The 60,255-nt window shown below is 33.6% G+C and overlaps 9 protein-coding genes, 1 long non-coding RNA gene and 1 other non-coding gene across 16 annotated transcripts; 9 read left to right on the forward strand and 2 right to left on the reverse strand.

Annotated features, from left to right (window-relative positions):
* Positions 1-1,664: 1,664 nt before the first annotated feature.
* LOC105169263 (2-oxoglutarate-dependent dioxygenase 19) lies at positions 1,665-3,297 on the forward strand. Its single transcript, XM_011089628.3, has 4 exons — positions 1,665-1,980; positions 2,057-2,298; positions 2,444-2,771; positions 2,849-3,297. The coding sequence occupies exons 1-4, from the start codon at positions 1,726-1,728 to the stop codon at positions 3,092-3,094; spliced, it is 1,071 nt and encodes a 356-aa protein (XP_011087930.1). The 5' UTR covers positions 1,665-1,725; the 3' UTR covers positions 3,095-3,297.
* Positions 3,298-6,242: 2,945 nt separating this feature from the next.
* On the forward strand, positions 6,243-8,025 carry LOC105169264 (2-oxoglutarate-dependent dioxygenase 19). Its single transcript, XM_011089629.3, has 4 exons — positions 6,243-6,557; positions 6,663-6,904; positions 7,024-7,351; positions 7,436-8,025. The coding sequence occupies exons 1-4, from the start codon at positions 6,312-6,314 to the stop codon at positions 7,715-7,717; spliced, it is 1,098 nt and encodes a 365-aa protein (XP_011087931.1). The 5' UTR covers positions 6,243-6,311; the 3' UTR covers positions 7,718-8,025.
* A 3,547-nt stretch (positions 8,026-11,572) lies between these two features.
* Positions 11,573-13,210, forward strand: LOC105169443 (2-oxoglutarate-dependent dioxygenase 19). The gene is made up of 4 exons (XM_011089833.3): positions 11,573-11,903; positions 12,001-12,242; positions 12,338-12,665; positions 12,768-13,210. The coding sequence occupies exons 1-4, from the start codon at positions 11,655-11,657 to the stop codon at positions 13,020-13,022; spliced, it is 1,074 nt and encodes a 357-aa protein (XP_011088135.2). The 5' UTR covers positions 11,573-11,654; the 3' UTR covers positions 13,023-13,210.
* Positions 13,211-22,735: 9,525 nt separating this feature from the next.
* LOC105169444 (2-oxoglutarate-dependent dioxygenase 19-like) lies at positions 22,736-24,387 on the forward strand. The gene is made up of 4 exons (XM_011089834.3): positions 22,736-23,071; positions 23,169-23,410; positions 23,577-23,904; positions 24,006-24,387. The coding sequence occupies exons 1-4, from the start codon at positions 22,823-22,825 to the stop codon at positions 24,258-24,260; spliced, it is 1,074 nt and encodes a 357-aa protein (XP_011088136.1). The 5' UTR covers positions 22,736-22,822; the 3' UTR covers positions 24,261-24,387.
* An 8,431-nt stretch (positions 24,388-32,818) lies between these two features.
* LOC105169265 (uncharacterized) lies at positions 32,819-37,484 on the reverse strand. The gene is made up of 3 exons (XR_848403.3): positions 36,992-37,484; positions 36,664-36,708; positions 32,819-33,003 (listed from the first exon to the last, which is right to left on the reverse strand). It is a non-coding gene; the product is annotated as an uncharacterized LOC105169265 (long non-coding RNA).
* Positions 37,485-37,529: 45 nt separating this feature from the next.
* Positions 37,530-41,479, forward strand: LOC105169266 (pentatricopeptide repeat-containing protein At5g09450, mitochondrial). Its single transcript, XM_011089630.3, has 3 exons — positions 37,530-37,847; positions 37,948-38,224; positions 40,327-41,479. Exons 1-3 carry the CDS (start codon positions 37,813-37,815, stop codon positions 41,227-41,229), a joined length of 1,215 nt encoding a protein of 404 aa, XP_011087932.1. The 5' UTR covers positions 37,530-37,812; the 3' UTR covers positions 41,230-41,479.
* Positions 37,606-37,689, forward strand: TRNAL-CAA (transfer RNA leucine (anticodon CAA)). The gene has a single exon. It is a non-coding gene; the product is annotated as a tRNA-Leu (tRNA).
* Positions 41,480-42,274: 795 nt separating the features above from the next.
* On the forward strand, positions 42,275-47,281 carry LOC105169267 (serine/threonine-protein kinase PEPKR2). 2 transcript variants are annotated; one of them, XM_011089632.3, is made up of 4 exons: positions 42,275-42,614; positions 42,749-43,750; positions 45,169-45,465; positions 46,624-47,281. In XM_011089632.3, the coding sequence occupies exons 2-4, from the start codon at positions 43,000-43,002 to the stop codon at positions 46,974-46,976; spliced, it is 1,401 nt and encodes a 466-aa protein (XP_011087934.1). In that variant the 5' UTR covers positions 42,275-42,614; positions 42,749-42,999; the 3' UTR covers positions 46,977-47,281. The 2 variants fall into 2 exon arrangements, with proteins under 2 accessions (XP_011087934.1, XP_020551761.1); XM_020696102.2 differs by having other exon boundaries at positions 42,275-43,750.
* Positions 47,282-47,675: 394 nt separating this feature from the next.
* Positions 47,676-49,837, forward strand: LOC105169268 (uncharacterized). The gene is made up of 2 exons (XM_011089633.3): positions 47,676-49,164; positions 49,289-49,837. The coding sequence occupies exons 1-2, from the start codon at positions 48,082-48,084 to the stop codon at positions 49,679-49,681; spliced, it is 1,476 nt and encodes a 491-aa protein (XP_011087935.1). The 5' UTR covers positions 47,676-48,081; the 3' UTR covers positions 49,682-49,837.
* Positions 49,838-51,037: 1,200 nt separating this feature from the next.
* On the forward strand, positions 51,038-54,255 carry LOC105169269 (root phototropism protein 3). Of its 2 annotated transcripts, XM_088883057.1 has the most exons (5): positions 51,040-51,368; positions 51,513-51,612; positions 51,715-51,784; positions 51,906-53,210; positions 53,459-54,255. In XM_088883057.1, the coding sequence occupies exons 4-5, from the start codon at positions 51,933-51,935 to the stop codon at positions 53,996-53,998; spliced, it is 1,818 nt and encodes a 605-aa protein (XP_088739183.1). In that variant the 5' UTR covers positions 51,040-51,368; positions 51,513-51,612; positions 51,715-51,784; positions 51,906-51,932; the 3' UTR covers positions 53,999-54,255. The 2 variants fall into 2 exon arrangements, with proteins under 2 accessions (XP_011087936.1, XP_088739183.1); XM_011089634.3 differs by having other exon boundaries at positions 51,038-51,612.
* Positions 54,256-55,027: 772 nt separating this feature from the next.
* LOC105169270 (transcription factor bHLH143) lies at positions 55,028-58,704 on the reverse strand. 4 transcript variants are annotated; one of them, XM_020696133.2, is made up of 5 exons: positions 58,546-58,694; positions 57,885-57,925; positions 57,143-57,763; positions 56,823-56,979; positions 55,028-56,730 (listed from the first exon to the last, which is right to left on the reverse strand). In XM_020696133.2, the coding sequence occupies exon 5, from the start codon at positions 56,711-56,713 to the stop codon at positions 55,547-55,549; it is 1,167 nt and encodes a 388-aa protein (XP_020551792.1). In that variant the 5' UTR covers positions 56,714-56,730; positions 56,823-56,979; positions 57,143-57,763; positions 57,885-57,925; positions 58,546-58,694; the 3' UTR covers positions 55,028-55,546. The 4 variants fall into 4 exon arrangements, with proteins under 4 accessions (XP_020551792.1, XP_088740418.1, XP_020551791.1 ...); XM_088884292.1 differs by having other exon boundaries at positions 57,878-57,925; XM_020696132.2 differs by lacking the exon at positions 57,885-57,925 and having other exon boundaries at positions 58,546-58,704.
* Between the last annotated feature and the right edge of the window lie 1,551 nt (positions 58,705-60,255).

Below are 60,255 nucleotides of genomic sequence, written 5' to 3' on the forward strand. Positions count from 1 at the left end.
TATTATAAGAAAACAAACTTTAAAAATATTAGATGTAATTTTTTAGATTATAAAAAATCTATGTATAATTATACGAAAATTCAGAGATGGTAAATCAAATTATCCCTTAATTTTATGACCCTTACGGCCACGACAAGTATGGTAGTTGGTGTATCAAAATTTGAGCCCATCAGCTTCAATGTGCTCTTCTCTCTATAAAAAAAAGAAAAAAAAGCTTCATGTGTTATTTTTCCTATTATAATAACATGCAGTGACGGAAGCACCTGTTCTTTTCATTCCGTAGTTAGGTGTACTTGTATTAATTTCAGCATAAATATATATGTTGAGTGCCTTAAGACATTATTATAATAAGAAAATAAATTATTTATACATGGTCTTGCTGGAGTTCTAATGTAATTAACGCATTATTCTTTCGAATTCCAACTCGATTTAAGAGTTATTATAGGAATAAATGCAATTTACTTTAAAAAAGAGCGAAAAATCCTGTTAAAAGAAAAGGGCAAATAGCTATTATTAGTCGTAAAAATAGACGAATGAACTACACTGTCCAGCAAATGTGTAATATACTTTTTTATTACAAGATTGAGGAGGTTTTTTGTCCTTTTATTTTTTTTAGGAGATTTTTTAGCCATTGTTCTTATAAAACATATGAATACAGGTAATTCTGAAATACGGTCTAACACAGATCATAATTCAAAATCGTGTCCAATTTTTTGTCTTGAGGGGTGGGGGGCAACCTTAGTTTTTTCAAGAACACATGGTATTAATGTCCATGGTGGTCGACTGTACCTCATTTAAATTAGGGCACGATAACCATTGGTGGGCGTATCGGAATTGGAGCGCATCAGCTTCACCATCTCTTTTCCTATTATAATAAGCGTCAGGGAATCTCTCGTTTTTCTTATTTTCTAATTTACGTAAAAGTGAAATGAAATTGTTACCCATGCATTTTTAGCCTAATAGTTAAAGTTCAAATTTCATGAACAAATTTAAAATAATGAGTTCGACTCTAGGTATTTATCTCACTTTATGTGAGTTTATTATAATTTATTTATTATATTACTGCCAACTTTATTGAGTTTATATATTTTTATTCTTTTATTTTTTAAAATTAGTTATTACCGAAGTCCTAGCAATAGGAATAGGAGGGGGTACGAGCTTCTAGAAGGGAAATTAAAAGAGAGGGTATGATTTAATGGTCTTCAGCTAATTTTTGTGGTTAACCCGAGTCAACAGCAGACAGCTCCACGTCATAATTCATTTTTGTTAGTTTCTGTAATCATGAGAAAATTACCAAAAAATAAATATTAATTATATTTTTTTCCTTTTTAGAGTTTGGGAACATTGTTTTTTGGGCAATTAATGAGATAAGTGCATGTGATGTGAGTGGGTCTCCATCTGTCAAAATTTATTCCAAAATTAAATTATCCGAAATACAGATTATAATTTTTATTAGGGTTCTTAATCAAATTTCGATATACGTGCCCACTTTTAAAATTTTAAATTTAATAAATAATATAGATATAAGTCATTAAATCAAATTGTATCACGAGTAGAAAAAGAATATTTTTAATACGAAAAAGAGGGGGAAACAACAAAAAATATGCTTGGTGGACGTCATGTCTCTCAATTCGTCTATGGTCTGTGTCTATATAATCCAAAGCAGGATGCATAAAGCACGTACACTTGACAAGTTCCATCTCTCTCTCTCACACACAAAGAGAAATGGCATTACCATCAGTTGCAGCGGCTTCAGAACATCATCCGTTTGAGTTTGAAACTGCCCTCAAAGACTTGGCTAATTCTTCTAACGTCAAATCCGTTCCTTCCAAATTTAACTTCATCAATCAGCCCACTGCTTTAACTTCTGATTCTATCCCCATCATTGATTTCTCCGCCCTCACTGCCGACGACCCTCATCCACGCTCCAAAGCCATACACGACCTCTCTAAAGCATGCCAGGAATGGGGCTTTTTCATTGTAAGACAATCACATTAAATGTTTCCTAATTTCCTCCTTCAAATACATAAGGTTTAACGTGTTCATGTGGTTGCAGCTGGTGAATCACGGGATACCCGAGGAGTTGATGAAGGCAACTTTTACCGCAATTACGGAATTTCTCAGTCTGCCTGCGGCGGAGAAGAAGCAGTATGAAGCCAAGAGCGCTTCGGATCCCATAAAGTGTGGCAATTTCAACGTTGCCAATACATCGAACCAGATAATCACCTTGTGGAGGGATTACCTCAAACTCTACGTGCATCCTGACTTTCACTGCCCAGAAAAACCACACCTCTTAAGGTAATTATTAATTAGAAACATCCTTATTCAAATTTTATACAACTAGCTCCATCATTCATTGATCATATACTACTTTTCATGCTATGGGTCACTCTCAGGCAGCTTTTTTTGTTTTTAACAATTATAGTTGTGTACGAAATTGTAGGGAAGTTGTGCTGGAATACAGCGAAAGGACCCGAAAATTGGCCAGGATACTACTGGAAGCAGTGTGTGATGCCCTGGAATTGGAACAAGACTATGTGGACCAAGTTTTGAAACTGGGCTCCAGCTTTCAAATGTTTGCCGCAAATTACTATCCGCCTTGCCCTGAACCCGACCAGGCAATTGGGCTCCCACCACACACGGATCCAGGTCTCTTCACCTTTCTCATTCATAATGGAGTGGCTGGCCTACAGATCGAGCACAATGGCCACTGGTTTAACGCTGATTCTCCACAAAACTCTATTTTAGTTAATGCTGCTGACCAGCTTCAGGTACTTCATCAATAATCCCCATACACACGAAAATTTGATTGATTAATTTCTACTATAAATTAGTATTTCATTTTCAGATTTTAAGCAATGGGAGATACACAAGTGTGAAACACAGAGCTGTTGTGAATAGCGAAAAAGAAAGAATCTCAATTGTCGTTGCCAATGGTCCGGCAGGGGAGGCGGTGGTCGGCCCTGCCGCGCCCCTCGTGCAGAAAGACGGACATCCATTGTACCGTTCGATGAAATATTTGGAGTACCTTGAGTCACAGCTGCTGAAAGACCGAGTCGGCGGCAAATCCCTCTTGGAACAGCAGAAGATATGATACCTCAGACTCAGAGGAGAATCTTTAATTTTAAATGACTCGTTAATTAATCTTTTTTGTAAAATTTATATATGGAATAAAAATTTGTTTAATAAGAAGATGATGATCATCATTCTCAATTTCTCCTTATATTTGGGAGAAATTATCAATGTAATTGCAGACTTACTCTGCTTCTTTTTTATATTAATGACTGCTGTTAATTATGGTGATCTTTTTATTATTTTTTTAATTGTTGATATGCTTAATTTGTTTGCTAATTTTTCCATATAAGGAAAAAAATCCCAGAAAAAGAAATTTTCTTTCTTCAATTTTAGTTTCTTTCTTAAATTGTACCTTCCAGAAGGAGAAGGAGACTATTTTTTATTTATTTTTTCCTTTTTTACTCCTTGGACAAATATGTTAATATTTTTCCTTATAAAAACTAATTTATATAAATATAACTTAAATAAAATATATAATAAAAATATAACGAGATGCGAATTACATCCGCAATTCGAATTTAATAATATATATTTTTTTAAAAAATGATCAAGTCGTGAATTGGGACCACGACTTCTTTTTTTTTTTTTTTCAATTAATTTGATTTTATATAAGTTAATTATATAAAATTAATTTTTAACAATATATTAAAGTTTAAAAAATTATAATATTAAAATTATATTAATTTAAAAAATACTATTAACTATATAAATATAATAGTGTATATATATTTTTATACAATTTTAAAAAAATCAATAAATTATAATCTTTGTACACAGAAAGATTATGTTGTTGAAAATGGTTCCAAAGATTATAGTTTATTGTATTTTTTACAATTATATAAAAAACATATACACCATTATATTTGTATAGTTAAATATAAATTTTTAAATTAATACAATTTTAATATTATAGTTTTTTGAAATTTAATATATTATTAAAATATTATAAAATCAAATTAAATGAAAATAATAAAGAAAAAAGAATCGTGGATTAGAACACGACCTGAACATTTTTTATATATATGGTATTATCTTTTAGTTTTGGTCAGTCCTCTTAATGTTCTTTCGAATTGATTATACCTTCTAATAAATTTAATTAAAAAATTCCGAAGCTTTTTAAACATATAGTAAGCTGACATCCCTTCTAATAATCCTTAATTATAGATACGACCCCTAATTAAGCACGTTATGATCCTTAAAAAGTCTGAAATATTAAAAGCCACGTCAAAAAGGGGAACAATAGATTTTCAGTGCAATTTGGCTTGCGTCAATGCTTTATGTGCCAAAATTAACTTATGGGATCAGTTTTAATGATAAATGATACCTTTGTGTGTAATTATTTAAAATTGAGGGATAATTTGTATAATTTAACTATCATTAGGGTGTTTGATATAACTATTCTTAAAATTAATCAATGATATTAGTTTCTTTGAGAGCCTGATAAGGTTTTATTTAATTGCAGTTCATGAATAACGGGATATGCGATGAACTGATGAATGCGACTTCTAAAATAATTAGGGAATTTTTCGATCTACATAAGGTAACGAAGAAGTAAGATGAAGCTACGAGCATTTGGGATCTCATAAAATGTGACAAATACAAAATCATCAATGCTTCAAACTAAATATCAACAATGTGGAGGTATTATTTCAAACTCTAGGTGCACTCTGAGTCGGGGAATGTTTTGGGCCACTTGAAATGTTTAGGCCTTTCTTTGTTAATCTGTTCTTTGAGAGATACCCGTAAAGGTCGTCTGCTAGGTCTCCTTAGGCATTCTAATGTGTTACAGGACTCTCACGACCTGGGCCATTTTGGAGCATTATGAGCGTGGGACCTAGGCCTCCTGGAGGGTACCATATGCATTTTGTTTCTTTTTTCATTTTGAGCCGCTTATTTTTAAGCATATCACCTCTAATATTCGATAAAATTATATAATCTTGACGTGAAGGTATAAAATAGACAACTATGCATTACTATTATTGAAGTCCTAGCAAGAGGACATGAGGAAAAGAGAAGCCAAAATGCAATTTTAATTTCTTTGAAAAATAGTACTTTCTAGTAGGGAAAAGAACATATTACAAGGTAATGGTCCCTCCACAAGAATGGTCCCTCCACATATTCTTGTGGCTAGCCTGAATCTGCCGATTTGGATCAGGTTATTTTAGAATATTAAGTAGGCAATGTGGTTCGAAACTAAATAGAACCATTAGTAGATGGCTATACATCTTAAATTTTGTAATGGTTTTTTCCTTTTCTTTCCTTTTTATAATTTTATTTTATTTTATTTTTTGTATAATTAAAGAGTACATCGTTTACAACATCAACTCAAAAATATATACAATTCTAAAATTACATACATACAGCAAGTCAATGCACATAACAAGTGAAGACGAGAACTACAAAACCAAATCTCAAACTTGTAATTATGACCAAGTGCCGCGGCCACAAAGATTATTCATTTTCTTTTGTCGTCACTCTCAAGCATTTATATCAAATTTCAAAATCGTTTGTCATCTCTTTTTTACCTTTTTAAAATGGGCTACTATTGTAAAATCGTGTCGTTATTTTCAAAGTTAACTTGTAAGAATTTTCATTTAAATTTATAAAATTAATTTATCTATATTTTTCTAATCTTGTAATTTTTTGGGCATTAAAAAAATTTATGTGAATAATAATATTATGAAAAAAATGTTGATGTTATATAATTAAGGGAAAATTATTTGTTCCGTCCTTTAAATTTGTTTATTATTAATTTTAGTTCTTTAAGTTTATCCATTTTAGTTTTAGTCCAATAACTTTTAAAATTACTTAATTTTAGTCATTCGATCCAATATCGGATAATTTTACTCTTACACAGCTTTTCAAGAGCAATTTTAGTTCATATATATCCATTCATTTTGATTTCGTACTTGATACTCGCCTAAAATGATAAAAGAGTGATTTTATTCAATTACATTTAGAGCATTAGCATTGATTATTAATCTTTATCATCAAAAGGACATAAAAATCATAAATTAGACTAAAGGACGAAAATCTACATAAAATTAATAGATAAATTACTAAATCTAATATTATGAAATATAAAGGACCAAAATAAAAATGTGTCCAAACGTATCTTAAATTAACATACCTCCACTTAAAGATTATATATATATATGAGCCATCATTGGCACACAAACTCAGAGTAAACTTATCTATCTTCTTTTCCTAGATCTGAACACACACTGAGCATAGAAATGGCGGCAACAGCTCCTACGAAGCCATCCAATATTGCTCAGAACTCATTCGTTAAGGCTTTGGCCGAGTCTTCTACCCTCAATTCCGTCCCTTCTCAGTTCTCTTTCGCCAATGATTCCAAAGCCTCCCACTCTGACTCTATTCCTATAATTGATTTCTCCCTCCTCGCCTCCGGCACTACTGATCGACGGGCCAAAGTTCTCCGGGACCTTGACAACGCATGTAGGGAATGGGGATTCTTCGTGGTAAGCAAACAGATAAACGTAATCATGACGGCATAAATTAGTAGTGTAACTGTGTGTAGAGGATATATGTAGTCATTAATTATTTGGATTGATTAATTCTTGCAGCTGGTGAATCATGGGATTCCCGACAGTCTTCTGAAGGCCATAATAGAGGCGAGTTTGGAGTATTTCGAGTTGCCGGAGGAGGACAAGCGGCGGTACGAGGCCAAGAGTGCGTCGGACCCCATCAAGTCCGGAAGTGGCAGCGTCATTAATACGGCTAACCAGAAAATTAACTTATGGAGGGATTTTGTCAAGTCCTATGTCCACCCCGAATTTCACTGCCCAGATAAACCTCATAAGTTAAGGTAAAGATTAAAGAGACAATTATATAAAAATTTATAAGCAGCGCTACTAGCTAAAGTCCCATGCCCATAGTTGGATGAAAATATTTACTAGAGTGATTCTCTTTTTAATGTTATTACAGGGACGTTCTAGTTGAATTCTCTGAAAAAACTCGATCCGTGGCGAGAAAACTACTCCAGGACATCGGAGAAAACCTTGGACTGGAAAAAGGTTATATGGATGAAGTTTTGAAGCTGGACTCTTGCTTTCAACTGTATGCCGCAAATTACTATCCGCCCTGCCCTCAACCCGACCAAGCTATTGGAATCCCAGCGCATACCGATCACGGCCTTTTGACATTCCTCATACACAATGGAGTTGCTGGGCTACAGATACAGCACAACGGAGATTGGTTCAACACTAACTCCCCTCAGAATTCTATTCTGGTTAACACCGCCGATCATCTTGAGGTAAATTTATTATCTAGACAATTGGTTATATAAATTCTCAAGGGACAACATCAAACACTTCAAGTCTGGTTATTTGACTTCCAGATATTCAGCAACGGGAGGTACAAGAGCGTGAGGCACAGAGCCGTGGTGAATAATAAGGCAACCAGGATATCCGTGGTCATGGCTAACGGTGCAGCACCCGATGCTATTGTGAGCCCGGCCGTTCCGTTGGTGGAACGCGATGGCCGTGCATTTTATCGTCCGATGAAGTTTATTGAATACGTAGAAACAATGCTGAGCAATCGTTTTCAGGGGAAAAGCAACTTGGATTGCCTCAAGATCCAGGATGATACTGAATTGAAGACTCACTGTTCAACTTATTAAACACGTATAATTCATTCTTGTGGTTGAGAACTAATAATTGTGGTGGGATCTCCATCCTTATCTTTAAATTTGTATTTTGAGTATTTTGTTTTATATTTTGAAGATAGGCCATAAAAATAGAAATAAATAAGTGTGTATTGAAAATAGATGGTATGTTTAGATTTCTTTTTTGAGGTAATTTAAAATACTTTAAAATAAGTAGTGTAGATTTGATGTTGAAATTTAGGAGACAAAAATCACTGTTCATTGTCAAATCATATCTCTTTTGTATGTTTAATATTGTATTTTTTGGAGAAAAAAATCACTGTTTATTGTCAAATCATATCTTTTTTATATTATATATAGAAAGTTGAAAAATAAGAAAACATACAAATAAAGTATAAAAACACAAAAATAATATTTTATTTTGTCTCAAAACATGAATCCAAACATTACCTATATGATTTACTTCTTGTACTTTTGTTCTAAATTACATATATATATATATGGGATAATTTATGTCATCTGAATTGTCTATTTATGGAAAAAATATATATTTGAAGTACAAGTCAATACTCGTACAGAAAACATATTACATCACCTATAATCATTATGTTTTCTCCTTACCTAACACCTTCTACACATCAATCACATCAACTTTTACGATGACCTAAAGTTGGGGTTATTAGAGCTCTCGTTTTCTAAAACTAATTGAGGTTAGCATTTTGCTTGAAGATATGATGGAAGAATTTGAAAAAAAAATATTTAAATTGAAGAATTTAAAATCTTTTAAATTTAAGATTATTAAAATAAATTAAAAAAAATCATTACGAAAATTTCAAATCTTTCAAATGCCTTGTTGTGTGTAAGTGGCCTTACATAACATGATTCCAATTATAATTAGTACTCACTAACACCACTAATGAAATACTTCTTAAAATCATGCATGGCTGGTATTTTTTTACGCAGATATCAAGGAAAAAACTAGCACAAATTAAAATATATGTAAAAATCAGTCACTGTGTTTGGTTTTATTTTTAACTTATTTTGGTGTGTTCTATGGAGATACAGAAAAAAATAAAGATAAATAAGTATATGTAAGAGATAGTGTGTATGTTTGGATTTGTTTTTGGAGATAATATAAAATAAGTATGGTATGTTTGATGTTGTTTAGTGGGAGATAAAAACTACTATTCATTGTCAAATCATATCTCTTTTGTATATATTTATATATATCTGTGCGTATGTATATAATCTTTTTAGTTGTATTTTGACAAAAAACAAATGAGACACTGTTTCAAAACATCTCAAAATACCACCAAAACTTCCAAAACAAATCAAGATGAACATTGTCCATATTTTGGCCCAACTCATAAATGGGTCAAAAATGAAACCAAACACTATGAGTATTTGTGTGGAGGGCTTTGATCATTTCGCGAAAAATCAAATTATAATTTGAATATACGTTAAAGATGTAAGGTTATTTTTCAACTGCAATATTACTCTGATTTTCGTGGCAAAAGATCAATTCAGAAAAAAAATCAAGAGCATAGGTAGGAATTAGTTTGTTAATGATTATTTATCTTTGTAATAATACACAAAACAATGAAGGGTTATCTATACACTTTTTGGAAATGATGGGGCATCAATTAATGTCGCTCGTATATTTGGCGGAATTTAAATTTATGATCTCGAATTTATTTGAGAGATCTCAGACTTAACTATCAAGTTAAAACATTATGGGTGAAGTGGAGTCTATTTCAATGTTATATTTATGCACATCAACTGTTGGCCCAACTATTTTAATAGAAATTGATATGAAGCAATCAACTTGGCAAATATATATCAACAGGAATTAGCTTATTGACTGCCCGAACAATACTATAAGAATCAATACTGAGCATCCCTCCTGCAATTGTACAGGCTCCCATAGCAATATATGTATAAGTAATGCATATTTTAAAAGTTTTAATATTTAAAATTCTAAAATATGCACAAATAAAATTAACTTTAATTAATTTTATTTGTTGCATATTTATAAAGTTGTGATAGTATTATTCTTTTAAAAAGTATATTTTTTAAAGTGTCAAATAGATTAAATTGGATCTATTGGGTCCACCCTGTCGGGTCATGATTTCTTGGTAGGTCGGATCTCAAGTTTTGGCAAATTTAACCTAACCTATTGACATCCTACACATAACATGTGATACCATTAGCATGTTGATTAAACCACAACAGCGCGCTTTCGGCACTTGAAAAAATATAATTTTTCATTAGTATTAATTATTATGGTTAAAAGTTAAAAATTATGGCAAATCATAATTAACATGGTTGCGCAACAACTTAATTGTTAATTATTTGCAAAGGTGACCAACACATTAACTATAATTAAAAACTATGGTTAGTTACAATTAAAACCCATCTGAAAATGAAAAAAAATAAATAGTCATCTTTTGTTTTTTTTACTTACTAAAAATATTGCAATAATGGTGTTGACCTCACCTATATATAGAAAGTAAAAAAGGTACTAAAAAATGACTAATTTTTGCATTTGTAAGTAGCTACCTTTTGTTCAATTGCTATAATTGGGAATAATATATTATTATGATTACACCCTTTGACTTTATATATATTATACTCCCTTATAAAAATAAAAAAATTATATTAGAATATTGAATAAGGGATAAAATTAAAAAATTATGTAACTTTTTTGCTGATATCAATACTTTCCGTTCAAACCCTAATGTAAGTAATTTTAAATTTTTTTGAGGGAAGTATAATTTTGCAAATTTAGAGGCGATCTTACTGTAATTAATATTAAAAATTATGATAAATAATTTAGCTGTAAAAGTAAAGTCATAACAAATATTGATTAACTCTTGTCAAAATTAAAGTTTTTACATTAGTTTATTTAATTATGAAAAAAAGAAAATTTTTGTCCTATAATTTTTGTTTGAATTCATTTGGTCCTCTATCTTTAGCAATATTAGATTTAATCCTTTATCTATCAATTTTGAATAAATTTGGTCTTTTCACTTAATTTATAACTCTTTTGCCCTTTTAATGATAAAGACTAATAGTCATCATAATGCTCTAAGTATAATATAAATAAATATATATTTTTTCAATAAAAATAGACTCTTATACCATTTTGGGCGAGTATTAACTACGAGATTCAAAATGAAATGATATATAGACTAAAATTGTTCTTAAAAAGTTGCGTAGGGGTAAAATTGTTCGAAATTCGATCAAAGGACTAAAATTAAGGAATTTTCAAAGTTATCGGAGTAAAACTAAAACAGATAAATTTAAAGAACTAAAATTAGTCACAGACAAATTTAAAAGACTGAACAAGTAATTTTTTCTTTAATTATTTAAGTCGCAGCGATTTATATATATATACATATATATATATATATATGTTTTTGTCTTTTGTTAATCATAGTACTAACCAAAGATGACATCTACTTTTCTAGCGATGAGCCATTCCAAACACGTTGTCCTAAAACCAACATTAAAAAATCAAATTAACATATCTAACTACCTACTATCAGTCCCAACATGTGCTCGTAGTCAAAATTTGCACGCTCAACACTTTTTGCCATCTTTTGGAAACTTCCGTCTTGAGCTAATTCTAAAATTTTAGTATAAATTTGAATACATAATTATGCATAATTGATTTTCTAAATATATATAACGTAAACATTACATACATACTATAATAGAATATGCAACATGTACACTGGCGTGGCCGTCGAGTGCGGCCCCAGATGCGTCCTCTAATTATATCCATTTTATTACATTGCCAACCAAAAAATAATTGAGGACAGGAGACTACACTATTCCCCTTTCACTATATATACACCACCACATCACATACTATGTCGCAATAAACTCATCCTCTCTCTTCTTCATTCATCTTCTTCCTCTTCCGTCACACACACACATATACATACAAATGGCGCCGGCAATAGCTCCGATGAAACCATCTAACATTGCGGAGAACTCATTCGTTAAGGCGCTGGCTGAGTCTTCCACCCTCAATTCTGTCCCTTCTCAGTTTGCTTTCGCCAATGATTCCAGAGGCTCCCACTCTGATTCTATTCCCATCGTTGATTTCTCCCTCCTCGTCTCCGGCACTCCTGACCAACGCGCCAAAGTTCTCCGGGACCTTGACAACGCCTGTAGGGAATGGGGATTCTTCGTGGTAAGCATGAGAAATCATGATGGGATTCAGTAAAACTGTAACTCTGTGTACAAGATATATGTAGTGATTAATTTTTTGGGTTGGTTAATTCTTGCAGCTGGTGAATCATGGGATCCCCGATACTCTTCTGAAGGCCATAATAGAGGCGAGTCTGGAGTATTTCGAGTTGCCGGAGGAGGACAAGCGGCGGTACGAGGCCAAGAGTGCGTCGGACCCTATCAAATCCGGCAGTGGCAGCGTCATCAATACGGCCAACCACAGGGTTCACTTGTGGAGGGATTTTGTCAAGTCCTATGTTCACCCTCAATTTCACTGTCCAGAAAAACCTCATAAATTAAGGTAAAATCAAAAGGACTATTATATAATCTTAGTATAACTATTATCGCTACCTAAAAATTATAGGTGCTTAAGATTGTTTTTCAATGTTGTTGCAGGGACGTTCTAGCTGAATTTTCTGAAAAAACTCGATACGTGGCGAGAAAACTACTCCAGGACATCGGAGAAAACCTTGGACTGGAAAAAGGATACATGGATGAAGTTTTGAAGCTGGACTCTTGCTTTCAACTGTATGCCGCAAATTACTATCCGCCTTGCCCTCAACCCGACCAAGCTATTGGTCTGCCAGCACATACCGATCATGGGCTCTTGACGTTCCTCATACACAACGGAGTTGCTGGGCTACAGATACAGCACAACGGAGAGTGGTTCAACACTAATTCCCCTCAGAATTCCATTCTGGTTAACACAGCCGATCATCTTGAGGTAAATTTATCAGCATCAAATTTTAAGTCAATACACAATTAGTTGTACAAATTCTGAAAAGGGACAACATCATCAAACACTTGAACGTTGGTGATTTACCAGATATTAAGCAATGGGAGGTACAAGAGCGTGAGGCACAGAGCGGTGGTGAACAATGAGGCAACCAGGATATCAGTGGTCATGGCTAATGGTGCGGCACCTGATGCAATTGTGGAGCCGGCTGGGCCGTTAGTCGAACAGGATGGTCGTGCATATTATCATCCAATGAAATTTATTGAATACGTGGAAACAATGCTCAGCAACCGGCTTCAAGGGAAAAGCAACTTGGATTGCATCAAGATACAGCAGCATGACTGAATTGAATAATCACTACTGTTGTTTATAAGATTACTGCGTATGTATGATTAAAAATTCCCATATATAGTTGTTAAGGTGATGGTAATAAAAGTTTACTATGTCTGATGAATATGGGTTAGAGAAGTTGTTCATTGGAATCTTTCTATGATTTGATATGATATGATATGCTGCGGCTTCTACTTTTATAATTCTTTATTATATGATAAAAATTCTCTGCTCTTTAAGTTTTATGTTTCCTTTGGTAATATGATATATTAATCCTAAATTAATATTCTACTTTAAACCCATTGTATTATTTTTTTACTGCAAAAGAAAAACAATTAATTTAAATTTGTAATGTAAATTGAATAAAAAATTCAAAGTTGTTTTGCGCTCCTAATTTCTAAGCCCTTCTCTTTTCTCGTGGCCCGAAATCAAAGTAAAAAATTCATGGCCATCAATCTTTGAAAACAATATTCCTCCAGCAGGCTACACTTATGTGAATAATATAATATTATAAGCATTAATTATAATTCAAGTCCTAACTTAAAGTCGTGGGAAGACACGAACATTGAAATTTAAATTATGGTCGAGACAAATTTTGTTGTCTCCTGTCGCAATCGAGAATATTAAAATTGTGTATAAGTTGTAAATTAAAACTTGTATTTTATGGTAAATTTTCATCCTGAAATTCTATTTAATGTCATTTTCATTAGAGTTTTCCTTTCCCACCTACTTCTTCCCCTTTTATTTCCCGCATTTACAATTCAGTAGATATAATAATTAGAACAAAAGGACCCATAAACAAAGTAAGATAACTCCGAACTTGCATCTATAATATGTCAAAGAAAATAAAATAAAAACCACAAGTGTTAGTAATTTTTGCCAAGAGTAGTGGTGGGTATATATATATATATAGGTGAATAGCAATTTACTCCCTATGATATTGAAAATGATCACATTATCCTCTATAAAGAAATATAGCAATTTACCCCCCTATACTTTTTAAAATGAAGCAATTTACCTCCTTATACAGGGAGGTAAAATGCTCCATTTTAAAAATCATAGGGGGATAAATTGTTATATTTTAAAAAATACAGAGAGGTAAACCACTATTTATTTTTTCATAAGGGGGTAATTTACTCATTTGCAATATCATAAGGAGGTTGCTTGAATTTTTTCATATATATATATATATGTACTGTGCAATAATTACTGGAGTTCAAGATGGAATTAGGTTGCTTCGTTTGATAATAGTATAGATGAACAACAATTAAAAATGTATACTTTTCATATTTATATTAAAGCGAATAATTACTATTACCCTGACAAAATATTCGAGAAAAGTTCAATAAAGGAATCCCCATTAATGGAACAAGAAATTCCAATGTTGACATTAATCTAGAAATAATCCTATCTACGACCAAAACAAAAAACATATAATAATTTATAATTCTTTGTTTCAACTTATGAACCAATCATATTTTTTGGGGCTAAAAACATGTAATATTGAATTTTATTCAACTAAAAGCGTCACCTGCCATAGTTGTGGTACCAAAAGAAATTCTACTCTTATTTTATAAGACTAAAAAAATATTTTAATCTAAAATTTTAGTAACTTAAAATTATTTTAGTATAATATTAACTTATTTAGTACAAAATGATAATATAATCAGTAAAATTTCAAAAATTAGTCATTCATTTTCAATCTATTTTCCGCAAATCAAACAAAAAAAATATTTAAAATTACTCTCCTTTCAATCATATCAAAGAAAAACTATTAATTTTTTCCTCCTCTTTCTCTCCCTTTTACATTTCCTTTCATCTCGTCGAACCAAACCAACACTTAATAGTTGATGTTCTAGACACCTTAACCTTATAAAAATATACCCATCCCACTACTAAATTTAATATTTTAGGAGCTCCAAAAAATTGAAAAATAAGACGAGTATTCATTTTCTTGATCAGATTATCTTGACCTAATTAAATACCCCAACATGAAAATTTAATTTCACATCTAGCTATAAACTATATCCAAACTCATTTATATTATTTTATTTTATTTTAAAGAAAGAACAACAATCCCATCCCTAAATAAATTTTTAAATTTTATAACACTTGTGCCCCGAAAATGAAAATTAAAAATTCATGGCCATCAATCTTTGAAAAACAATATTAGCAGGGTACACGTATGTGAATAATATAATATTATAAGTATTAATTATAATTTAAGTCCTAACATATGTCAAATTAAAGTCCTAGGAAGACCCGAATATTGAAATTTATCCTGTCACGACCCGAAAATATTTTACACGTTTTATACGTCGCAAATTAATATTCTTTTTGAATTTTATGGTAGAGACTAGAGAGACCAAAAATTCTAATTGATGTCACGTTAATGTTGACTCTCTACATGTAAAATAATTGTAATTTCTAACGTAGATCGGTTTTAATCGAATTTGAATAAATTATACAACAAATGCAATATGGTGACCAATCACATAACAAATATATCACACTTATTTTATAATTGATTTAGTTTGGTGTTATCTAATTTGAATAAAAAATTTTCATGAATGACATGAAGAAATCTAGTTCTGATTTCCCAGGTACTTCTTCAACTACAATAAAATAATATTAGTGATAATAACTCCAAAAAATATATATCAAATGATAATAATTTTATTTTTATTATAATATAATTATTAGTGACAATAATTATATAACCTCCGGAAAAAACTTAAAGATAATTTTAAAGTCCAAACTGAGCCTTAACCATAGTTAGTTCAACTACTTGAGAAAATGAGGGAAACAAGAAGTCCAATTAATGTAGGATTTGCCTATTCTTCGTGAAAGTTAAGACAAATTTTGGTAACTTAAGGACAAAGTGGAAAATGCATGTAAATGGACTTTAGTACTAGTAATAATTGGAACATGAAAAGCATGTTAATATATATAATAATCCAAGAATATAATTAAATAAAGAATTTATAGTTGTAATCCCACGACTGTTTGAAAATCGTATTGAACTCATAACATATTCATACATACTAAATAATATTTGGATTAGTCAAGTTCTATGAGCCCGACTGTAAAGAATAAAATCAAATTGGAACTACAAAATGCGTGAGGATTCAGAATAACAAAGAGGGTGTTCGGGTGAGTATATAAACTTTTAAAAACATCTTATAAGATATTTCAAAATTTATAGTTAGGATACTGAAAAGTGCTTGGTAATCTTTTTCTTAAAAAACGACCTTATAAAATTTAAAAATGAGATGTTAATTGAGAGATTATAAGTTGGAGATATCATGACCTTCAATTTTGATTATATAAATTACAAGAAATTGTTATGAACAACGAGTTATAATCTATAAGATTATAGCTGTCCTAATTTGCTTTTCGCACGTCTTTATGACTAAATGCAATGTCCGTGTCCGAGATTTTAATGAAAAATTAAAAAATATTACTACCCTAAATTCTATATATATATATATATATGTATGTATCATGGTCAACATATACAGCTTGTTTATTGTAAGTAGCTATCTGGCATGCAGCAATAGTTAGAAATTATTATAACAACCTTGGTGACAACATTATTTAGCTGGTACACCATAATGTGAACATTTGAATATGTGCGAGAAAAGATGCAAAAAGTGTATTAAGTCAATTTCTGTCAACCAAAAATAATAAATTAGATATGATAGCACATTGCACATGTTCTAGAATCTCGTAAACAAAAATATGATGCTAAAAAAATTAATATATATGGACATAATATATAATCTATAGGACGGGTGGGTAGACCACCTCGTACAAATGGAACCTCACACTCCAACACATATTAATATATATTACATGTTGGTGCCACACATTAATGTCTCATTAAATAAATAAATAATAAAGATATTGAAATCACATATAATATTTGTATAAATATGATATTAATAAATGATATAAAATCATTTACCGTTTCTTGAACAACCACTAGCCAGCACTTGGGGTTTTTGGTCCCAATATTTGGAACTTACCACATTATATTCAGATAAAAACATGTAATTTCAGTGAGTTTTGACATTTATTTATGCTTTAAATTTTGTTTGATTTTTTTGTTTCTTTCCTGTTTTTTTTTTCTTCGCTTATTTCATCTGAGCAATATAAATATATGGAATTTAGAGTTATAATACAAACGTATTTAAGAATTTAGAGATTAAAAATGATTATTTCATTAATGTATAAATTTAGAAACGAATGAAATATGCGTATATTATTTACATAAATTTCAGCAAATCATGACATTTTAATTTTCACTAAACATATAAAATATTTAATTACATTAGAAAAAAATATATAAATTATTTGAATAAATTTTTTTTTATCATATATATATATATAACTTTATATTTATTATCATACTTTAAAAGAAATTGACGTAAAAATATTTTGAATTTATATGTAGAACAATAACCATGAGATCTTTGAAGGGAAAAATAATGTGAATTAAGGCCTAAAAATATAAATTCAACTGAAATACATCTCCAACAAATCAAGACACTTGGGAAAATTTTATGAGTATATATATATATTATTATAGAATCTTTACTTATATCTACAAAATATTAAAAGTTTATGATTATTTTAAATATTTGCTTTTAAGTTATTTAGTGATTTGTTATATATTAACCAATATTTTGTTTTTCAGTATTGCTATTTCATAATAGGACTGAAAAATTGCATATTTTATTAAAACTTGCACATGTTGATGTTGCACATTAGGTTGGTTCATCGTACCAATTCTGTTAAAAAAATTAATCAAGTATAAAAATTGTGCTAAAATTGCACATTTTTAAAGCTACAGCGCCTAGTATAGTGGGTCCCATAATATTGAGACCAAAATTGCAAAACGAGACTTAATGCAATCTATTCTGTATTGCAAATGAGCAAATTAACTTTTTATGATGGAAAAAAAATAATAATTTATTTTTATGTGCTTTTTATTTTTAAAATAAAGCATCTTACCTACATATCTAAGGAGATAAATTATTTTATTTTAAAAAATACAAGTAAATAAATCATTACATTTTAAAAAACACAGAAACGCATATTGCTATTTTTTTGTAGAGACCCCACTTACTTATTTGCGATATTACATAAAGTTACATGCATTATTTTCCTACAAAAAAATCTTATTTTATAGGATAAAAAGTGCAATTTTTCCTATAAAGTTGAGTACTTCTCGACCAATCAGCCACAAACAAACATGTTCGCACAAAAGCAACATTCAGAAATCAAATTTTCACACCTAACTACTGTCACTCCCAAGTACTACTGCGACAGCTACATCTCCTCACAGTCAAAATTTGCACGCTCGACATTTATTGGCCTCACCGGAAAAATTCCGTCTATTCTCTTGAGCTAATTCACACACTTTACTGTTACATATATTCTAAATTTTATTTCGTCTTCTCACTATATAATTATTAATTAATGACGAAAATGTGTACAAATTTATTACTATATATAATATTATTAGTGATAACACAATATAATGATATTAGTTATTTGTTGTCGTTAAATCGTCACTATATATTTCTCACTAACAATTTTTAGTGATACTTAAATGTAACTTTTTATTATTATTTATAGTAATAACAACTTGAAGGGTATTTTAATAAAACATATATAATTTTTGGTATAAGTGGTATAATTAATAACCACACTTTTGTATTGTATCTATAAGTCCCCTTCTCTTTATAATAGTATAGATGAGCAACATTTAAAAATGTATAATATTAATTTTTATATTAAAACGAATAATTACTATTACCCTAACAACCTTTTTTTTTTTTTTTAATTTTTTTCTTCAGTTTTCAGTTTTGGACTATTGCCACAACAACCTTAAAATCGAAGGTGGTAGTTTTTTTTGTGGGAAAAAAGCTTTGTTGTGTGATCAAAGAAAAGATGAGTAAATGACTGAGGGGTATATCGGAACTCTAGACTCAATGTTAAAAACTAATAGTTATATATAGCTCAACAAAAATTATAAATGTAAAATTTTCGTAGCCCATTTATTAAGAAAATTTGTACAGAAACTAAAGATCATAACATGCTTTTGAATAATTTATAATTATAATGATAATTCTCGATCCAATTTATAATATGAAAACTTTAAATTTTCGTCGATATTATTGTCACTGATCATTAAATATGCTAAATTAAAAATTACTTTTGAAGAAAACAAAAAGAGGAATTTCAAGAAACGTAAGTTTTAATATTTTCAAAGACAAAATATTCGAGAAAAGTTCAATAAACGAATCCACATTAGTGGAACAAGAAACTCCGATGTTGACATTAATCTAGAAATAATCCTACAATTTTACAACTTGTGACGTGGGTTCTATGACCAAAACAAAAAACATATAATAATAATTCTTTGTTTCAACTTATAAATTAGGTATAACCTGCAGCACCAATCCTCATGCTGCAAAATGTTGTTGAACTCATCATCTGGCGTCGGAATTTGCTCATTCTCCAAACCAAAATCGTAATGCCTACGTACTCCATTCTTCCCACCTTATTTCTCACTCATTTTACAACTTTGTTTGCTTGGGAAGAAGAATAAGTGTATAAAAAAGGCTAAAGTAAAAATGAATATATAAGAAAAATATTTGGTGTTTGGTTAAAGAGAATAGATAGAGGCAAAATAATTATAATTGAATGTATATGAAATTCTCTTGAGTCCAATTTTATTTTCGTTTAAAATTTGGGGGAAAAATGAATATTTTATTTTTATTCACTCTATGTATCATATAATTTCCCTCTATTTTGTTCTTTTTTTCCTTTTTCTACTAATAACACGTGTACCTAAAAGATCACTTCTGTTCCTGTTTGCTGAATAATTTTATTAATAAAATTTTGGACAAAATACTTTTTAAGTCCCATAAATTATGGAAAGAAGCTATTTTGGTACCACAATTTTGACATGCGTCGCTTTTAGTCCCATAAAACTCATAATCACGTATTTTGAATTTCTATTCTTCGTGAAAGATAAGACAAATTTTGGTAACTTAAGGACAAATTAGACAATGCATGCGAATGGACTTTAGTACTAGTAATAATTGGAATATGAAAAGCATGTTAATATATATAATAATTAAATAAAGAATTTATAGATGTAACCCCCACAACCATTTGAAAATCGTAATGAACTCATAACATATTCATACGTACCAAATAATATCTGGATATAAACATTTGCCTTTCGCATGTCTTTATAACTAAATGTAATGTCTGTGTCCGAGATTTTAATGAAAATTAAAAAATATTACTACACTAATATATATATATATATATGTATGTATCATGATCAACATATACAGCTAGTTTATTCTAGCATGCAGCAATAATTAGAGATTATTATAACAACCTTGATCACGACATTATTTACCTGGCACACCAAACTGTGAACATTTGAATATTTGCCAGAAAAGATGCAAAATTAAAGTTAATTAAATCAATTTCTGTCAACCAAAAATAATAAATTAGACATGTTAGCACATTGCACATGTTCTAGAATCTCGTAAACAAAAATATGATGCTAAAAAAAATATATATATATATGGACATAATATATAATTTAAAGGACGGATTGGTAGACCAACTCGCTCAAATGGAATCTCACACTCCGACACATATTAATATCACATCGTGCCACACATTAATGTTTCATTAAATAAATAATTGGATATAATCTTTTTTAGATATAAAAATGTATAATTAAATGAAAGTATAATTAAAAGGTATTGAAATCACATATAATATATGTATAAATATGATATTAATATGTGATATAAAATCATTTACCGTTTCTTGAACAACCACTTGCCACCACTTAGGGTTTTTGGTCCCAATATTTGGAACTTACCACATTATATTCAGATAAAAACATGTAATTTTCAGTGAGTTTTGACATTTATTTACGTTTTATTTTTTTTTTTATTTTTCGCCTATTTCATTTGAGCAATATAAATGTATGAAAATTTAGAGTTATAATACAAACTTATTTAAGAATTTAGAGATTGAAAAATGATTTATTTTATTAATGTATAAATTTAGAAATGAATGAAATATGCGTATATTGTTTACATAAATTCCAGAAAATCATCACATTTTAATTTTCGGTAAACATATAAAATATTTAATTGCATTAGAAAAATATATATAAATTATTTGAATATTTTTTATCGTATATATAAAAAAACCTTTATATTTATTACTGTACTTTAAAAGAAATTGACCCAAAAGTGCATTTTAAAATTCATTAAGACTTTTGCGAATAAAAATATTTTGAATTTATATGTAGAACAATAACCATGAGATCTTTGAAGGGAAAAATAATGTGAATTAAGGCCTAAAAATATTTTTAATTTATATCTACAAAATATTAAAAGTTTATGATTATTTTAAATATTTGCTTTTAAGTTATTTTGTCATTTGTTATATATTAACCAATATTTTATTTTTCAGTATTGCTATTTCATAATAGGACTGAAAAATTGCATATTTTATTAAAACTTGCATATTTTGATGTTGCACATAACGTGCATCATACCAATTCTGATAAAAAAATTAATAAAGCATGAAATTTGTGCTAAAATTGCACATTTTTAAAGCTACAGCACCTAATATACTGGTCCCATAATACTGAGACCAAAATTGCAAAACGAGACTTAATGCAATCTACCCTATATTACAAATGACCAAATTAACTTTTTCTATGATGAAAAAATAATAATAATAATAATACTAATTTATCCTCATGTGCTTTTTAAAATAAACCATCTTACCTACATATCTAAGGAGGTAAATTATTTTATTTTAAAAGTATTTTAAAAAATACAAATAAATAAATTACTACATTTTAAAACATGCAAGAATGTAAATTGCTATTTTTTTATAGAGACCGTACGTGCTTATTTGCAATATTGCATAAAATTACTTGCATTTTTTTCCTACAAAAAAATCTTATTTTATAGGATAAAAATACAATTTTTTCCATAAAGTTAGAATACTTCTCGACCAATCAGCCATAGACAAACATGTTCTCACAAATGCAACATTCAGAAATCAAATTTTCACACCTAACTACTGTCACTCCCAAGTACTACTACTACAGCTACATCTCCTCATAGGCAAAATTTGCACGCTCGACATTTATTGGCTTCACCGGAAAACTTCCGTCTATTATCTTCAGCTAATTCACACACTTTACTGTTACATCTTATATTGTATATTCCACAAAATCTATATTATTACATATAAATTTTATTTCATCTTCTCACTATATAATTATTAATTAATAACAAAAATGTGCACAAGGTTATTACTGTATATAAATTACTAGTGATACATGTACGATGACGACTTAGTGATAATATAATATAATGATATTAATTATTTGTTGTCGCTAAATTGTCACTATATATGTCTCACTAACATTTTTCAGTGATACTTAAATGTAACTTTTTATTATTTTTTTTTTTTGCTAATAACAACTTTACAAAATAATAATCACTATTAAAATTATAAAATTCACTTGTGTGCCTCGTGTCCTCTGATTATATCAAAAGCGGACATCTGACCAATTTTGAATTACATAGCCAGCCAAAAAATAATTGAACGCCAGAAAATTGAATACTTCCCATTCGCTATAAATAGCACCCCATCACATACTATGTTGCAATAAACTCATCTATATATCTTCCTTATTCATCGTCTTCCTCTTCTGTCTACCCTCACACACACACAAATACATAGAAATGGCGCCGGCAATAGCTCCGATGAAACCATCCAACGTTGTTGAGAACTCATTCGTTAAGGCGCTGGCCGAGTCTTCCACGCTCAATTACGTCCCTTCTCAGTTTGCTTTCGCCAATGATTCCAGAGGCTCCCACTCTGATTCTATTCCCATTGTTGATTTCGCCCACCTCGTCTCCGGAACTCCTGATCAACGCACCAAAGTTCTCCGGAACCTTGACAAAGCCTGTAGGGAATGGGGATTCTTCGTGGTAAGCATGAGAAATCATGATGGGATTCAGTAATACTGTAACTGTGTTTACAAGATATATGTAGTGATTAATTTTTTGGGTTGGTTAATTCTTGCAGCTGGTAAATCATGGGATCCCTGACACTCTTCTAAAGGCCATAATAGAAGCGAGTTTGGAGTATTTCGAGTTGCCGGAGGAGGACAAGCGGCGGTACGAGGCCAAGAGCGCGTCGGACCCCATCAAGTCTGGCAGTGGCAGCGTCATTAATACAGCCAACCACAGGGTTCACTTGTGGAGGGACTTTGTCAAGTCCTATGTCCACCCTCAATTTCACTGTCCGGATAAACCTCATAAATTAAGGTAAAATTTCAGGGACAGTTGTATAAAAACTAGTGTAACTACTATCCCTATATAAACCTCATAAATTAAGGTAAATCAAAAGGGCTAATTATATAAATCTCAGTGTAACTATTATCCCTACCTAAAAATTATAGGTGCTGAAGATTGTTTTTTAATGTTGTTGCAGGGAGGTTCTAGCTGAATTTTCTGAAAAAACTCGATCAGTGGCGAGAAAACTACTCCAGGACATCGGAGAAAACCTTGGACTGGAAAAAGGATACATGGATGAAGTTTTGAAGCTGGACTCTTGCTTTCAACTGTATGCCGCAAATTACTATCCGCCTTGCCCTCAACCCGACCAAGCTATTGGTCTGCCAGCACATACCGATCATGGGCTCTTGACGTTCCTCATACACAACGGAGTTGCTGGGCTACAGATACAGCACAACGGAGAGTGGTTCAACACTAATTCCCCTCAGAATTCCATTCTGGTTAACACAGCCGATCATCTTGAGGTAAATTTATTAGCATCAAATTTTAAGTCATACACAATTAGTTGTACAAATTCTGAAAAGGGACAACATCATCAAACACTTGAACGTTGGTGATTTACCAGATATTAAGCAATGGGAGGTACAAGAGCGTGAGGCACAGAGCGGTGGTGAACAATGAGGCAACCAGGATATCAGTGGTCATGGCTAATGGTGCGGCACCTGATGCAATTGTGGAGCCGGCTGGGCCGTTAGTCGAACAGGATGGTCGTGCATATTATCATCCAATGAAATTTATTGAATACGTGGAAACAATGCTCAGCAACCGGCTTCAAGGGAAAAGCAACTTGGATTGCATCAAGATACAGCAGCATGACTGAATTGAATAATACTACTGTTGTTTATAAGATTACTGCGTATGTATGATTAAAAATTCCCATATATAGTTGTTAAGGTGATGGCAAATTGGTAATAAAAGTTTACTATGTTTCAACTTTGGTTAGAGAAGTTGTTCATTGGGATCTATCAGAATATGATACGGTGCTGCGTCTACTTCTCGTCTATATAATATTATATATATAATTGTTGGACGCAGTCCACCAGTAGCCAGCCCAAAAATAAATATAAAATCTAAGCAACTATTACAGAGGAATGTGGGTTTAGAAAACCCTTATACAAAATAATATCACAAAACAAGAGATTAAAAGAACAATATAAACAGATCTAAAGTAGATAGTAAAAGAAAATGACACAGCAAGATCAAAGCGAAAATATGGCTCAGGGGCCAGATTCGAAAAAGGGGAGCCCAAAGCTACCAAATGTCGGCACGACAACCACTCACGGTTGTTTAACCCAAGAACCACACAGTCACCATCAACAAAGGGCCACTCAAGTTTCCACTAAAGAAATGTTCACAAAAAACTTTTTAATTGGGAGAGAGAGGGAAATAGTATTTTTTTTGTTCGGTGTGTACTTCATCAGAAGTCACTGGAGGCTTAAATAGAGGGAGAGACATTGATTTCGGAGATATAGAAAAACAACGGTGGAGAAATTTGAGAGGAGAGTGATGAAAGAGACGAGGAGATGAAACATACTAGGGTTAGAGTTAGATTTTGCAGAATGAGAAAACAATATAAATAAAGGAGTCAGGACCAATGAGGAGTAGGCCGAACAAGAGAAAGCTGGCTGAGACTGAATAATGGGTCAAGCCATCCATGTGAGTATAAGGAAGAGTTTGGCTGGGCTAAAAATAATAAGGGACATAGGCATGTTTATTTTATCAATAATTGGTCTAATATTTAAGTTTTATATTTTTGTTGCTGATGTAAGATTCTATCTCTTTGAATTTCATGATGGAAATTATTGTTTTTAGAGATACAAGTAATGTGGAATATGGATATACATAATATGTGTATGTGAAGGACAACATATAATGCTTCAAATATGGACACTTTGCTAAGAATCACATGTGGATATACTGCTAATTTATTATTATAAAATTTAAAATTCTTAGCTCTAAAAACATCAATCCAAACACAACCAAGGAAAAACGAAAAACCACAAAGTTTAAGGTTAAAAAATTAGGATTAAATGTAATAGTCCTTCCTATAAAAATAATGATCGGCAAAAAATTTCTCTAAATAACAAAAAGAAAAGGCAGCGCAGAAAAGCAACACGACCCCCTGACGTGGGATGCAACAAATAAAATACAATTAATTAACCCTGAAAAAACTAATAATTATAGCTCACATAATAGAAATTTAATTAGTGATATCTTGTGCTAATTAAGAAAGACAAATTCTCGTGGCCCTTTGATTAAGAAAATTTAAAAACCTTATTTTCAACACCTTATAATTATAGCCTTTAAAAGAAATTAATTAAATATTTATATTACTTATTTAGCATATATATATATATATATTTATATAAATAAACCTGCATTCAAGTTATAAAAATGCAAAATTATTTGTTTGAAAAAATAAAATAAATGTAAACACAGCCTTAAGTTAAATAAAACATTCAATCATAAGATGATAGTGAAATTAAATTCAAACATACATAGCATGCACGTCGTATATATTTATGCTGAAATTTGTTTTCAATAAACCAAATTTTAGAATACAAAACGGTACAAACTTTGTCTTGTTAGCATAATAAATCCATTAATTAATAATATGATATATATCCAAATAATTACAAACTTCCCATTAGTGGGACATGAAATTCCGAAGCCCTATTTTATATCCAGACATTCTAGAAATAATCCAACAAGTTTTACAACTTGTGTCGTGAGTTTATGACCACAAGAAGTTAATAATTAGGTAGAAGCGGCTGCAGCAATTGTCCTAATTGCAGAAGAGTTGTTGAGCTCACCATCGGTCATAGAAATTTGCTCATTTTCCAGATTTCCCATAATGGCTAATTGGCTATCTACATATATACTCCATTCTTCCCCAGTTTTTTATTTACATGCGATGTTCTAGATGCCTTCAAAAAAGTATAACCAACCCCCCCCCCCCCCCAATATATGTATAATATTAAATATTAATTATGAGTATTTTTTTTTTTTTTTATCAAATCTGAACCTTTATTTCATCAGAATTTGAAGTCGTTAGTTTCTCATGAAAGCTAGCTCGATTAAAAGCAGTAGAACATTACTCCATTACTTCCTATTATACTATCAAGAATGGTCGGCTCGTTATTAACCCATTAGCTTCCTCATGGCTAGTAAGTGACTAAGTGGCACGAACGTGTGAACAAAAAATTCTAATTCATTTTATTATCTATCTATGCTATATATTAAGTGAGGATACCTTTTTGGTACTTCTCTTATTTTTGGGTATGCTATTTTTTCCAGCCACTAACATCCTGTTTTTCCCTATTATCTATAAGTAGTAAAACTTGTTTTTTTAGATAGTTATTTATTTTTAATTAATATTTTTTTAAAATAATACTTATTTTTTTATAATAATATTTTTTATATTATTATTTTTATAATAAAAAAATAATAAATAATACTTAATATTATTTTAATTTTTCGTATAGATACGAATGTGTTACGTACAGCTAATTTGTAATTACTGAAGAAGGCTGGTCACAATGCACAGTTCTTTTTCATACCCATCTTTTCATGTCACTTCACAATCCCCTTCAATATAGTCATTATCTCTTACTTTTTGTACGAGAAACTTTTCAGCTACTTATTGTGCCGATATGTCATGAAATTAGGATCATAAATTATTCAAGTCGATCCAAATAAATTATTGTGTGAATTATTATTGAATATTTATTTGAATTTAATTTAATTATTGAAACTTAATTAAGGTTAAATGAATTTTAATTGAATTATTCGCAAATTGAATTCAAATAATTTAATATTTTTAAATATCTTTTGTTATTTTGAATCGAACTAATCAAATTGAGCTTAAAATTTCATCATACACAAAATTTTATTCAAATTTAATTTTTAAAATTTAACAAAATAAGTTCTAACAAACTTTTATCAATCGATTTTAATCAAGTATCAAATTATTTGATTTATTTTTCAGCGTTACGTGAAACTACCACACTGTAATATTAGCTTCATAAAACAACTAGATGCCTCACAATTATTAGGTGTGAGTGCAAGTTCCATTAATATGAGTAAATATCTAATTTTACATATTATTTTTGTTCTTTAAATTATTTTTCTAGTTTAAAATTATTAATATACGCTTAACTATTTTAAATATCTAAATTTATCAAATAATATACTAAATTTTATTAATTTAATTAATTAAAAATATATATATTGAATTCCCAATCAAGTGCAAATGAGGGAAATCGACAAGGAGCAAGTACGAGGAAACCAAAAGTTTTAATTTCTTCATGTTATTTAATTGTTAGAAAAATTGACCAAATGTTGAAATTTGAATATCCCGACCAAAGCATTAATTAAGTCAAATTTGTATCTACCATAAATTATACATTTTAAATGGACTTCATAAGATTTGCGGACATGTTATAAGCAAAAACAGATGTATTAAATTGAACGTCTGGTTGGTACGTATAAGTGTAGACCTTCGATTCTAACACATACACACACGTTGTGTGTTTATATAAACTAATAATTGTGAGAGTCACAATCACACATATGCGTAGTTTTTTAATATTATTTAAAATAAAATATTTATTGTTTAATTAAGAATATATAAAATAATAAGTTATTATCATATTTATTAAAAAAAGATAATAATATAATATCAAAGAGAAGAAGAATAGAAAGTTAGATAATAAATAAAAAAAACTAAAAATTAAATATTAAAAAAATTACACACTATAAAAATGAAATGCCAAAAGGTCCATCTTTTTTAATAGTAAAGTATCAATAAATACATCTAGAATTTATAATAAAGTACGCAAACACGTGGTGTCTTTCAACACAATTTAATCCCTATTTATAAAAATTTGAAATCCCTATTTAAGGTTTTAAAAAATGGGAGATAAATTAAGAAATATTTAAATAAGATTATCAATTTTGATGCAAAATTATAGAAATCTAAACCCCTAATTATATGTTCTTTACAACCTAGCGTATTTTTATGGAATGTTTTCAATATTAAAATATTAATTGCTAATTTAAGACATTCACTTTCTTTAAAATCATATAATAACTAATAAGAATTAATCAATAATCAACTAATGAAATTATTGAGTATTGTTGACCAATCATGATCCTTCCCTCTTTGATTATATATATATATATATATATATATATATGATAATAGAATTAATAACTAAATATGGTTGATGTGTGTTAGATTTTTTTTCCATACTACAATGTCGAAGGATCTTTAAGAAAAAATTCTAAGATTAACGAGGATTACCCCTACAAAATAAAGATTAGCACTCTAATGCTTAAATCAGTAATGATTTGTTGAAGAAATAAAGAAAAAACTTGAACTAAAGTGAGAATCATGGTGAAATATGATGTGAGAGTGATAAATATTCGTGTGAAGTGCAAAATATAAACTCAAAATAACTTAAAAACCGAGAGAATGAGTGGGAGTTTGAGAATGAGGGGTGATGTTATCAAATAAATATATAAGAACTCTATTTATGAGCATTTACAGAGCAGGACAGGGGGTTGTTGCAGGGTGTTGTATGCGGTTGGAAAGCCCTTTGAGTTGGCTATCATTTAAAAAAAAATCGTTTATGATATTTATACTTAATTTGATTGAGATACGTTATGTGGACTGAGTCTTGCCATGTCTGCCGGAAAATTTGAGAATTGATTACTTATGGATTCCCAGCTCATTTTCCATCTATTTATAAGGAACTTGTGATTTTTATGATGATGTGTCCTAATATGTTGGCAAGCTATATGATCACGTGTCCGACTAAAATGAGCTCATTTCTTGGGCCTGCCAATTTAGTAAAACGGAAAGTAAGTTTGTGGGCCTAACCTCCCTACTGATAGGCTCGTTGGGCTGGTGTGCCTTGTTTTAGGCTTAATCTATGAAAAGTTTAAGGGGCATCATCACTTCCTCCCCTTCCCTTCCACTCCAGGAGTGGAAATCGTAGAGCTGGATTGCTGGTGTAGGCAGGACATCCTGCAAAAATAAGGGACCTTTCATGCTCATTAGTAGGACGAACCCCGCTGGGTTTGTTGAGTAATGCTGACCGGTCGAAGGATCCTAATAGGTGAATCCTTCTACCCAAAGGAACTAGAGCGTGTGGATCTAAGGGTTTTTTTTTTTTTTATAATTAAATTGGCTACTTGAATTTTCTGTTATGCTTTGTTGTTTCCGCTATAGGGCAGGGAATATTGACGTACTTTGTCTAGTTGATGCATGCCTACTTGTTTTATTTACTCCTATCATTTACGAGGAAAATATGATTTTGTTAGCAGAAAAGAATATATCTCACAGTAAATCATTAAGGATATAACTCAAGTAGAAAGTTAACCTAAGTAGGTTTTGTTAGCATGATAATGAAATAGATGTGCCAACAGAAGGCGGTTGGAAACTAAAGTGACTGAGTCATTGGTAGCTATTTCCATGTTGTATATGCTAGCTGGTGATGGCTGAGTTGGATGCATGCGCCAACTAGTAGCGGTTCATGCATGCACCAGCTGGTGGCAGCTTATGTAAGTGCGTACTCTAGCTGGGTCGACTTATTCGAAATGTGCGCCAACTAGGGGCGACTTATTAGGAGGGTGGCCGATTGGTGGTGACTTATTAGGAGCGTGTGTTGACCGGTGAAATCTTACGTAAATGTGTATGCCAGCTAGGATTGACTCATGTAAAAATATGTGTCAGCTGGTGGCAACGGATTATTTAGAGTTAGTTAGCAATTGAAAACTGATTCTGCAAGTAACACAAGATAGGAAGTAAGAATTACCTTTATTAATATAATATAATACTTGATTACAAGGATAGTGTAGATAGAGATTAGGGATTTCAAGAATAAAACTTTCTAAGGTTAGAAACATTCCATGGTCAAGAAAAGCTTCTAAGATCCCATGATTGTTCCTTGCCCTTGCAAGAGTTGTGGTGCGGGAGCGTTCTTCCTTTTACTTGTACCTTTATTCTTTGTAGTTTTTTAGGTAGCTGGTTTGTATAAGCCTTCTTATCTCTTGCCTTAGCTGGCGGCACCAGTTGGTCTCGTGCCTTTACTCTTTGTGATATCTGCAAAAATATTTAGATTTCACGAGCTAGGGACTTTCTTCTGAGCCTTTAGGCCATTGTAAGGCAGGATGCTGGTCAATTGTCAAGGGCATTCTAGCCGAGCTGCTAATGAGCAAGGTTGGAATAAGGGAATTGAAGCATCCTCTGGCTCTCTCTGCTCTTACTGGAGGAAGACAACTCGTTCTCCCTCGCTTATCACGACTGCTCTTCTTCACTAGCCAGACACCTCTATATTCATGTATTTTCCAGCCCGAGCCAACATGGCTAGGAAGTCGGTTATTGGTTTTTTAGCTAGATACTTAGAAAGAGGGCTTCTATGGAGTCTTTGGGTGAAAGCACTTACCAGTACATCCTAGTAAGTTGTTGGGACCTCAAATATGGTTGTGTTGAACTGTTGAACGTAGGCCCTCAAAATCTCGTTATCTTTCTGCTTCACCCCGAAAAGGCTGATAGCTAATTTTCGATACTTCTTGCTGCTAGGGAATTGGTGCTGGAAAAGGTAGCTAATTTTTTCAAAAGATCTAACTTATCCAGCTGGAAGTTGGTTGAATCATTTTTGAAAAAATTTTAATAGCATAGTAAGGAAAGCACGACATTGAATGCCTTTATTATACCTATGCTTTTCAAACTTACAGATATGTGCAACTAGATCAGTGGTACCATAATAAGCATGTAAGTACGAAGGTGCTAGAAAATGAGTGAGAGTTCCTCTACCGTGATGCGCTCATTGAAAGAAATGCCACGCTCAGCAGACCTGGTCTCTTTTGTTACTTGCTGATTAAGCTTGACTATCTCTTTTTTCAGTGATTCCCATATTCCAGGTGGATGTAAGGTGGTTGCTTACTTGCTGGCAAAAGTCAGGAGGCGTGGATTGATCCCGTTGAGAGCCCAACAGGAATCTGCTCGTCAACGCCTCGGCTTCCTGGTGTTCCACCTCTTGCAAAAAGGGATGGAAGTCCTGCTCCGCTAGCTTGAGAACCGTGGAGGGTTGAGTTGATGATCTTCATGATGAATTTACGAAGTTGCTCACAGAAGAAAGGGTTCGTAGCAGCAGATTAGCTGTTTGATCGAGAGTTGCAGCTGGAGCATTGGTGGCTCCTAAGGTTGGATTTGGAATGGGAGCATTAGCGTCTCTTGCAGTTGTATTTGCAGGTGGAATGGTAGGACCTGCTGCAACGGGTAGGGAAGAGTTTCCCTAATAGGATCCATTATCACCTCCATTTATTGAATTAGCCATTTCTCACCTCTTAAGCTCAAGTTCCCACAGACAGTGTCAATGATTCATACCAAATTTATTGCCATACAATTTAAAAAAATATTAACCCTATAAAACAAAGGTTAGCACTCTGATGCTTTAGTCTTTAATGATTTATGGACGAAATAAAAGGAAAAACTTGAACTAAAGTGATAATAATGGTGAAATAATATGTGTCCGACTGAAATGGGTTCATTTCTCGAAGTTGCCAGTTCAGTAAAACAAAAAGTAAGTTTGTGGGCCTGACATCCTTACTGATGGGCTAGCTGGGCTGGTATGCTTTGTTTTAAGCTTAATCATGAAAAGTTTGGGGGCACCAACGGTAGTGTATCATATTTAATATTGATGGTCTAAATTAACTACAATTGCGTATTAAAAATACACTTATTAACTTATTGTATTCAATTTGAAAAAGTATAACTTTTCAAATTTAAAGCAACAATGGATATATTTATCAATAATTAATAAAGAAATCAAAATTCTAAAATAGCTTAATAGAAGAAAAATAAGGGAGTCACCTAATTTTAATTTAAATAATTAAGTGAACAATATTATTTATATTAATTATGTATAGATTTGTCTCTAATTTGTATATAAGCCGTTTAGATATAATTTTTGTTTTGATTAATGTATAAAATAATATATAAAAATTTAAGGAAGATAAATTTTTTTTTAGAAGATTAAAGGATAAATTCTTATTTATTTGATCTATTACTCTAACAAAAAAATTCAAAATTCTAGAAATTAGAATTGAGTCAAAATTGCTCAAAAACATCCTTCAAATATATATATATATATATATATATATAAATAGATTAGATTAATAGATGATAAAAATCTATCAATAATAAATGCATATATAAATTATAAAATCCCACGTTTAATGTTAATGAGTTTGCTAATACATAAGTGCTATAATAACATTAATTTGCTAATACATAAGTGCTATAATTGATTGTTCTTGTTCAATAGTGTTGTTTCAATAATTATGTTCTTCATAGCAAAGAGTCGGTACTTGTTTCTCTTTGAAGAAAATTTTCATTTCTTTGGATAATTTACAACAAAGTATACAAAGCTCCCTTGCACAAAGTATTCTAATTTACAACCAAGTATCTTTACATTAGACAGCTGCAAATGTCTCACAGGATAAAAAATTCTTCTCTTGTGTTGAGGCATCTTCAACTTCAATTTAATGGCTGCCTGAAAACGACAAAAGAAAAAGAATGAAACATGAGCAGCAATCGGTCTATACTCGTCTATTAAAGCTTGAGGGACCCTAAGTCTGTCATTGATTTGCCATGTGTGCTTACCTAAATAACCTCGTACTTCTAAGACTTGTGTAGAACATCTAAGGTTTATGTAAAAATTTAAACACTCTACTCAACACACGGGCTAAGATAATGTACCTTAACATCATTTAGAACCAAATTGCAACCTATGTATCGATCCATTTCTCTCTCTCCCTCTTCTTCTATCTTAAAAAGTATTCTATGTTCCTATACAATTCCTCTCTGTCAATTTCTCTTATGTTTGAAAATCCAAAAAGTTGAAAAACCATTGTTTTCCTCTTTGTACACTTCAAAACCAAAAGTCTGCTATAATTTCTATAAAAGCTCCACGTTCTCACTACTCTAATTTGAAAAGAACAAGTACATAAATTTTTTAAGCCTCCAAGAATACGACGGATGCAGAATAGTTAAGAATGCCTAAATTGGAGAACAGTTCTCCAACCTTTTGGCAAATTTATTCTCAATTGATTCATTGCGTTGGGTTTTGTTTCAAGGATTGCTTCTTAAAACTTTTCGATGTCATATATCTAAAATTTCGTACGAATTTTACAGATCACCATATTTGTCATGCCATTCACATCCGATTTTTGCAGGTGTATCATAGTAAAGTTTGTAGGAAAAACATTATTATACAAAACACAACTCAGTTTATTTATGAACTTCATTAATAAAACATCTGATACTAAAATATTGACGATTGTCTACATGCCAATTTGATTCATTTATTTCTCGAATACATATACAATTATCATAATTAACACACACCTTTTCAAAAGTGCTACGAACAATTTCAAAAACATTTGAGAATCAATCACCAAAACGTATGAAATTCATCAATTCAATAGGGAAAAAGGTCCCCTAAAGTGCTTTTTTTAAAATTATAAAAACTATTCCGTTGAAAATTATAAAAATCATTTTGTTATCAAAACAAAAATGAATTGGGCTTTTTGAAGAGTTCTGAACCATTTATCCAAAAACATTCATCACAAGATACTAAGAATTATCTGGATAAAAAAATTTGTGCACCACAAGCTGATTTGAGAAGAAAAAAATTGATCAAAAGAATATTAATTCATAAGCAACTAAATGCATGTGCAAGTGAAAAACTTGTTGAATTAACAAGAGAAAGAAAAAATTGAAATACTTGTGGTAAGTATAGGTTTTTTATAAAAGAAAGCATTTAATAAGAAAAAAGAATTGTAAACAATTTTCTAAATACAAAAATCATAGTACTTCCCATGTTTAAGATTATCAATTTGCCAAAACTGTATGTTCCTTGAAAATCACTCCTCAAATTTAAGAATTATATAATATTGAAGAAAGAGTTATCAAATCCCATTATAAAAAAAATAAAATAAAAGTGGCATGTAGACAATCCAATATTTTGGCATAGAGTTCTATTATCAAAGTTCACAAACAAATAGTTTATGATTGTATAGTAAAAGATTTCTAACAAAATTTTCTACAATACACCTGCAAACATGAAGATGTCAAGAACATGACACCATGATTTTCTGCACATTCATACAAAACCATAAATAAACAACATCAGAAAATTCTAAAGCAAGCCCATGAAGAGAACCCAACAAAATGAATAAACCAAGACTAAATTTGCAAAAAGAATGAAGTTCTGTTCTTCATATTGGCATTCAACACTACACATGCATCCTTCAGATTCTTAGCAGCGTAAAAAATTCATATTCTTGTTTCTTCCAAATTACAATGGTGAAAACGATAACACTTAACAGAAATCACAACAGGGCTTTAGGTTTTGAAGTTTACAAATTGTAAAACACAATGAATTCAACATCTCTTGATTTTCAAATGTGGGAGAAAAATCAATAGAGTAGAACGGAAAGGAACATGGATTACTTTTCGGATAGAAAAACAAGTCGAGAGGAAACTATAGATACATCGGTTACCATCAGGCTCTAAATATTGTTAAAATGCATCATAGTAACAGCTAATGTGTGTTTCAGTCGAGTGTTCAAATTTCTACTTAACCCTTTTGAATTCCACACAATTCATAAGAATATGAGATTACTTTAGTTCACACAAATTTTGACAAACTAAATTCAAGCCCCAGGCCCTCAATCTTCCAAAAACGAGTATAGATCACCTACACTGATCACATAATTTGATATCATAAATGCTCGTTTATCAATATATCAAAATAAAATGCTTGTTATGTGTTATGGGCAAACAAAATCAGATATTGCCTCCATATCCTGTAATATGCATTAGAACAGAATTGTGAAAGAAACTAGGATATGAGAAAAGAACAGGGAAAATCATTGTGTGCCACAGTGTAAACCTGTGACTCAAACCGTAGCTCATAGAATACTCCAGTGAAAGGGCATAACCAATATACCAATGATACTTCATAAACAAGAAACTTCCTATGCAGACATAAGAAACAGCGAAAATACTTCAAATTCAAGAAACCTCTCCAAAATGCACTTAAGAAAAGAATATTGCTGATCAATTTGCAAGCTTCTAATGATTTAAGAAGATTATTAAACTCAAGCTAAAATAGAAGTAAAAGAGAGTGGTTGAATGACACTTACATTACAGTGAAACCATATATATTAAGATAGGAGAAAGGCGAACCTAATTGGTAATATAGATAATAGTAGGAAAACAAAGGTTACTATGGCTCCAAAATTGGACCCGAGTCACCGACCAAAGTCAAGATATCACAACATGAGTTCCCATTAGCTTCGAGCAGTAGTCTCACTCTAGATTGTGTTAAACCACCAACATGGTGTAACCAACAAACATTAGTATATTTGCTAGTAACAAGTCATATATAGAATTAGACAACAAAGCCAGATTTATCATAACCAAAGTCTACATGAACCAAGGACAATTAGTTCCGAAATTTTGAGAAAATACCACTAACCTCTAACAAAAAAGGAAAATCAGTGTATTATCATAAACACAAAGGTAAATATGTAACTATAATGCATACAACAGTTATATTTTCCTGAGTTTCCTATCCCAATCCAGGGGGATCGCAAATTCAAGCCAATCCATAGCATCAATTTCAATAAAGAGCAAGAGTCGCGTATTATGAATTCAGGTGAATATGCTTAGCATTAAGAATAAGAGAAAAATATAACTAAGATAAGGAAACTAGTGACGGGGGATAGAATGAAACTATCATCATCTTCATTTCCCCCAGAAGTTCTTGAAGAACTTTGAGCCTGAAAATAGTAAAATATCTCCTGCACTTTTGTAACAAATCCACAACCACTAACAATCTCATATTTAATTCACAACAATTTGGTCACTGTACACATTTCTTCAACCAAAGATGAAAGTAACAGAGAAAGACACCTACATACAAACAGGAAAGTGAAATGGAGAAATTCAACACAAAAATGACAATCAACATTTTTTAAAAGGAATAAGCCGGTGAAGTTAAAATAAGCTTGACAATGAACAAAATCGTGTCCAAAATGATGTCTCACACCAAACTTTTCAAAAACATGTTGCTTTTCTCTCTGCATCTAGAAACATTCAACACACTTGAAACAAAAATAACAACAGGTCAATTAGGAACACAAACCTCCAGAATGCTTGAAGATCCAACCAAAATGAGCACTACAACAATCTGGTAGGCAAAAGAACTGCATTAGTGGACTTTTCAAGATTCAACGTGTCATCAAGAAACAAGCCAGAAAAAAAAGAACAAGAAAGGGAAAAAGAATCGGTTCATACAAGAAAATGACAAAAAACAAAAAAAAGAACCGGGACATTCATCAGACCAAGATAAGAGTTCACATGTTCAGTAATCAATTCGTAGTGCTCAAAGATTCACTTATTTCCATACTATATCAAGAATCAAACCAAATTCAAGAAAATTGGAAACAAAAAATTGGATAAAAATACAATACCTCTCTAAACTCCAAGAAGTGAGGGTGGAATCTTCACGCACAACTTAAAAGAAAAGAAGTGCTGAAAACCGCAAGGGTTGCGCATGCAACGGATCATTTTTTTTAAACTCGACCCAACCCTCTCGAAGATTTCAAGAAACAAGAACAGAAAAACCAAAAAGAAGACATGAAAGGGAAAAAGAATGGGTTAACTCCACAAAAAAACATGAGAAAAAGAGCAATACAAGAAAAAAAAAGAACCGGGTGGGGCATCCAATCAACGGATCTTTTTTTAAAAACTCGATCCAACCCTTTTATATGTAACGATAAAGTGCGACTTTCTGTAGTAGCTTCTTTGTTGAAATGCGACTCTCAATATAAAATGAGAAAGAAAAACCCTCCAGACTCCCATATCCCTGCTTGCCGAATTTGCACCCGACGACGTCGTTATAGGACCAGTCATTCGAAAAGAATAGCCAAAGAAGAGCAGAAATGGAAGAAACCCTATCGAGCACGGGAAGTCATTGGCAGCTCCCTTTAATTTTCGTGCTCGTAATGTTTTTCATACATCAGTTTTTGTGCTTGTTATATTGTAGGAGATTTGGTTAGAACTAAACCAAGATATCCCACGACCTGTCAGGATGGCCGAGTGGTCTAAGGCGCCAGACTCAAGTTCTGGTCCTCGTGAGAGGGCGTGGGTTCAAATCCCACTTCTGACATTTTTTTTTCTTCTTTCTTATCTTTTTTCATTTCCCAGTTTCATTTTTCAGTTAATATCTGCGTTCGTCGCTATTTACCTATACTACTCACGCAGCTGACAAGAAAGGGATCGAACTACGTTAATGGCGGCCCGCTCCCTTTTACTCACTCTTACCCGGTAATAATCTTCCCATTTTTATCTTACTTTTAAGTGTTTAATTATCTATGTTCTTGATCAATTTTTGGCAAAATTAAATTGGGTTTTCTGTATCTGTTAGGAATGCACGAAGGGGCAAGAAAGTTCCATTCAGATCCATTTCTTCAAGCATCGAAGCTTTTGAAGAAGGACCCATCATGAGAACACATGAAGATGAATTTACAGAAGAAGAAAGAGATGATTTAAAGAGCAGAATTTTCAGGCTCAGGCTGCCCAAGAGAAGTGTCACTAATGTTTTACAGAAATGGGTCAGCGAAGGTAACAATATCACTGTTGCTGACCTTCGGAGCATCTCCAGGGACCTCCGCAGATCACACCGCTACAAGCATGCCCTCGAGGTGTGTGGATTCTACTTACATTTCTTTCTCTCTTTTTTTTTCCCCCCTAATTTATTAGTGGGTGTTTGTGGGTTGAGCAGAATTTGGGATGGATGAAAAATTGAGTGTTTTTCGGTTCCTTTTCTTGATTTTCTGATAATACCATGCTGAGACTCTGAGTTTAGTTTGTGGTGTAGTACTACTGGTTGATATAATGAATGGGACAAGAAATTTCTAATCTCCATGCCGAGGTTTTGGTCTCATTTAGAATTGACCAGGAAAAGATTACAGTCTTGTTCTGGTTTTCTGAAGAATCAGTTGATTCACTAATGATATCATTCAATTTTGGAGGTTGGAGGGAACTAATTTTGAGACCACATGCTCCACCATTTGTTTGGAAAATATCATAGATAGTATGTGATCAAGCCGAGCATTATTCCCTTTTGTAAAAGGCAACATGGTTTAACCTTGAAGCATTCGCTTTCATGGATCCTCGGAGTTATTGTCCCTGATGTTTATATAAAAAATACCAGCTATTTCATTCCCAAAATGGCATCCTTCGGTTGGCTCTTGAAAATATTGACTTATCAAGCTATATCCTTGGAGATAGATGTAATTTAATGTGACAACATTGACCATCTTGAACTCTGTCATATTTTCTGGCTGAGTTTATTTTATTCGGTTGCGCTGAAGATGAGACTTTTTCTAAGACCTCATATAGAGAAGTGCACTGTTGATCATTCTTCTCTCAATGCATCTGGACAGAGGTGGTGGCATTTCACTATCTTTATTCGGTTGCGCTGAAGATGAGACTTTTTCTAAGACTAAATATAGAGAAGTGCACTGTTGATCATTCTTCTGTCCATGCATCTCACTATCTTTATATAGTTTATGCTGAAAAATGCAATCTACTGTAAAAACCTTCAGGTGCAGCTAATCTAGATGTTGCTACCTATTTTGGTGGCTTTGTTCCATCCTCTTCTCCGTTCCTTTCCGATTGATTATCTCACTTAACATTGAGGGTGTTTGCTAGCTGCATTTTTTAGTCCAAACATCTCAAAATGTTTAAGAGCATATTAGTTATCAAAGTTACTTGGTAAAATTTTTGAACTCCAGAAACAATCTTCTCACACCAGGCTTGTTATTCGTGAAACAATAAGCATCAAACTAACATCATGGATATAAACAGTCATATTTTTTTTAAACCTGAACAAGATTTTTGGGAGGAAAAAGGAAACGAGACCTTTCAGGATTGTTGTTATAGGGTGGTTACATTTAGGGGGAAGGTCAGGGATGAATGTCTAGTTCACAGTTGAAGGGAAGGCTGCAAATTGTTGAATTAGAATAAACTGTTATCATCCTCAATATATTAGGGATACTGTCTTTTCATCCGGAATTAGTGGACAGTTCCACAGCTGTATTTGCAATGTATAACTCTGGTCCTAATTGATAATTTGGTGCAAAAATTGTCATTGGAACTAACTTATGATTGTGTCGGAGTGGAAGACAAAGGACCAATGACTCATCCCCTCAGGCTTGGCTGTAGATCATCATGCTCTAACTTAGCCTTTATACATGTTATTATAAGTGCAGGATCATCAAGCTTCCTTCGGAATACCACCTCGCCATGTTCGCTGGTATTTGGGTCAAAGCAGGTCCTAATATATGGATGAATTCTGAAATAAGACATTGCCAAAAGACAGGACATTTCAATAAGAATAAATAAATAACTCCGTAACTTTTGCTTCCATTTTTCCTAATATAAAATAGAGAAAGAAATAGATGAGCAGTCTGTTTCATTCTTCTCTTTGTTGGTTTTGAATTTTCAAATACAAATAAATTTGTTTGTGGCTGGCAAGTGTTTCATGCTATGAGTCTCTGTCTATCTAACACGGAATTCAGGAGTGTAATTATTTGCTAGATGATATGCTTTGATACTTCTTCTGGGACGTAACATTTAGTTTCTTCCTGAGTTGATCTTCTGATCTCTTACAAACATCTGAGCCTTAGTTTTTAGACTAACAAAAAGAGGTTATCCATCTCTGCGGCTCTGCTAATTTGCTTCATATTTGGTTTTTCACCTACAGCAATAACAACTCTTTATGCACGTCATGAATTTGCAGATATCTGAGTGGATGGTTAATCATGACGAGTATCATTTATCTGACACTGATTACGCTATCCGCATTGATCTAATGACCAAAGTTTTCGGCATTGATGCTGCTGAACGCTACTTCCAAGCGTTGCCTTCCTCAGCGAAAACCACTGAAACATACACTGCGCTCCTCCACTCTTATGCTGGATTAAAGCTAATTGAAAAGGCAGAGGAACTCTATGAAAGAATGAAGGGAGAAAATCTCCCATTGACTTCCATCACCTACAACGAGCTCATGACTTTGTACATGTCAGTTGGGCAGCTGGAAAAGGTGCCATTAATAATTGAAGAACTGAAACGCCAGAATGTTGCTGCCGATCTATTTACATATAATCTATGGGTAAGTTCTTGTGCTGCCGCTCTAAACATAGACGAGGTTAGAAGGATTCTTGATGAGATGAGCACTGATTCGGGCTGCAACAAAACTTGGATTAGATATGTGCAACTCACTAAGATATACATTACTTCTAGTCACCTAGTGAACTCAGATTTCAGCTCCCTAGTAGAAAGTGAGAAGGGTGTTATTACACAGAGAGAGCTGATATCTTACGACTTCCTCATTATTCTGTACGGGGCCCTAGGCAACAAAGATAAACTTGACCAAATCTGGAAATCTTTGAGGATGACCAGGCAGAAGATGACAGGACGAAACTATGTCTGCATACTTTCTTCATATCTGATGCTTGGGCATTTGAAAGAGGTTGGTGAGATAATCGACCAGTGGAAGCAATCCGCGACTGCAGAGTTTAATGTGGCCATGTGTAATAAACTATTGGAGGCGTTGGAGGAAGTTGGGATGACAGATAAGGCAACTAGTTTCCGTATGATACTTGGCGAAAAGGATTGTGAGCCTATGGATGATTTGAGATGAGGTTATGGCCATTTCCCATTTGAGAGAGTTTTGTATGATCAGAGACTGTAATCTCAGGAGCAGATTTAGGACTTGCAGCAGCAACAAGAGAGAATAATGCCAAGTTGTCTTGGTTTTATCTGTTGATTGTATAAAACTTTAGTCGGAATGGAAAAGCATTGACAGAAATCTTATGATCACCATTGCATGTCAAAACATGGTACAATATCTGAGAATCTTAAAGATAATACTATCATGTTCAAGATTTTAATTTCTGGCTTTGTGTATAGAACAAAATGTTCTATAATTTGTGTTGACTCTCAGGTAGAAAGAACGCCATCATTCTTCTTTTGCTTTCATAATTTATTATTACTATATTATATAAATAACAATAATAAATTGTACATTGTCTGTATATTTAATATATATATATATATATATATATATATGCACGTCACGTATTGAAATGTAACACAATATTCATTTCCAATTTATTATAAAGAAAATAGACTACAATATTCATCATTAAGTAGCACTATAAATCATGAAAGATAGTTATAACTTTCAAATATTCTTATATTTATATCAAATATATGTACATAAATAATATCGTGAATCCTTACTATCTTTCATTAAGTATAATTTAAAATTTCACGACATTTTAAATTTTTTATACCTTCATTATGAGTTCAAATACGTTTAATTTTATTTTTATTTAAATATTCCTTAACTTGTATTCTTGATTGCTCAAATTAAAAATTATAAGAAATTTATATATATATTTAACACCAACTCTTTTGCATACATTAGAAAATAAGGTGGTGGTAATGTAATTTATCATAAATCCATAAATACTACCATTAGATATTTACCCAAAGATTGAAGAAAAAGGATAAATAAATAAATAAAAGTGCATTTGATGGTGAACCAAAACGAGCCGTCTGATGGATCAGATCTAACCGGGTATTGTCAAGGCTTGTCTTCGGCCGTCGATCTTATTAGGGCTCACGTGCGTCCCTCTGTACTGTAGTACAGTGTGACCTGTCAGGGGAAAGAATTTAGACCACTTTAACCTTTTCCTTCCAGAGGGGAGTCTCTTGTTTTCAATTCTCTCTCTCTCTCTCTCAAGATTTCCTAAATTAATGCATGAAATTCTCTATATATTTGCACCACTGGGTCATTGTTCTTCCGTGTTGATTTGTGGATCTTCTCTTCGTATGGTTTCAAGATTTTCTTCAGGAGAGATTTTGGGGGTTCGGGTCAGGTTTTTCTAGGGTTTCTTGTATTAATTGATTATCGTGAATTTATTGAACATTGATTTTTGGGACGAAGGGAAAAAATTTATTGGGGCCCGTCTCCTCAAATGGGTCGCAGGAAAAAGTATAAGAAACCCTGTACATGCCAAGGTACGAAATCTTGGGACTTCTTAGCGTTTCCATCTGGAAGAGAATTGTTATGATGTTACTTTCTTTCTGAATCTTTCGGATGATGGGTCTAGTGAATCGGTTTTGATATGAGTATTCCATTGCCTAAATTGCAGGGATTTACCAAAAGTTGCAGTTTTTCTACAGTTGTTGTGACTATAACTTCAACGGTAGATTTTATGTTGATTGATTGTTATTAGGTAAAATGGTTGGTAAAGAGGAATTTTCTTGGGGCTAATTTAGTGTTTGATATGGGTATTTTTTAGGAGTGTTCAGAAAAAAAAAAAAAAAAAAGAGGTAAATTTAGTTTAATTTGGGTTCTCTATGATCTCTAAAGCTAGGGATAGGTAGTAGCTTCGATTGCCCTATGGAGTGTCTGGGGAAGAAGAGGAAGGGATTTGAGATCTCATCAGAGTGCCAAAAGGATTTTGATGAACAGACTGAATTGGCGATCCTGTGGTCACATTTATCACTTGAAGATTATTCAAGAAGGAAAAAGAAGTGCAAGGAAGTAGTAGTTTCTAAAATTGTTGATCTAGGTAGGAGTGTCGTTAACGGAGTAGTTACAGCCCCAGCATGTGGGGCTGCGAGCCTGGAATTACCAGGTAGAGGTCTTAAAAGGAAAATTGGTTGTATTGATGCTGCAACTCGGTTGGGTAGGAAGAAGAAGATTGACCAGGAGTATGAGTTGGCTAAAACTATTGGGAAGGGAAAGTTTGGTTCAGTGTTATTGTGTCGGAGCAAGGCGACTGGAGAGGATTTTGCATGCAAGACTTTGAGAAAGGGGGAGGAGATTGTGCACCGGGAAGTTGAGATAATGCAGCACCTTTCCGGGCACCCAGGTGTTGTGACTCTGAAGGCAGTTTATGAGGATACTGAATCTTTCTATTTAGTCATGGAACTTTGTTCTGGGGGGCGTTTGCTTGATCAGATGGCTAGAGAAGGGCTGTATTCTGAACAGAAGGCTGCTAACATAATTAAGGAATTGATGCTCGCTATTCGGTACTGCCATGAGATGGGTGTAGTTCACAGGGACATAAAGCCTGAGAATATCCTCCTCACTTCCTCTGGACAAATGAAGCTTGCAGATTTTGGATTGGCTGTGAGAATTTTAGATGGTAATACAACATATCTACTTTGCTAAAGCTTTCTGATATTCTAATACCCACCTCTTAAGTTGTCCATTCTTCATATTGTTCACAGGGACACTTTTTCAAAATATTGATTTGAATTCACCGTCAGGATATTTGGGAAAAATGGAAAAACAATTTTTTATCGGCAATTTCAAATACTTATTTCTTTAATTGGTATTTTAGTTGACTATGCAATTACGAATTTAAAGTCCATTTTGTGTGATTCTGCTTTTTGCAACTTTATCCAGCAGGTTTTGAATTGAACTTTTGGTTTGTGGACATGCTCCTGCTAAATTAAATTGTAGAGTTTTGCTCTTATTTTGAGATTTGGTTTTTGTACTTTTTTACTGACATCACTAACATGTCACTAACTGAGAAATTGCCCATTGACTTAAGTGGAATAGGTCTTTAAGGCAGTGGTCGGAGAGAAACATATTGCAGTCATTCTGAGCAGTTCTTCAACATGGTACATGCTAGAAGAGTTTGTTCTCCTCTTATGCATTCTGTTTCTGAGTCAAAATTGCAAGTGCTGGTTAGACTATCTGGGCATGATTTTTCTAATTTCCTAATTGGTTTCCCATTTTTTATCTGACCCTATGTAGTTGATGTATGTTAACAATCCATATCTGCTTAATGGCACTTTCAACCATTTTTTACTGGTTACAGATTTAAGTTGTCCTTGTTTTATTATCATTTTCCTACTCCGATGATGGTCATCACTACTGTATAATCTCATTTTCCTACAGTAAGCTTGTCCTTCTGTCTTCTCCCTTTCCAGTTTTAGTTTCCGGGCTTAGTACTTTATTACATAGAAAATACCATTCCCCATCTCCTAATCAGTCAGGAAATCCTGTATCTACCTACAAAAAAATCTTTCTTTCCTTTTTTAAGTCTTTAAATCTGCTGAATTTCAATCAAGTTGCTTCTTTTTCAGGAGTCAGTTTAGCCTTCCCACAACAGGGAGGTTGTGGATGTTCATTCTCAGGAGTGCATATATGCAGACATTAGTATTACAATATTAAGACCAGAAAGAGATGCTTTAGAAATAATACTTAACCTAGATATGCTTTACCGACAAAGAAGTGGAAGGATATGACTAATTTTAAACATATGAAGACAAATTATTGAAACTACTTAAAGATAAGGAAAATATTTCTTAGTTTTCTAAGGCGATTAGGGAAACTTTTGCCTGTCTTCAGAGTATGATTAAGATGCTACTTTGAAGTTGCACTTATCACTTGCTTTACGTACATCATACTATTTCAATTCTTTCCATGAAATGTTATGGAGTTATTGCTTTTCAAAACAAATGTTCAAGAAATGTACTTCTGCAATACTGTGTGAAGCAATCAACATCTTCTGAGGTGTCCCTAGACTTATACCTGGGTATCTTTTCATTGCAGGTCAGCGCTTGACTGGTGTTGTTGGAAGTCCTGCTTATGTTGCTCCTGAAGTTTTGGTGGGTAATTACTCAGAGAAAGTGGATATCTGGAGCGCAGGTGTCCTTCTTCATGCACTTTTGGTTGGTGTTCTTCCATTTCAAGGTGATTCTTTGGAAACCGTGTTTGAGGCGATCAAGAAAGAAAAACTTGATTTTACTGGTGGTGTGTGGGAGTCTGTATCACAACCTGCTCGTGATCTGCTCTCTGGAATGTTAACAAGAAATATAGCCACAAGGTTTACTGCCAACGAGGTTTTAAGTAAGTAAATCTCTTTTTAACCCTTCTTTCATTTAGTTTTGTTTTGCTGATGCATAACAAAATCTACATAGCTGGTGCTGTCAACTCCAAAAGTTACTTTAAAGAGATATAACTTGGGTTTGCTTCTGTTATCAGTATTTTTTATGATGTTATTTATTTGGAAACTGCAATCCGTAGAAACATCATACCTATGTGTTACAATAAGCAATACATGCAGCTAAAAAATTTCACCTGTGGGGAAAAAAAAGTCATTTTGGCCCTGCTAAGTGCTTCAAATCTTAGTCACATGAATAGTTTCCATGGTTTCTCTTGGCATGCATGCTTAAGTTGGATTATGTTTATTAGTTTAGAGAAAATCCTTAATCTTGTTTATGGGGTCGCCTTATGTGTAGTTTTCCAATATCTCTTGCTTGTATTGGTGCACCAGACAAGTTCCAGTGAAGACATTGGGCACAATTTCAGAGAACATAGATCATCTATTTCTCTCCTTCCATTTATGTATTAATTTAAATTATTGTTCTCATCAAAAGTATATAAAGTATACTACCTCATCTATATTAGAATTTTCATTTTCTTCAAAATTTTAACTCTTGTTTTTTTTTTCCCCTCGAAGTATAAGCTTTAAACTCTGGTCAAGAGGTAAAAGTTCCAAAGTTCTGGGTCATTTGTTGGGGTGTTATTTTAATTGCTTGTAAGCATGCTTGAGCACAAACATGCATAAAAGTTGAATGGCAATACAACTGAACATCTGACAGCTAAACTCAGTTAAATAGGAACGCCTATAGATCGGAATAGAGTGCAGTATTTGAGGGCCTCACTTTGAGCTATTGTGCAGATTCTGTGAATCTTATATTCGAGTAGTTAGCTGATGTTCTGTGCATTTTTTGGATTAAATATAAGTGGCTGCCTGAAAGTAAGAACTAAATTCTGAGTGAGTTGGAACTTGGAACATCGTATTGTATGAAAATTTTCTGAACTTCAGATTACAGTAGGTCTGTGGACATAAGCTTGCGGAGAAGTAAATGGAGCAGATGCGGTTAACATGATCGAACTGTGATGCTTGTTCATCCTTTGAAACTTATTTATGACGACATTAAACTCACTATGTGGCAATGATTCTATTCTTGATGATACGCTGATAACCTTTCTTTTCAACAGAACATCCTTGGATTTCTTTCTACACTGAACCTATGTTGAAAACCCGTGCTCTCAAACCAAACAAGAACAATCTGAAACCGACTTCGAGGCAGCTGGCTTCTATTCATGGAACAGAGTCAGAGAGAAAAAGGTTGGTATCCTGTAACATTCTCAATGATGACTCCAGTCCAAGTTTAGCATCAAGTAGTTCCACCGAAGCAGTTGATGGAGAAGATTGTGGTTTGGTTGATGTACTGGCTGTGGCAATTTCGCGTGTTCGAATATCTGAACCAAAAAGGAGCAGAATATGCAGCCCCTCGCAACAGGAGTGCTCCTCTAACTTGAAAACTAGCAACCTATGTACAGCATTTTGACTTCCTCTCTCCCCGGGTATAGCTTGCTGAAGTGTGTCAACAAGTTTACAAATATAGCTTGGATGAGTGATAACTTAATAGTCGTACATCAAAGCTGCCTGAAAAAATAGTGATGGTTGAAGTCATCATGGTCATGACTAAGTACTAACCATTTTAACACTATCAATAACAAGTTTGCATGGTAACCCTCAAGTATGTGCTGTGTTTGTGTTGTATATTTTTTGTTTACTGTCGTTTTAGCTTGTAATAACTAATATAATGAAGCTGATGTATGAAGTTCATGTATATAAATCATGTTCTGTTGATATCTGCTGTTGAGTGATCGATGTATGTCCTTTTGCTCTAGCAACCTCATGAGAATGCATAAGCTAAGTGTGACTGGAGAGGCTGCTACATATCAATATATAGGAGTGGTTGAACGTTGAATTTCAGTGTTGGTGGGGTTACTCTCTTCTTCTTTTTCTCTTCCCCAACGTAGTGTTTGTACATTGATCATAAATGATTATCTTATGTCAATAGAAAGATGTCAATGGTGCTGCAACTGCAAGGTGATGTGTGTTTCCTTGTTTTAGATTCTATTGAATGTAAATGGGTAGAAAGTAGAAACCCCTTTCTCTTTCATGTACATGTACGATCCTTTTTCTTTAACTTGCTGAAATACTGGTCGGGGTCCATGTGTCTTGGGGGTGGGCGTGGGGAATGTAATAATTATAAGTGATTATTTTATGAACTAAATTGACTCGTATATAGAACTATGTGAATGTAAAATCTTTAATTCTTTCATACACAAGAAATTAAATTATTTCGTAAAAAGAGGAAAACAGTATAAATATTACCTTAAACGAATGTTCTTCTGGATGGGCAATTTTAAACAGTTTAAGCACAGCAGGAGTTTGAAATTTGAATGTTTGGTACAACATATATATGTAACAATTTCACCACCTCAAAGCTGGCAGTCATTCAGAACCCAACCCCCCACACAATAACTCACAGCTCTGTCCCAATACCTCAAACCATATATTCAACTGATCGTATAGTACTCCAACCCACAAACTCAATAATCAAGAAGTAGTGTTATCATCATCATCAAATTCAACTGGCATTCATGGCCAAGCCATGTTCAGAATCAGGAGCTATACCATGTTACAAGCATCCACGCAAAGCCCCATCTTTCATCTCTCTTCATTCACCAAAACTCTTTATCTACCTACTTCCCATCTTCGCCATACTTTTCGTCCTCTTCCACATCCAAGCCCTTCAAACTCCGCCATCATCTTCTTGGGATTTCATCAGCACGGGCAGATTCTCAACAGTCTCCATAGACTGCACGATTAATTGCAGCCAAGAGCTCAAATCCATGGCCTCTAAGCTCCAAGAGGCAGTCACTTTTCTTCCTCTAAAGGACCTCCGTTACTCCAGCAGACCCCTTCAAGGACACACATGGTTCATGAGCTCCATGCCTGACACACATGAGAAGGGTGAAGTCCAATACCAAGAATTCCCCTCAAAAGCATCAAAAGGTAGGGTTTTGTGCCTGAAAGGCCGAGATACTCATGATGGTTCATGGAACTTATATGCACTTGCATGGCCTCAAATCTTACCCCCGAACGCCACCCTACTCAAAGGCCTCACGTTTGTCTCGTATAACCACTACAACTACGATAACATTTGGCACGGGTTATCGTCTGCCGTCCCTTTCATCGCATGGCACATCAAGAACAAATGTTCAGCTCCGCCAACGAGATGGGTGTTGTACCATTGGGGTGAACTGAGAACCACAATGGGACCTTGGCTGAATCCACTAATGGAGGCCACGTTTGGAGAGCCCTCAAACATTGAAAAATTCAATGGAATTGGAGGTGGATACATGACTGATCCGGCTTGTTTTGAGAAGGCTGTGGTAATGAGGCATAATGAAGGTGGAATGTCAAGAGAGAAAAGATTGCAAGTGTATGATTTGCTGAGGTGCAAGGCCAGGGTTTTCTGCAATGTCAGCTCAGAAGGTAGGTTTCCTGAGGTTGATGAAAAGGGCTTTCCGATGATTGGGATGACCTTGTTCATGAGGAGGGGGCCGAGGTCGTTCAAGAATGAATCCGCGGTCATCGGAATCTTCAAAAAGGCCTGCCGGAATGTGGATGGCTGTCGGCTGACGGTGGCCTATGCAAATAACCTTACCTTTTGCCAACAGGTGGTTGGAACATGGAGATTGATTTTAATATTAATATATCTGTTCTTGTGTTTTAATTTTGAAAATTTATAACTATAATTCAGTTACTAATATTCCTAATCACTGCTAATGAACTAATGTACAGGTGAAATTGATGAGCTCAACAGACATATTGGTGTCTCCACACGGGGCCCAATTGACCAACATGTTCCTAATGGACAGAAATAGCAGTGTCATGGAATTCTTCCCAAAGGGATGGCTCAAGCTCGCCGGAATCGGCCAATACGTCTATCACTGGATCGCCAGCTGGTCGGGGATGAACCATCGCGGCGCCTGGCGGGACCCTGGCGGCGACCGCTGCCCCTTCCCGGATGATGACCGCCGCTGTATGTCCATTTATAAAAAATCAAGAATTGGATATAATGAGAGCTATTTTTCTGAATGGGCAAGAAGTGTGCTGAGTGATGTGAAGTTGAGAAAGGCACAAGATATCTCACGCAAGAGTAGAATCCCTGTTTCAGGTTCTTGTGGTTGTTAGTGGGCTGTTTGTATTATGGTTTTTTTCAGATTTTATGTAATAAGTGGAGCATTTGGGTATATTTATGTTTAAGAATTATAGTTTATTAATTTCAAGAAGAGTTCATCGTGAACATATATATAGTTGTTTCAAGAAGAGTTCATGAACAGGCTTGAAATTAGAAGGATTCCTAATTATTTGTTCTAATTTCATGAGATAACAATTTACTAGCTAATGTTGGTTTGCTTCTTTTTATTTGGATATTTTTGGACATATGTGTCGGAATGCATAATGTTGAAGGAGGAGTAAAAAGACATAAAAGGAGAATGAAGAGATCTAGGAATAAAGTGTTGGTGGCAGTGGAGCTACCACTGCTTCTGCTTCCCTCTCGGTCCCATCTTATCTCTATCATTGTGGGGTAGGACTCCAAATTTTGATTTTTTTCTATTCAAATCCAAATATAGGGTTCAAATAGCTTGAAAAAGATATGGGCTCTCTACTTCTGGTAAATGACTTCAAGGAAAATTAAACCCTATTGATGACACTATATATGCTAGTTAGGATCCCAGAAAGGACCTACATATGTCTCTCAAGTGTAGAAGCTTCCTATGTTATCTACACATAAAATCAGACAAAACGGATAATCTCATAAAACCTGGAGGAACCGAATGCATAATGCTTCCACATATACCAAATTTTGCCTGACCTCTTGAACTTTGGCCTGTCAAATTAGAAGCCATAGATGGGGTCAGTAAAGGGAGGTATACATTCTTCATTAGAAATTGAGCATATTTTTCAATGTGCTGGTAGAACTACGCGATTAAAATGGATAGACTCGAACGAATTTTAGCGAAAGAAATATTTCCGGGCGATTGAATTCTCATAATCCAGACAGCTATAATATATATATATACATATACATATATACCTCTTTCAGAACACTTGCTGTCCTTATGGGAACATTATTACCCTGTTGATATCAAGAAATCATGTCCCCTTCTATTTACCAAGAAAATACTGTCAACAGGCAATTACTGTATGAAGGGAAAATTCATTCAAGAATCGGGTTTAATAATATTGCCAAATTATTGAATTATCTCATGTTTGAGTCGTGATAGTGACAAAACATAATATGAGGTACTTGGTGTTTTCATACTTGGTTCTTACAAGAATCTTCTAATAGTGTGTAATGAACTCCATAATTGCAATAATTTCAGACAAATAGACTTTATTTGCAATGTTAGTGCTGGATTCTGTTCCACCTTTACCAACACAATGGAGCTTAGTTATATCATATACTACCCAAAAGACATTGAGCAATCAGAAACAAGTGGTCCTCTCCTCCAATCACAGCCATAAATATCAAAATTATTGCTAAATATCATCTCCACCTGTTTCTTTCACTTTTCATCTTCTCCTCTCATCACCAGAATGTCCTAAGATAGTGATAAGTCTATATACAGTATAAATACATATATATATATATATATATAGAGAGAGAGAGAGAGAGAGTTTGAACAGGTGGAAGGATATGAGGCTCCATTCTTCCTAGTAGTACTATCTGATTCTCATGTTTAAAGAGAAACATTATTGTTAGTGAAGAAAAAATCCAAAAACAGTGGTGTTCTGCCCATTACTTCACAGCCTGTGGGAGGCCTAGAAATCCGTGAGAAAGCCGACAATTAGAGATAATTCCAAGCATTCCCATGTGGGATTCTCCCTTTTTACTCATCATCATATCTCTTCTTCTCCAGTAGTTTTCCGCTGCTCATTCTAATCAGTTTCTGTACACTTCTTCTGTGATATTTCCCACTTTCTTGAATAATTCTTGGTCTGAAAATGTGGGATTCAGAAACAGAATCTGTTGGAGGACGAGATTACGGGAATGGAGTCCTGTCCACGAGCAAACCTGGAGTCAAACCTGACGGGTTTGAGCAAAGAGGCCAGTCTTGGTATGTGTCAAACCTTTTCTTGGTCGAATTGTTCATATTATTACTATTAATGTTGTTAAAATTTCAATGAGTGAAAATGTGATGTTTGTCTTCTGCAAATAGGCATGTTGCAACTGATATTCCGAGTGATCTTTTGGTCCAGATTGGAGATGTCAGTTTCCATTTGCACAAGGTAGTTATATAGTTTAAAACCATAGCAATTTCATAAGTCTTTGTTGCAAAACATCGTTGGAGAAAACAATTTGTATTTGGTTTGTAATTCCAAAACTGAATGATGTTGTTTTCATCTGTAGTATCCTCTTCTTTCTCGAAGCGGGAAGATGAATAGAGCAGTATACGAATTGCGTGACACAGAGTTAAATAAGATAGCTCTAGATGATCTTCCAGGCGGGCCTGAGGCTTTTGAACTGGCAGCCAAATTCTGCTATGGAATTGCTGTTGATTTAACAGCAACAAATATCTCCAGCCTGAGATGTGCGGCCGAATACCTGGAAATGACAGAGGATTTAGAAGAAGGCAATCTTATATTCAAAACTGAGGCTTTTCTCAGCTATGTGGTTTTATCCTCCTGGAGAGATTCCATAATAGTGTTGAAAAGTTGTGAGAAGCTCTCCCCTTGGGCTGAAAACCTCCAAATTGTTAGAAGATGTAGCGAGTCGATTGCCTGGAAAGCTTGTGCCAATCCTAAAGGGATAAAATGGCAGTACACAGGGAAGCACCCGAGATCAGTTTCCAGCCCCAAATGGAACGAGATGAAAGAATCCAGCCCGAGCAGAAACACACCTGTCCCCCCTGATTGGTGGTTTGAGGATGTTTCTATTCTGAGGATTGATCATTTTGTAAGAGTTATTACCGCAATTAAGGTTAAAGGCATGAGGTACGAGTTGGTTGGAGCTGCAATCATGCATTATGCAGGGAAATGGCTCCCAGGATTGGTGAAAGAGGGATCAGGATCGGTATCAGGGGGGGCTGCTGATGAGGGAAGTAATAGCAGCAACAGCAATGGTAGCAGCAGTAGCTGGAAAGGGGGACTCCACATGATTGTGGTTGGGAGTAAAGAGGATTTGCCAGCAGTTCAGGCTAAAGATCAGAGAATGATCATCGAAAGCCTTATAAGTATAATCCCGCCTCAGAAAGATACCGTTTCTTGTAGCTTCCTTCTCAGACTGCTGAGAATGGCTAACATGTTGAAGGTTGCTCCGGCTTTGGTTACAGAGCTGGAAAAACGTGTAGGGATGCAGTTTGAACAGGCTACTTTGGCAGATCTCCTCATACCTTCTTACAACAAGCACGAGACATTGTATGATGTTGATCTTGTTCAGAGGCTTTTGGAGCATTTCCTGGTTCAAGAGCAGTCGGAAAATTCCAGCCCAAGCCGACAGTCGTTTTCTGACACAAAAATGTATGATGGAGCTCAACGGGGGACCAACCCTAATGCTAAGATGAGAGTGGCTAGGCTTGTCGATAGTTATCTTACAGAGGTGTCGAGAGACAGAAATTTGTCCTTGACAAAATTTCAAGTCCTGGCAGAGGCTTTACCAGAATCAGCTAGGACTTGCGATGATGGATTATACAGGGCCATTGATTCCTATCTTAAGGTAATACTTCTTATAACTTTGGTTGTTTTTTACTAGAAAATCAGGACAAGACAGGAATATCATACTACATACATATATTGTCCTAATCTATGTATAAGAATCAAACTCGTGCATGATTCTGCTCTTCATTATCTAGACTTTCAGTTTACTCTGTCATTGATGTAAGGAAATTGCAAGAAAATCTGTTTCAAGTATTCAAGAAATCATATTTAGTTCCTGTTTTCCGCTCAACAACACAACTTTTGCAGGCACATCCAACGCTTACAGAACATGAAAGGAAGAGGCTCTGCCGTGTGATGGACTGCCAGAAACTTTCAATCGACGCATGCATGCACGCTGCCCAAAATGAACGGCTCCCTCTCAGAGTAGTTGTGCAAGTCCTCTTCTCCGAACAGGTGAAAATAAGCAATGCATTAGCCAACGGCCTTTTGAAAGAGCCCGGTGAATCCCATTACCAGCCCTTAATAACTAACCGCAAAACACTACTCGAAGGAACTCCTCAGTCGTTCCAAGAGGGCTGGGCATCCGCAAAAAAGGATATCAACACTCTCAAGTTTGAGCTGGAAACCATGAAGACCAAGTACTTAGCACTTCAAAACGACATGGAAACGCTGCAGAGACAGTTTGATAAGGTGACAAAGCCAAAGCAAACATCAGCTTGGACTACAGGGTGGAAAAAGCTGACCAAGCTCACCAAAGCGGCAGAAAACAACGACATTGGACCACAGGTGCAAAATGGGGATTTGAGTAGGAAAACTCCTAGAAGATGGAGGAATTCAATTTCCTGAATCATCAGCAGCTGTCAAACGAAGAGATCTACCGATAAACCGTGTTTCCTTCATGTAGTTCCAATGTGTTTTTTAAGGTTTTCTTGTTTTGTTTTCCTTTACCTCTTGCAATATTCGTTGAAGTTTCTTATTCACAACAGGTATTGTTTCAGGAAGTAACATCATGTTTCAATTTGTCTGTAATTTGTTGATCTGGTTCTTGCATGTGTTTTCTGTTTGGAGATGGAGGCTCCGGTTAGTTCCCATTAAGCACTAAATGTTTTGCATTTAACATCAGAAGTTATCATGTTATTTCAGAACATAGGATTACATCGTACTATGATTCATCTGTATTACTATATGAACAGACCAATAGAAAAATTGTATTCGAATCAGGTTTGGTATATAAAACAAATCGTATTATAAAAAATTTATTGCACCCGTATGTAAATTTTCTTAAATTATACATTAATCATATAGTAAATACAATGCAGTTATCGTGTTGGGTGTCCACCCAACTATATGGCTGGGCTCTACTTATTGCAACATTGCCACTTTTGATTGTAATGAAATTTTTTATCTTAAAATATGGTGAATTATTGTTATATGTGGAATTCAAATTTGAAATGTGTGGATTATCAAAAATAATTATTTTATAATTGAATACAACTTGTTTAAATTCCTTTTACAAGTTTTAGTTTTAAGAGAGACAAAGAGAAAGCTTCAGTTCCCAACCCTTTCTACCACATACAATAATTTATCACTTAAGACACACATGATGCAATAAATTAGTATATAAAAGAGAAAAAGAGAAAGACTAATCATTGTGAAATAAATAATTAGTGGGATTAATCAATTTACTTGTCTTAATCATGGCCTTCAGTTTGATTCAAGGAATATTTTCCTTAAGCATGAACATGATACTTGTGGCAGTCCTTTTCATTCCGTGGCTAATAATTGTGCATACATACTATTACAAATTAATTTTTCCAATATTTTTTTTAGTTCTCGTCAATATGGATTGGCCCAAAACAACAAAATACAAAAAAATTGAATTAAACTGAAGTAATTAAAACTAAGACAAAAACACTCAAGACCCTGTAACAGCAACAGTATCATTACAAGCACACGACCTTAACATATAACAAGAAGAACACAAACATTCATCTCCTGATTCCCAAACACACAAATCTTACAACAAAAAGCTCAGACAACTGGTAGCAAACAAAAAGCATATAAATCAAGAATGGAGGGTGGACCCTCATCACCAAACGCGCATGCTCCCAATCCATGGAATTTTCTCAACAATGAGGGAAAAGGGCTCCTCATTTACAGCAATGCAATGCTTACTTTAATCCAAAAGTGTCAAAATAATCATTTCAAGTCAACAATTATAGGCCCCAATTTTCTTCACCACCTGAGTGTAATGAGAGATTGAGAGTAAAGCGAAAACTTTCATCTGATTAAGCTCGTCGCCCGTTGGCCCACGGTGCACTATTAGAATGAAAAGTGGGTTAAAGATTGAGCAAAGAGGAAGATCACCTTTATTACTTTCCAATCCATCCATAATTATTCAAACTCACACTTAATGGTTTTTCTTGCTACCTGTTGGTCCAATGATTCTGCTTCTGATTCAAACAAACCGTTGACATAAGATTGCTGATTTTTACGGTTGGGGAAGCTGAGCCCTAGAGTTTCTGCTTCCATTTTCATTGTTTCCAAGTAGACGATAGATTTCTCGATTATGGAGAGTGGATCACTGCTGTTTAATCCAGGAATAATACTTTCAAGGATCTTCAATGCTTCACGAGTTTTAATCTTCTTTTCTCTGTTAATATCATCGTGGGAGCTTCTAGGACCAGCACAGCTTGACTCCACATCATCCTCGTAACTGTATGAACGAGCCCCTTTCACGGGACTCTCAAAACTCGCTAATGATGATTTCTTGTACCTGCCATCAAGCAATCTTTGCCTTTTTGGTGACCCATCAGAACTTGCCACTTCTTCCGTGAATTCCTCAAGTAATGTGTCTTTATCGAAGTCCTTTTCAGTGCAAAACGGAGGGTGCCTCGTGCTAGTTACTTCATCATTTTCGTCATCAGCATCATTATCTCCATCATACTCATCATCACTATCAGAGTAGAGCAGAGCATTGATTTCTTCAGAATCTTCAAGCATATCACTTTCTCCATCATTCAAATTATTTTCATCCCATTTTTCTTCAACCACAGGCTTCAGCATGAATCGCGGATCTACTTGAGATGCCACTTTTTCACACACCCCGTTACCACTAGCAGGAGTCTTGGAGGCAACTATCTGATGTTGGCGAGAAAAAGAAGGGCTAATGAACAATCTTGTTTGATCCCCACACTGATCGAAAATGAGAAACTTTTTCTGAGGAGCAACAGAAGCATCAATTGGCTTATTGGAAACCCCAAGCCAGTTTGGCAGGGGACATGGGGAATCTTTGAGACACGGACTCCTGGTAGGATACAATGTATTGTACGGGGGTTGGAAATTGAAAATCCGGCCAACTACAATTGGCTGGCGGATGTTTAAATCACGTAAATCAGCATTAGGCTGTCCTGGAAATTCGGCATTGACAGTATGCATGGAAGGAGGAAAGTGTGGCATGTTATAGTTTTGCTCTAGCTGTAGAAATGCCATGTGATCCACGTCAGGTGATTTCCAAGCAGAGAACTGCTGACACGTTTGAGACTCTTTGGCTGTAACCATCCAGCCGAAGTAGCAACCTGGAAGACATGATTTGGGCAGTCATTCCAAAACTCAGAAAACGAATTAAGAAAAACTTGAGCAAGCACTAGCAAGATAATGAAAACAATACCAGAAAGATGCTCGTATGTAGTGCCGCGTTAGATCACTTTCAATTATGTTGAACAAAAAGAAGAAAATAAAAAATATAATTCTAGCTTGATGTGACGCGCAGGAACTTGGAACACAATCTACGTAACAGGTTTCAGCAATTGGCGGAAATATTCAGCCTGAAGCAGAAGAACAAAGCAAAATCAGCAGTCTTTTCAATTCTTATTAAGTATAGAAGTTGGCATTTTAAAGGCAATTAGTCAATGAAGCAATCACCAGATAGAATATCAAAGAAAAGCATATCAAATAAATGAAAAATTCGCTGCATGATCATGAACAAACCTGGCAATTTTGTAATGGTTGAAAGCATGCTATAACTCTAACAATAATGGTTGTTCTTCCTGCAATTCCGTTCTCATGTTTAAGTGCCCTAAACCTCGTCTGACTTGCTGCTTGGCACACCATAACTACTTTTGGCTCTTTAGTGGACTTCAAATAGAAACTAGAATGTGGGAAGCAACAGAGAGCCCTATTGAAGGAAAGATAAAACTAAGCTGAAAACAAAGTCGAGAATGTCTAGAAATTCTTGTTTAACAAGCAACTTGTGTAAAATTGAATGCTGACCAAGATCAAGAAGACAATGAACTAAATTTACAGATTGGATGGACTAGAGTACTTTAGAATGATGATGATATTTCCTGGCTATTTCTATAGAATATAGAAGAAACAAACACAGGAAGGAAAGTGGTTGGATCCCATGGATAGCTACTTAAAGAACTGCATAAACAAAGGCTACGTCACAACCAGAGAACAGCAGCTTATAGAATAACCCTGCAGTACAAATTCAAGGAGATAACATAACAAAACACATCAATTGACAAGCTCAGCCACCGCATATTGGTCTCCCCTATATCCAGTTGAAACTATAGTAAGTGTATGACTCAAGTTATATCCCCAAGGCACCTGAAAAAATAGCAAAAAGAGCATATTTGTGAGACTCAACAAGCCAAGTTAGCAGCACTTGAAACATGAATACAAGCATGTAAACTCGAAGTAAAAGAAGAGTGGAAATCGAACTGATTACTCTTTGCAGAAATGAACAATCTAATCTCTCTAAGTAAGGCCCTGAGCAAAGCAAAAGCTTGGGATCAGGAAAAGGCAGTAGAAATCTCAAGTTCCACGATTCATGTTTCAAGAAACATTTTCTCCTCATCCATGAATATTTAAACACCAAAGTTTATTCTTTCTTTATCTTCTCCAGATCAGGGGGGAGAAAAATCATCTACCAAGAAACTAAGTTATCAGAAAATCATGAAAGTAGAGAATTTCATCACTTGCTAAAAACTCAACACATAAAGAAAAGCACACAGTTATACTCAATTGTTAAACAAGAAAATAAGCCTCGAGGACAAACCAACACTGCCCATTACAAACTAAAACGAGACTGAAGATCTCCAAATACTGGAGCATCAAAATAATTGCGGAGGGACGTGTTGTTTAACTTTGTTTTTGGCCTCAGGGGATGTTGTAAACAATAGAAAACGAAACCCGTCAGAAAAAGATTATTGACTTCCTCACTAACCAAGAAAATCATGACAAATGACCCATCCAAATAAGCAATTCATCAAAAAACACCAAATCAAGAATATATACATATATAGAGAGGGGGAGGGAGAGAAGGGAAGAGAGAGAATAGCATTCTTAAGACAAGCTGAGAAAGGACTGCGAAGGTTTGAAGAACTTACTGATCCAGGCGCTAGAAAGTGGGAAATTTCTATGAAGAGCAGCTAGTTTATGGCAGCACTGGTACTCCCTGACAGATGAGTGGAAGAAAGAAAGAAAGAAAGAGGTGATGAACAGTAGTTTGGATAGCAGTTGAAAGTAGACACCAACTCAGGGGTTGCTCTGCTCTCAATTATATAACAAACTCCAATGACCACAGTGCCCTCTCTTTCTATCATATATTACAAAATCAGTGTGACTCTTTCGGTTTAATTATTTATTTATTATAAAAAAAAAGAAAAAAATTAAAATAATATTTTTTAAATAAAATAACATATTTGTGTCGAGTTGTGGATATTATACCAATTTTTTTAAAAAAAAAATTAAAGTGGCGTCCACGACTCAAGGTCGTGGATAGACAGCGTCCACAGCTCGATTTTTTTTTAAATTTATATGTAATAATAATTAATAAAAAATATACAATTATAAATTTAAATAATAAATTATAATAAATCATAATATTAAAATTGTATTAATTAAAAAAATACAATTACCTATACAAATGTAACAGTATACAAATTTTTATATAAATGTAAAAAAATACAATTATTATGGACAATCCCACACTAACACATTTGTCGTCTTGAAGAATCTCCTTTTTGTTGGGCTTGTTGCCTTTCACGCGTTTGCGCCGATCCATCTCGTTTTGAATACATGATGTTTGGTTTCGACCAGGACGTGTAGAGATACGATAGTAGTGTCGTGATCCAACTCAAATTCCCAGACATCTTAATAATCTTCCGACTGCAAAGGTTCAAAAGACTCAAAATATGATTTTTTGTAAGCTATCAGATCATAATAATCCTTAATAATTGATGCAAACATTAATATTGTATGTGGCACATATTTTTTGAGCGTGAGAGCAATGGGTGCCAAATTGAGTTTTCGGCCAAGTGCGACAACGTTCAAGGGTTCACGATTGTAAATTCATGCAATTATATCCCACATAGCACAGATCGAAGTTACTCCCTACACACAGCATGAAATTATTGTACAATATGCATGTGTAGTTGTATTGTTTTTGCAGATTTGGGCCTGGTCGCATATCATCCCCCCCCCCCAACATATTGAATCATTTGCATTTTGCTCTCCAACCTTTTAATAAAAATAAAATAAATAAAACATAAAAAAAATAGAGAAAAAATTTAGCACATAATTTGCAGATAAATAACTTCACATTACAAGATAAAATCAAATAGAAAAACCATGATCTTTCTGCAATATCATGTATGTGAAACCCCTAAACCAAACAAGAAAACTTTAAATTTCAATCCACAAATAAAAAACTTCAACTCAAACATAAAATCAGCAAAACATTACAATGATTGAAAAAAATTCTAGAGAAAATAAGAAAAACTCATCGACCCAAATGAAGAGATTGAATTTCAACAACCCAAATGAAAAAATTACGAAAGAGTGTAACTTCAACAAAATCAAATACACTGCTATTATATAAAAAGAGAAAAAATGAAATAAAAAACATAAAGAAAAGAAAGTGTATTTTTGTCTGCGCCACAATCAAGCATGTGTGTATGATAACTCTGCAATTATAATGATTTTATAGCAATTTAATCTTCCTTTTTAAGCCAAAATATTCCTAATTATGTGATTTTATTGCATATTCAGCAAAAAGGAAGATTACAAGGATATTTCTGCAGAATTGACAAAGCGTG

This window comes from Sesamum indicum, linkage group LG8 (genome assembly GCF_026168435.1).
Source record: "Sesamum indicum cultivar Baizhima isolate 11 linkage group LG8, ASM2616843v1, whole genome shotgun sequence".
In the NCBI taxonomy this organism is placed as follows: Eukaryota; Viridiplantae; Streptophyta; class Magnoliopsida; order Lamiales; family Pedaliaceae; genus Sesamum; species Sesamum indicum.

What these genes read in the sequence shown, in the direction of transcription:
- LOC105169270 (XM_020696132.2), bottom strand. Translation starts at nt 56,713, where the DNA reads ATGGTTACAGCCAAAGAGTCTCAAACGTGTCAGCAGTTCTCTGCTTGG.
- LOC105169264 (XM_011089629.3), top strand. Translation starts at nt 6,312, where the DNA reads ATGGCGGCAACAGCTCCTACGAAGCCATCCAATATTGCTCAGAACTCA. An exon ending in GGGAATGGGGATTCTTCGTG is followed by an intron (nt 6,558 to 6,662) that starts GTAAGCAAACAG and finishes TAATTCTTGCAG; the next exon opens with CTGGTGAATCATGGGATTCC. An exon ending in ACACCGCCGATCATCTTGAG is followed by an intron (nt 7,352 to 7,435) that starts GTAAATTTATTA and finishes TTTGACTTCCAG; the next exon opens with ATATTCAGCAACGGGAGGTA.
- LOC105169266 (XM_011089630.3), top strand. Translation starts at nt 37,813, where the DNA reads ATGGCGGCCCGCTCCCTTTTACTCACTCTTACCCG. An exon ending in CTTTTACTCACTCTTACCCG is followed by an intron (nt 37,848 to 37,947) that starts GTAATAATCTTC and finishes TGTATCTGTTAG; the next exon opens with GAATGCACGAAGGGGCAAGA. An exon ending in GCTACAAGCATGCCCTCGAG is followed by an intron (nt 38,225 to 40,326) that starts GTGTGTGGATTC and finishes ATGAATTTGCAG; the next exon opens with ATATCTGAGTGGATGGTTAA.
- LOC105169444 (XM_011089834.3), top strand. Translation starts at nt 22,823, where the DNA reads ATGGCGCCGGCAATAGCTCCGATGAAACCATCCAACGTTGTTGAGAAC. An exon ending in GGGAATGGGGATTCTTCGTG is followed by an intron (nt 23,072 to 23,168) that starts GTAAGCATGAGA and finishes TAATTCTTGCAG; the next exon opens with CTGGTAAATCATGGGATCCC. An exon ending in GATAAACCTCATAAATTAAG is followed by an intron (nt 23,411 to 23,576) that starts GTAAAATTTCAG and finishes ATGTTGTTGCAG; the next exon opens with GGAGGTTCTAGCTGAATTTT.
- LOC105169443 (XM_011089833.3), top strand. Translation starts at nt 11,655, where the DNA reads ATGGCGCCGGCAATAGCTCCGATGAAACCATCTAACATTGCGGAGAAC. An exon ending in GGGAATGGGGATTCTTCGTG is followed by an intron (nt 11,904 to 12,000) that starts GTAAGCATGAGA and finishes TAATTCTTGCAG; the next exon opens with CTGGTGAATCATGGGATCCC. An exon ending in GAAAAACCTCATAAATTAAG is followed by an intron (nt 12,243 to 12,337) that starts GTAAAATCAAAA and finishes ATGTTGTTGCAG; the next exon opens with GGACGTTCTAGCTGAATTTT.
- LOC105169263 (XM_011089628.3), top strand. Translation starts at nt 1,726, where the DNA reads ATGGCATTACCATCAGTTGCAGCGGCTTCAGAACATCATCCGTTTGAG. An exon ending in AGGAATGGGGCTTTTTCATT is followed by an intron (nt 1,981 to 2,056) that starts GTAAGACAATCA and finishes ATGTGGTTGCAG; the next exon opens with CTGGTGAATCACGGGATACC. An exon ending in ATGCTGCTGACCAGCTTCAG is followed by an intron (nt 2,772 to 2,848) that starts GTACTTCATCAA and finishes TTTCATTTTCAG; the next exon opens with ATTTTAAGCAATGGGAGATA.
- LOC105169269 (XM_011089634.3), top strand. Translation starts at nt 51,500, where the DNA reads ATGTGGGATTCAGAAACAGAATCTGTTGGAGGACGAGATTACGGGAAT. An exon ending in GAGCAAAGAGGCCAGTCTTG is followed by an intron (nt 51,613 to 51,714) that starts GTATGTGTCAAA and finishes TTCTGCAAATAG; the next exon opens with GCATGTTGCAACTGATATTC. An exon ending in CCATTGATTCCTATCTTAAG is followed by an intron (nt 53,211 to 53,458) that starts GTAATACTTCTT and finishes CAACTTTTGCAG; the next exon opens with GCACATCCAACGCTTACAGA.
- LOC105169268 (XM_011089633.3), top strand. Translation starts at nt 48,082, where the DNA reads ATGGCCAAGCCATGTTCAGAATCAGGAGCTATACCATGTTACAAGCAT. An exon ending in ACCTTACCTTTTGCCAACAG is followed by an intron (nt 49,165 to 49,288) that starts GTGGTTGGAACA and finishes ACTAATGTACAG; the next exon opens with GTGAAATTGATGAGCTCAAC.
- LOC105169267 (XM_020696102.2), top strand. Translation starts at nt 43,000, where the DNA reads ATGGAGTGTCTGGGGAAGAAGAGGAAGGGATTTGAGATCTCATCAGAG. An exon ending in GGCTGTGAGAATTTTAGATG is followed by an intron (nt 43,751 to 45,168) that starts GTAATACAACAT and finishes TTTTCATTGCAG; the next exon opens with GTCAGCGCTTGACTGGTGTT. An exon ending in TACTGCCAACGAGGTTTTAA is followed by an intron (nt 45,466 to 46,623) that starts GTAAGTAAATCT and finishes TCTTTTCAACAG; the next exon opens with AACATCCTTGGATTTCTTTC.